Below are 72,089 nucleotides of genomic sequence, written 5' to 3'. Positions count from 1 at the left end.
GTGAGTTTATAACAGTCACAAGGTCCCCCCTCAGCCTTCTCTTGTGATGTCCCGTAGCCTCTCATTGTAGGGTCTGCCCTGCTGTCCCCAGATCATGTAGGTGGCCCTCCTCTGGACCCTCTCAATGTTGTCCACATCCCTCTTGAAGTGGGGCGCCCAGAACTGGACACAGTATTCCAGCTGTGGCCTGACCAGTGTTGCGTAGAGGGGGAAGATCACCTCCTTGGCCCTACTTGAGATGCACCTGTGGATGCACAATAGGGTCCGGTTAGCCCTGCCGACCGTGACCTCACATTTTCGGCCCATGTTCATCTTGGGTCTGTAGGGTGGGGGTGCCTAAGGGGCAGAGCCCAGAAACAGGCAGCCAGCATCCCAGCCTCTGGCTGTTCCCCCATGGGTACATATACTGTGGTGAGCCCAGTGGGCAGGTGGGTCCCCCAGGGGTTCCAGCAACCAGTGATCTCCCAGTGTGGGTGCCTCCCCCTCTGGCACCTGGTGTTCAGGACCAGTGGGGCCAGCGTGCAGTCCTGCCCCCACTGCAGGCAGTTCCAGCTGTCCACCTGCATGGAGCCAAGGCAAGCGGTGGGCCCAGGTCCAGGCTGGGGGCTGGGTAACACAGCACCTGGGGCAGGGACAGAACCATGAGCTCCTGGATGCTGGAAGCAGTGCAGGACCTCCTCCCAGGCCCTGAGGGGGGCCTGCTGCTGCATGGCAAGTGGTTGCCACGGGGCAGATGGGGCTTGGGTCAGGGGCTGATTAACAGGTGGCATGAAGGTGACTGCCTGGGTCAGAATGGTGTCCAGCACCTGGCAGTCATTGTCCATGGCCTGCACTACCTTGATCAGGATCATGTTCTGCTCCCAAAGTGCCTCCACCCACTTGCACTCCAAGGCCAGGAGCTGTGCCCAGAACTTCTGGTCCACCCAGTCCCATGCCTCCTTATGCTGGTCCCATGTGTCCTCATGTCAATCCCACATGTCCTTGCAGGTGGTGTCCTCTGCCCATGAGGCCCACAAATCCACCAGACAGTCTTCTAATGCCATCACCACCTGGTCCAGGAGGACAGGTGTTGTCCTGGGTCCACCTTTGGAAAAGCTAGCTCATATGCAGGGCCCTGAGTATGAGTGATAGCAACCCTGAGGCTGCATACTAGCTGCCAAGTGTGGCCTCTCCCCATGTGCAGCTGCATGTCTTGCAGATCCATGAGAAAGAAGCTGTTTATGAGGGTTTGCAACATTTGTCAGATAAGATACTCTGTACCTCCTGTGCTCAGGAGACATGCACTGCCCAGTCTCAGATCAGGGGTCAGGTGTGCACAGGTTCCCAGGGATCATGGTAAATCATCCAGGCAGGATTGGGCCTAGGTGGCTACCAGCTGAGCCCCAGTCCCTACTCATTCCCTGGGGTAGGCAAGTTGCTGGGTGCTGGCTGCAGAAAGCCTGCCTCCCCTGCTACCTTCCCAGGCCAGGACAGACCAGGCTTCTAGCAGCATCTGCTGCTGTGGCTCCAGAACCCGCTCCCTGCACTCCTCCTGCAGGACAGCCACTATCTTCCCACCCCACAGCATCTGGGCTCAGGGGCCACAGGGCTCTCAGATGGCTGAGACCAGAAGCTTCCCTCACCCCCACCCTTCCCACAAGGATCCTCTCCATAGAGGTGCTCTGGGGCCAGCCCCCCTGCACACTGCCACTGTGCCCTGAGTGTGCCCCTGCTGCACATGTCATGGGCGGTGTGTGAGGAGCTGTTTGCATGGACCAAGATGTGCCTGATCCACTACACTCTGGTGTGTGGGTACCTGTCTGGGGGCCCCCCAGGGAGGAGCTGATGCTGCTGGTGGCTGGTGGTGACATGGTCAGCTGTGTCTCATGGCTGGGGCTGAGGCCATGGAGCTATCAGGTCAGGCACTGAGCCCAGCTCCCTGAGCTGCTGCTGGAGGCTGTGGTGAGGGAGGTCAATGGGATGGGCTGCTGTAGGACTGAGGGGCCCTCCCCGAGTGACATGTCACCGTGGGTGCCAGGCTGAGGTGGGGGCTCAGGCAGAATGCCCATGCTGCTTTATGCAGTATAGCTATGGCTTGGGTCCTGGGGCACAAGGATGGGTGTCAGTTGCTGCATATGGGGCATGGACTTGCTGGAACTCCCCAGCCAACAATTGTGGTGGGTCATGGTGACTTACTGTGCCTGTAAAGACTTGACCATTATGGAGCACTGCTGTGCCCCACAGCACCACAAGGTCACCAATCTCCTCCTTCAACCAGCTGGGGCTCTGGGTGGTTGGCATGAGCATGGGTATGGTCATGTGTGAGGACAACACCATTGGGGGTCCTGCACTGGCTCTCTTGGTCTCCATGCAGTTGTCCCTGTCCTGCCAGGCCTTGGCAGCTGCCTACAGTGCCCAGCACAGGAGCACAGCATGGGACTGACAGTTATGCAGCTCAGGTAATGCCCCACAGCACCTGCAAGCTCCAGGCAGCCTGCTGGGGATGGGCTGTGAGCAGCTGGAGGTGGCCCTGACAGCCAGAAGTTGCCTGCAGCTGGGCCTGGGTGCTAACAGGCCTGGCTGGAGCCTGCAGCACTCTGCAGGCCTGGATGGTGCAGGCCTGGCAGGTGCGCAGCACTGCAGTGCCAGACAGAGGCACTGGGGTGCAGGCAGGCTGGCACAGCTAGGCTCCAGTCTGCCCAAGGGGATACAGGGGTCTGGAGTGCCCTCAGGCTCCCTGCATGTTGTGTCCCAGGGTTCAAAATGACTGCAGGCTTTTAAAGGACCCAAAGCTGGGGCTGTCATAGAGTCAGCATGGCCCCGGAGCAGAAGAGGCTCCCAGCCTGGAGCCCTGGGGCTAGCCTCAGGTCAGCACCTTAGTGATAAGGCTGACCAGGAACAAATCTGCTCCTAGTTGGTAACTACAGATGTGCTACTGCATAGTAACTAATTGCAAGTAAGTTTGCTACCTGTATTTGCAGGCAGCATACTTACTCATGAGTAGCATCATTTACTGTGCAGTAAGCACACACACATGTAGACATGCATGTTTACTGCACAGTAAACTATGCTACTGTGCAGATAAGCATCTGTGTAAATTCACCCCCTCAACAGAAATGCTGCTGCCATTGCCAGGTAGTTGGTTTCAAAGTGTGTGTGAAGTCGGAATCAAAAGAATCCAGTGAACCCCTCTGGATCTGCCCCTGGTAACATCTGCCAAGGACCTAGTAGTCAGATTCTTAACTCTTGTATATCTCTGAATAAAGGCAAGGGAAATTATAAACATTGCTTCAGGGGACAGAAGTTAGTTTAATAATAAACACTCAATTATTTTACAGGAAAAGTCTGTTCCCTTTTTCTCATACACATACATACATGCACACAAATACAGATTTGTGCATAATATAGAACAAGAAAGAAAGAAGGCCTTCATCTGTAGGTTTCTTGAACATTGTAAATCTAAAAATCAACTAAAAATCATAATCTGAATTGTCAAAATAATCAATATTCTGTCGTATTTCTCTCTCTCCCCGGAAACACAGTATGAAAGAATAATTAGAATTTTCCATTCCCCAAAGGAGCATGCTTGAGCAATTAAACAAAGGAAAATCCTTGAAACAGGTGATGCAAGAACTAGACAAGCAAGAGAAAACTTTTGGCAATCTTCTTTCAAAGATCCCCTAAGAAAGCAGGGTGCCATAATTTCAGATTCCAAATACTGTCATGAAACATTCTCTTGCAATGAAGGGAGATCCTTTCATATTAAATAATGTTTGTATTTTGTAAATTTTCAGTCATTTTCCAGTTAATCTAGTAAGTATGTAAAATAAGCACACACAGGAAGGAAACTTTAGTTTGAAGTTGGAAATAAATGAGCTAATTATGAATTTCCATCACAACTTAAGTAGAAATCTAGTTTATGCAATGTAACATTTAGACTATTCCTTTATTTGAATCCCTCAATAAGAAACCTTGAACATGAAAATGTAAATGTCTTAGTTAGTTATTTTGATGAATAGATTTTGTATAGGTTCCTATAAAGCAAAACAAGTTATGAATACAATCTCCAAAACAAGTTATGAATACAATCTCAGGGAGGCAAGAAGTTAACTTTAAAAAAGAATTATTTCAATTAGTTGTATTTATGGAGAAAAAAAAATTGTCACCCATCATTATAACCTTCATTCAATTAATGGTGAAAAGTCCCCACTTACCACCACTTTTGTTCTAATTATAAAGGGAAATTATGATGTGTAATATTAAGATTGGCAAAACAGGAGAAGAGGCAAAATAAGGTGAGAAACATGATTTTGGCTTTGAAAAATGATGACTATATGTTAAAAAGTAGTCACTGCAGATGACATGAGAGAATTTATACATTTTCTACTGTGACACCAACACTAAGGATGAACAAATTGATTTTAAAAAAGACTTCAAACTATTTAGAGAAATTCATTCTAATGGCTCAATTCAAAGTGGCAACTTCTCTACATCACAACGTGGCAAAACATAATGTAAATGCTTATTTTAAGCATTTTAGCGGAGGGACTACTATTATGTGTGGTATTGCTCTGTATAGAGAGATATATACTTCTTCCAAGATGCAGTATAAAGTAGGAGGTAGGCATGTTGAAAATCTCTGGGTCAAGGTAAGAGGAGAAAACAGCAAGGATAATATCTTGGAGAGTGTCTGCTATAAAACAACAACTCAGAGGAGAGAAGGTAGATGTGGCTTTCACGCAAACAATTAACAGAAGTGTCCAAATCACAGAACCAGGTGCTGTCAGAGGACTAATTACCATGACATCTGCTGGGAGGGTAACACAGCGGTATACAGACAATCCATTAAGATTTTGGAATATGTAAGGGATAAACTTTTGGTACAGCTGGTAGAGAAGCCAAGTAAGAAGAAAACTAACCATTTACTGTATAACTGTTTTCAAATAATTGAAGGATGATGATCTCTGTGGCCACATGAGACAGGAAAAGAAGTAACAGATTTAAATTACAGCAAGGAGTTTTAGGTTGGCTATGAGGAAGAACTTTCTCAGTATGAGAGTGTTTAAGCACTGAAATAAGCTACCCAGGGAGGTTATAGACTTTTCTTCCTTGGAAATTTTTAGAAATGAGTTTAACAAACATATGTGTGGAATGATTTGAACATTGATTATCTCATCTTGAACACAGAATTGGGCTAGACAGCATCCTCAGGTCCCTTCCAGCCCTATTTTTCTCTGATTCTATGTCAGTGGTGGCAGAGATACTCACCCAGGGAGCCACATCTGATTCTCCACTGAAGCAGGAGAGTTGGAGGAGGGGTGTGCTGAGCGACCTGAAGTGGAGGTGACAGCCCCGCCCCCCCCACACCTCTTAACCGCTCCAGCTTTCCTTGCAAAGAGCATGCCCCGTAGTAAGCAGTGCAGCTGCAGCCCCCGTCCCTGGCAGTCTGGTGTTCCTGGAGCCACGTCAGGGAGAAATGGGTAAGGCTTCAGTGGAAAAGCCCCAGAAAGCCCTAAGTACTATGCCAGAGAGCCACATTTGGCTCATGAGCTGCGGTTTGGCCACCATGGTTCTGTGGTCACTGCCTATCACAAAAGGTTCTTAATTACCAGCTGGGAACTTTGAATATACAAACGCTTAGCACTTACACTTTCAAAAAATAAAAAATCTATGAACTGATGAAGTGAAGCAAACAAGAAGGTGAAACTTGCAAGCTGCTTGAGCTGGATAAATAATGAATGTGTTTGGTTTGGTGGGTGGTCCAAAAAAAGCAGAAGAAATATTGGCTCAAAACGTTTTCAGTTTTCAGGGGTTTTTTTCCCCAAAATGGAACTAACAAGCAAACCCAAATATTTTGTTTTGGATCAAACCAAAACATTGTTTGACTTAATATGCTTGACTTCAATGTCATATTTTATTTATTCTATACAATGTGGGCCAATTTTTAAATAGAAAACTCTTCCAAAACTGTTTACATTTTATGTAAGTTTACTGGCTTCTGCACCCCCAAAATTTCATTTTTTGTGAATTTACTTTTACTCAAAAACATTTAACCCAGAAGTGTGTTAAGTAGATTAGAAAGTTCAAAATGATGACAATTAAAGGAACTCTAAGGTAATTGAGTAGTGTGCAAGCAAACAGGGTAGAATAGCAACATGTAGACCACCTGAGGTATATTATGGAAAGAGTTAATATGACTAGAAGAAAATCTACATCACATAGGTGAAGTTTGTTTTTAAAAGAATATAGGTAAGGTTTTCCATTTACAGGAAATAACAGGTGTGGAGGTGGCATAACCAAGGTGTAGGATGAAGCAATGGGTATCTGTGGGAGAACGGTTATAATGTATTTAGACTAATGTATGGCTATAAATATATCCCGGGCAACACCTTATTATAAGTTGCTACTCATTATTAATACCTTTGAGATTCATTAGAATAATAGCATTCTTAAAATGCTTATTTTGTGTTCATCTGGTTGTAATAACTAACCTCACAGCACTTCAGTGCTGATTAATGTTTGCTGATAGCCATTATATATAATTCTGACAAAATTCTCTTTCCGACAGGAAAGGTGTAGGAGAGAATGATGGTGCCTTATCCTTAACTGGCTGACTCTTTCTTTTACCACATACAATATAGCAGAAAGTTAACTTGTGGCACTTCTTGAGGCTGGCTGAGACTTTTCCATACTACTGACCCTGTTACATATGCAATCACATTTAATGTCTGTTTATAAGGGGTATATCACAATTTCTCAATGCGAAAGCTAACTAGGTACTAGAAGCAATTAGTGCTACATACACAGTTTTTCAGCAGAAAAAATTAGCCTGAAAAGATTTGCATTGATGCAGATAAATTGCTTCCAGTATCCGAATTAGAAGTACAGTATAGCAGACTTATAGTGGCAGAGGGCTATATTTCAAAGACAGTAGGGAAAAAAAAAACTTTACTATGATGCATGCATGTCTGAGACATTTGTACTTCCACAATGCACAGTAGCTCACTGATAAAGATTTCCAGTGTAGGACACCTGCCCCATATTACCCCTTAGGTCATAAATTTGCTGTGCTCTACAGCAGAGATGGTACACCACTTACTAAACCAAAAACAGCTTAGTCAGTTCTGCACAGCACTTCGGCCTGGCTAATTAGCACTGCTGAGCGACAGCACCCAATTAACCTGCCCTACCTCTGTTTCCCCCTGACATACAGCAACTCTGTAGTGCAGTTGTGGATCCCATTCCACTCAGGGCATGGCAAGTGTACTATTTGAAAAGAATTAGTCTTAGCCCTAATGCCTTAATGCAGGGGTTTTCAACCTTTTATGGTTGGTGTACCCCCAGTGGCTGGTTGAGAAGCAGGGAGTCCCCTGGCCAGTTGACAAGCAGGGGGTGGGGGGGGGGGGTCCCCCAGTGGCTGAATGACAACCAGGGTGGGGAGGGGTCTTCTGCACATAATGGCAAACCCAGAAGCACTGGCAGTGCAACCAGAAGTGCCCCCCACTTCTCCGCGCCACTACCGTGTGTCCCCTGGGGGCTTCCCAAGTACCCCCAAGGGGTATATGTACCTCTGGTGTACAACCCCTGTCTTAATGCACCGAGCCTGCCATTTTAGTTGCTTGTGATTACACAAGGTGCAACTTCTGGAATCTACATAGAATGTCATCCCCAGAATTAGATGGTCCCTCTTGGGCAGATTTCCAAAAATAACTCAGCTTCCATTCAATTCGTTTCAAACTTTGAAATTCTACCACTTTATCAACCAGGAGCTCCTAGTAAGAACCAGGCTAATATTTTTGTACACAAATGAAAATTAGCCATGAACAACTTTGAATTAGCAGTTACAACCATGCCTATCATTGTATCAAACATCTTCCTTCAGAACTTGGTTAACTATAGCAAACGATATTACAGAATCAAAGAAAAGTAGGGCTGTATGGGACCTCAGAAGGACATCTATTCCAACCCCCAATTCAAGGCAGGATCATGAATTAAACACCCCTCCACCCCGCAAAAAATGCACCATTTAAATTTTCTAGTATCTTTTTTAGCAGAAAGTTAACTTGTGGCACTTCTTGGGGCTGGCTGTATTTTTCTAGTATCTTTTAGGTAAAAAATTTCTAGTATCTAGTATCTTTTAGGTAAAAAATTATTGCTATGCTACAGTTAAAAGGTAGGAGGCTGATGAAAGTACACTATTCTTGTTCAACCATTCTAAATACTGTAGAATAGGTGAAGACACTAAACATTTGTTGCTTAGTTCACTAGTTATCCAAAAATCTTCCAGCTTCATGTAAACTTTAAAAACCGTGGTTAGGGTTCAGTGAAGTAGAACAACTTAATAAGAGTGTACTTTGACCTCCTCCTGAAGAAGATTTCACCTTCAAGGTATAGCTTTCTGGTTGCAAGTTAAGATCTGATATCTACTCTCTCCCGCATACTTAATAGAGAGGCTTTTGTGTTAGATCCCTCAAGACTGCCCTCTTGCTCTGCAGGTCATCCTAGTCAGCAATTTTATGGTAAAAATGATTTCTTCCCCCACCACCCACACACTTTATAAAGAAAATTTTGTGAGTAGTGACCTTCTAGTAATCTAACCCCTAGCAAAATGTCTTTGCTAGAAGCTGCGACAAATTTCCTATCTGTAATTTGAAGCTAAGTGTGAAAGTCCTTTTTATCTATGGAGTCCATTAAACTAGACTTAAAGAACAAATGAAGGATACAATTTAAAACATTATAGGAATAGGGAAATACACTCTGATGCAAGGGTTTTAAGGCAGAAAAAAATCCCTCCACTAAAGTGCCTGGGAAAATCCAGTGGGGGGAGAACCTTTAGCTAATTCATGCCACAGATTAAACAGAGTGGTAGTGTAAAGATTAATACTTTCTATTCTTAATTTGATTAAAAATAAAGATTTGAGACATGCAAGCATTTTGATTTTGAAAGAGCCACAATTAACTGTAAGTCCAGATGAATTCTGGCTGTAAACTAAAGCCAGGCCAAGGTCATTTGAATAAATGTCCTAAATTGGAAGGTTAGTATTATGGGAAGGGAAGTTGTCTAAGGTACCAATATGAATAAATATCTGGGATAGTTAAAGCATTGTGTGTGGAGTTATGTAGGACTTGAAGGACCTGGCATTTTCCACATATGTTGAATGTGGCAACTGCACACTGTCCTATGGCTGCTACTCAATGCTTACACTGAGCTGGCACTGGAACTATGTTTTCTCAATTTAGATTGCTCATGAGTCTAACAAGGCCTTTGTAAACTGGCCTTTTGTGAATACCCTGCTCTTTGTAGCTCCACTCTGCATAAACAAAGATACCAAGAAGCAATATATCTCAGTCCAAATGTGACCCTCTATGGGATAGTGCATTGGTTTCTTATCTAAGGACTCTACTTGAGGGCTTGGGTCTGCATGATGTCTGTACCACTCACTGGTCCTAGCCTTCTTAATCCTCGTGGTCACTAGAAGCATCTATCAGGAATATTTTAGGAGGGTTGCTATGGTATCCTCTTCCACTACATGTGGTATGTGGGGTTCCAATGCACCCTGTTCCATTCCTACACAAGAAGACTGCTCAGGTGCAGTAGTAGGCACTTTCCACAGCCCCCATACTGGAGGAAATTCCTTTCTGAAAGATATTTACAAGTAATATTACTCATTCGCAACCTCTTTAACTTTTCTGTCTTTCTGGATCTCTCTCTCTCTTCATACGCAGACAAGGTTCTTTGGGTGAATCTGATATCTTTTATTAGACCAACCCAAATAGTTGGAAAATAATTAAATAAATAAATAAATAATATCTCTTCATACTGCATTTCAACTAAGTCAGCCAAGTGATAGCATTGTCAACGTCTGCCCTGTCAGGCCCTTCTAAGTGATGGTTCTCAGACACACAATATGCTCACTTCATAGAGAACCCCTGTCATCCTTTACAAAGTCACAGAGCAGTATCTTACTGCATTTATACCAAGGCCACCTTGCCCTTCCCAACAATTACAGTCCAGTTCAATGACAGACAGTGCAAAAGATTGTGCTACTTGACCTGTTGAACTTTTTATAGGCTAGAAAGCTACAGCACTTTCTCTGATTTGAACTTGCCTATGCATACATGTGTGTGCTCTCTCACACTCAATTGGAGAAGAAGCAACTGACCATTTAAGGTATTTTGCCATAGCAAGGTTTTTTCATCCAGGCACTGGTGAGGCAGCGAGCAGGGCTTGGCAAGGGATAGGCTCTTTCCCTCAGGAAATGTTGTTGCATAACTGCTTAATGCATGTTGTTATGAAATTGAGCAGCTTGTATTATTGTGTGGATCTAGTCAGACTTATACTGAAAATGCAGAATACTAAATGCACCTTGTCATAACAGCAGTGAGGATGCACTCTGTGAGAGGGAGGAGGTGTAAGCTTGTAACCGCTGTTTTGATCACAATTGACCATTTGTGTGTTGGAGTTACACAACTAGGTCCCATCAGAAGCTATATCTGGTAACTCTGGCTGGAGCTGTAAGAGGCAAGTATATGGTGGCTTAGTCCAAGCTGGGCATGTCTACACAAGAAGCTACATCACCATAGCCATGCGCTACAGCGACATAGCATCAGCGGGCACAAACCGTGATGCTGCAGCTATGTTGCCATAGCAATGCACTTCCTCACTATAGCACATTGCTACAGTGACATAGCAGGTAAAAATAACTGTGTGCAGCTGGCTGCTACTGCGGTGCCAGGCTGCTACTGCACTGTACCATAAGGAAGTACTAAATAACAGCATGGTAATAATGGTACCATAGGGGCACATATAGAGGTGCCCGCTGAAACAGTTAGCTATGTTATTTTGAAATCAAGTAGAAGGCAGGGTAGATTTGTACCTTGTAGACTAACCGAGTATAGACTAACCAAAGCAAATACCTAGCTACCTACCATCTATAAGGTTCAAATATACCGTGGCTTCTACTTAGTCCCCATTAAGTTTAGTTTTTGCCAGACAGGCAGCCAGGACCCATTTTGACCGTGAGGTCTCCCATTCAGGCCAAAAAATGATGGTTTATACTTCAGGTTGAGGATCTGTGTGGCACTACTGTTTTGTTATGATATTTTTGTTTTAAATGTGTTCATGTTGTTGTCATTGGCAGTCCCTCAATCTGATGATGACAGAGTTCATGCTGTAATAATGTTTCATGCCTGAGTTTCCTTGATTAGCTTGTGGAGGAAGGGAACAAAGGGGTTAAATGGGACTGAAGCCAAAGCTTCCTTTTCTACCTGGTGGTTAAAAAAAGATGGACCTCTAGCAAAAAGGAACTGAATAGTCTCCTTCATATGTCAGGTGGCCTTGACAAACAAATCTAGTACCCCATTTCTCTGTAGACATATAAAGAAGGAGAGAGATAAGTATCAAACAATGGATGGAGCAACCCAAAAAAGGGTATCAGCCTGAGAGCTGAGAGGGAACAGTTGAGCTAATCTTGGGATGCTCAGGGCTGTACAGGCTAGTTTTGGATGATTGCCCGCAACCCAGCGCTCTAGACAAAATGGGTTCCTTTCTTTCATTTATTTGCACGTTACTTACTTGTTTATCATGTAATGTTGTGGCCTTTGTAGCATGAAATAAGCACCATCCTTGCTTAGGAGGTGCCTCTGTAGGGCAGTGTAATACACACAAATCGGATTAGACAAAATTGAGGATTTTTCATTTAAGAACTCATTAGACAATAGGTTAGTAACATTTTAAAATCTAATTTTAAAATACTCCATTTTGAATTTGGCCTATACAAAACACAATTAGGCTTACCACAGATACTTTATTTGAACTTTAAGTCTCCGGTACAAAACTAAATTTCAAGTGAACATCTGAAACCAAGTAGGTTTCAATAGCTTCCATTGCCTCGTTTAAATTGTCAAACTGACTTTCTCCTAAGGGCAAAATGATTACACTCTACTTGAGATGTGGGTCATTAGTAAATTCCAAAGTGCCAGAATTACTTCTTAGTTTTATACTTCATCCAGAATATACATAACACTGAAAGTGTATGATTAGTTTGGCCATGAATGGCTTTAGTGCATTACCCACAATCGCTCTCACATCTTTCTTAATCTGTATTTCATTCTCTGTTTCTTTATGTAATATGCCACTTCAAATGAGTATTTCACTATAGGACTTTCTATTTCTTTACCCAGAAAACATTTTAAAAATCACCCTTGTGATTCCAATAGTTGGTCTGGTTGCTGTGATACTCATAGATTTTTTCTTTGACAGAACTAGATGATATTACATTGATATATTTAGTCCTCAAATATTAGGTGTTCTTTCTGAGGATCTGACTCTCACCATGTCTGAGCCATAGCATGTTTGTCCTGCCCTTGGTAAGCCCTGGATTTTTTTGTTGCAGTATTATTGCATTTTATTATTTTTCATAATAAGGTGTGGCCTGTAATCAATATAGGGGATGCTTTTATTTGACCATCGATCCCTTATTCACATTATGGCAGCTTTTCAATCACCTACTAACACTGTTTATAACTAGTTGATGCATGGCTAAAAAGCAGAATGAAATAATTCCCACATACCTTTGAATGCTACAATACTAGTAGATGTACTAATACACAAAATGAAAGAAGGTAATTTTTAATGTATGGAATTTGTGGAATGAATTAATTTTTCTTTTGTAGTCTCACTGCTACCACAAAAAACATCCTTAAGGGTTCTCAGCGTATTACAGAATTGTTTCACCACAAGCTGCCCTTTGGGCTAAGTACAGAAAGTCAAAAAATCTGAGGCTGTATTGATTCCATCTTCACAGGTTAGTCTCAGCTGCATAGATTGAACTGATAAGCAAGTGAACAGACATTCACTTTTGATTCCAAAAATGCAGCCACATGCCTTCAGTGGCCCAAGATAGAAGCCAGGGAGCACTACAGCATGCCTCCCTGCTCAGCTGAAGCAGACAGATTGTGCCAAGGCTACCCTGCCCACCCTGTAATGCTGGAGAATTTGGGGAGAGGTGCAAAGCATCTTGGGATGCTGGGGGACTGTGAGTTAACTTGAATCTGGAGAGTATCTGAGACAGAAGTTCAATAATTGATTTAACCTAAATCAGTTAAGCCTGATAGTACATCCATCCAGGTTTATCTCACACTGATTTCAGCCATTTTGAAAGTAGATTACGTGGACTGAACTTCTGTTGTGTTACAGATCTGAACCAATTTCCTATCACTTATACTGGTTTATGTGTAATTTCTGTCCCTAGCCCTGGTGAAAGTAAATTATTGTTAATTACTATATTGCTCTAACCCAGTATTTTGGTGCTTTGCTATTGTTGTTAATTTGTTATGAGCATAACCACTGGCAAGACATTTTTAAATGTTCTGCTTATTCAAACTACAGATAACACCTCCAAGCAATACAAAAATGAAGCCCCGGGTACAATAACCATTCCCCTACAGCTTTTGCATGTGAAAGTCAGGGCTACTGTATAATAATGATGGCCAGTGGTTAAAAATTAGATTGGAGAATGAGAGACAATGTAAAAATTGGGTGTGCAAGGAGAGAAAAAGCAAGAAAGGAGGCAGTATATTGTGATGGGAAGCAAGAAAAATGCACAAGGAGGGACAAGCTGTGAACAAGATACAGGAGGTAGGTGGGAAGGACAGGAGACTGGTATTGATAAAATAATAAGATATTTACAGAGGTTAGAACAACATTTTCCTTTATTCCAGATGACTAATGGACCCCATTTATCTTCTCCTAAGAACTTGCAACAGAGTTGTATTTTGTATAACTATAGATAAAATTATGAGTCTTAAAACAAACAGAACAAATTCAGGGGCTATTTCCAAAGGAAAAAAGCTAAAAGGCAAATTTAAAATGCTATATTGCTATATTTAAAATACTATATAAATGCTATTTTAAAAAAGTTTGATTTTAGTCAGTCTTTATAAGCAATTATTCTGACTCATGATTTTTATCCAAGAAAGCTAAGGCAGACTACAATGGACAAACCTCCTCCACAATGATGATTTGAAATAACTCTGATAAAATAATAACAGAAGGGAATGTAACCTTTAGGAAGAAATGTATTTTTCCTTTCCATTTGCACATAAATAACATAGTTGGAAAATTCTATAGGGGTTACATAGTCTCTTTCACAATTAAATTAGAGGGATAGGTTAATATGCTTGGTGGAACTTTAATATATGCAAGTACTATTACATTTGTCATTCAGCTTGCTAATATAAAATGCAAAGAGTCTGCGTGGAGACAGTAACAGCCAGTGAACAGTGAAATATCATGGAAAAAAGGGTAAGAAAGCTTCTGTTTGATTTCTCCTTCTTTACTGAATTGTTTCAGTGAAGAACTGACTAATGGTTGACTAAAACATTTGCCTAGAACACTGACAGAGCATGAGAAAAGGTGTTTGGAAAAAAATCTAAGATCAAAAAAGAAAGTGAGCAAGTGCTACAGAAGTTTAGAAGAAGCAAGCAATGTGAGCAGAAAGTTTGCACTGGATACAAAAAATGATGGACTAAAAGTAGACATTGGATTTATGGCACATTATAACCTGCTGGCCATCCGATAATCCCAGGTAACCTCTCTACATTTTACCAGCTACACTCTATGACCAGATCAACATCCCCAACACCTTTCTCACACTTATTGTCTCCCATGGTCTCTGATCCTCACTGCCATGCATATGCATTTTCATAGACCTGCATTTTGCATATTGGCTTTCATTGCATCCAGGAGAACACAAAACAACAGCAGACTCTCCCTATATTTGCATCAGAAAACTTGGAGTCTATAGGTCAGGAGTTGGCAATTATTTGGACTTGAGAGCCACATAGGGAGTTCTGGGTAGCTGTTGTGGGCCAAGTCAGCACTTCCCGCAACAGTTCACTAAACCTCCCTATGTGGGATTGGGCTGTTGGCGGTGGGGAGGGGGAGTTGGTATGGGTACGGATGGCAACTTCAGCTTCTGGTGACCTTTCTACCCCAAAGAGGAGCTCAGGCAGAACCCCTGATCCCCAGGGGAAAGCTGCTGCCTTTGTACACAGGTGATGCTGGCACCCACCTGGCGCTGCTTCTGGTGCACAGGCTAGGAGCTCATGTCAGCTGTGGGGCCCTGCTATATGTGTGGGGTGGTTGGGGGGAAGGGGGATGGGGAAGGGGATGGGGAGTGAGAAGAAAGCGGGGAAGGGGGAGACAAAGAGAGGCGGCTTTGCCCACAATGAGTAGCAGTGGCCCATGCTGGGTACCAGGCGCTGGGCAAAAGCTGGACCTGGTAGTGGGCATAGTCACCACTTCCAGGACCCTTCTGGCTACAGCTGCCCGGAGCCCATGCCAGGGCTGCCCTTCAGCTCCTGCCTGCTGACACCACCACCACTACAGGGGCCCAGGGTGGCCTGGAAGTGGTGGGGGGTAGCAGCATTGGGGAGGAGCCACAGAGCAGCCCTGGCACAGGCTGTAGGGAGCTGCATCCACAAGGGCCCCAGAAATGGTGACCATGCCTGCTGCTGGGTCCAGCTTTTGCCCAGCACCCTGCACTAGCCACAGCCACTCATTGTAGGCACAGCCACCTCTCTCTGTCTCTCTGTTTCCCCCTCTCCCCCTTCCTCCCTCACCCCCACAACCACCCCACACCTATAGCATGGCCCACAGCTTACACCAGCTCCCAGCCCATGCTCTGGAAGCAGCACCAGGCAGAGGCGCATCAGCTGCGGATGCAAGTGGCTGGTTCCCACTTGGGGTCAGGGCATCTTCACAGGTCTGCAAGTCATGCTGCTGTATCAGCATATCAGCTGTAGTCCTATACAGTTGCCCTGATCCCCAGTGGGAACCTGCAGGCAGCATCCACAGCTGGTGTCAGCATGCACCCGGTGCTGCTGCTTTTGATGTGGAGGGCAGGAACTGGTGTAAGCTGTAGACAGGGCCAGTACTGACCTGTGAGCTGGATAGAATCAGTTGGTGGGCCAGATTCAGTCCATGGGCCATATTTTGTCCACCCCTGCTAAAGACTTGGGTAGACTTTTGAGATCACTCAAACTTGTGTGCCTAATTTTTGCCTAATATGCTACATTAGCACCCAGTTCTTTTTTGGATTTTGACTTTTTCTATACTTCCTCCATTAGCTTCTTTGAATGTCTATCTATAAATCCCTCCCAGATACAGTATAAAAATGGAGATACAAGCTTCTTAACATTCTAAAGCCTGAATAAAGGAGCTTCATGTTCTTTATTAGTTATTAACTTAATATACCTTTTTCTAATTCATTTTCCAAAGAACGATTCTGCTTGAATTTGCTCATGAAGGTTTACAGCCTTCCAGCTTCTAGCTTTAATAAATCATGTAGTGTGGCTGCATTGCTGTTCATTTTTTGTTAGTAAGTACAAGGGGAAAAAGCTAAGTGACACATCTTAAACCACACAAGGCACATCTACATGTGCTATTAATGAGTCTTAGGCTTACTTAACCTTCCCCAGGAGCACATCTACATGTACACCCTGTTGAGAGTAGCCCAGTACAGGGGTACTCCTGCCCTGCTCTGACCCCTGCAGCCACCACAGGGAGCTCCAGGCTCTCGTAGGTGCTAGCCTAGGGCTGGCAAGGGGTGGGTTGGTCCTGATGTGCATGGGGCCAGGAGAACTCTACCACCTGCAGTGGCAGTTGTCTCCTTGCCCTGTGCACATTGGGATGGGACCTGATGTGTTCATGCTGGGAGAGAGCTGTTGCTGCTGCTGCTGGCAGAGCTCTCCTGACTCCATGCACATGGGGACACAGCTGTCAGGTGTGGCTTGGCAGGATGTTCACTGGGAATTCTCCTGGGTGTGGGGCAGCTGCTGGTGAGCTTTTGCTGGGGGGAGGGGAGGTCACTTCGCAGGTTTCTGTCTGGGAACTGTCCCACAAGAGAGACCTCAAGGGAGGGAGCCGGACGGGACCTGCTGCTCCCTGCTCAGTAGGGTGCTCTCTGGCAGCTGCCTTGTTAACGAAACAATTCTTGGCCAGTCCCTAGCCAAGTGAGGGGGGTGGTGGGCAGCTGGCAGCTGCTCTGCTTGGGTTCCAAGCCCCTGCCCACCCTGCCAGAGCAGCTCTGCATGGCATGGAGATGGGAACTTTGTAGGATGAGTGGGGGCTGGGAACACAAGCAGAGCAGCTGCCGGTTGCTGTGCCATGCAGAGCTGCACTTTGCTGCACAGAGCCCCTCCATAGATTGAGCTCCTCAGGAGTTCCTTGCTGAGTACTGGAACCTGGGACCCCAGATGGGGGCCAGAGAGCTTCCAAGTCCTAGCACTGATTGACTCCTGGCTCCTGGGAGAGCGGGGACCTGAGCATCACAAGGACCAGAGACAGAGAGCTCCCTGTTCCTTGTAGCGGGATCATTTAATAGTTAGGAAATCTTGGCTCCCAAGCTATATTCAGGCCACCAAACATGACATGTTGATTTTCTCTTAAGAATTTTTAATGCTTTAAATCTTTATTGTTCTGCTTGTCTTCCAATTATGCTTATTGCAACAGGAGAAGAAACACATGTTAACAAGAAATACAGAGGGAATCAACCTTTCCTAGAGATTTAATATCCAAGATAGAGCAGATTCATCTTGTGTATGAAATAATTTGATTCCAGCAAATTAATTTAATCAAGATGCATGAATTTAAAAACAAAATAACTCTACAAAGAAGAAACAAATTAGTTGTAATATATCAGTCCTCTGAGAATTAGAGCATTGCAGCCACACTACAAGATTTTATTCAAACTATGTTCAAGATGACAGTAGACAAGTTTAGTAGGGCTTTGAGGCAGACATTTCTACATCTGCTATACACTATATTCAGTAGTATACCTGAGATGGGAAGCGAAGGCAGTGGCCTTGGGTGCTGCTGACTTGGGGAACATGGGTAGTAATGAAAAAATAGCAGCTGCTTTTGCACCCAGGATTCATGGGGGTGCTTGAATCCCAACCCTCATTTGAATAGGGGTGGATAGGGTTAGAGGTTAGCCTAAGCTGACCAATAGTGCTAGGTAGCACTACCAGTTTGGGACCCATCTTGGTTTTAGGAGTATTAGTTTAGCAATCAATGAAATTAAGTGCAAAAGAAATAGAACATTTATTTATAACAACAACAACAATAATAGTAACAATACAAAGCTATTAGCCTATATACATTTACTTTACAAGAGAGACACCACAGCTTCTTCCCATACTCACTCATATGCTCATGGACACTATGGAGCCCCCTCCAGGTTCAGGAACTCCACAGGCAACACATCAGGCTGAAGTTTTTCTTTTCCCTCACCATAGAGGTACTTTGTGAAGTTTCTCAGGCCTCTCTCTCTTCACCATAGAGAGATTCAGAAAGTAAGTCTTGATGTCACAACAGACAGGCTCTTCTGAGGGGCACTGGAGCCCTTCTCCTTTCCTTACTATAATCCTAGGGTAGCTGAAATGCTCCCATAGGATTATCCAAGAGGCTCTTTCCTGCTACCACAGAGACACAGCCCTTACCATTACAATAGATTCCCCCAGATATGCAGGGGTGGATGAAGACAGTAGAAGGTTGCACCAATGAAAATCACTACTCTTTCAAAACACCAAATACCTTTGCCTATGTACACCCACAAACCACTCGCCATGTGCTATGGCTTCAAATATTCTTCTTAATATTTTTTGTCTCTCATATCACACCATTCCCTCTCAACCAATCAATCCTCAGATAAAAGCTTGTCAATCAACATCAATCATGAATGTACCAATCAATTTCACTCACATTTGATACATTCACCTGTCACTCAAATTCAGTCACTCACCATTACCTCAGAACCCATCACATTTTTCCTGCCACTTATTCTGACCCTACCATGCATGCCTACACTATCTAAGTTGGGCAACAGGTCAAAAGTTTGCTAGCTTCTGGAGGCTTCTATAACTGACAGTATTTATGCATACTCAACTATAAGCATTACAGCATCTTTAACTATGTACATACTGGTTCAAAACTTCATGGGTAACACCGCTGCTGCAGCTGCACGTTTGCACTGCTGGCATATCATAGCTGGAAGCCATCACTGCTTCCATGCATTGCAGCTGCCCTGGGCACCTGGATGATTTGTTATACCTCTGGTTATAGCTCATAGATTCATAGATTATAGAGTCATAAGGGACCCAATGAATCATCATGTCTAATGACCTGACCCTGGCAGGAAAGAGGACCAAGGTCAAACGACCCCAGCCAGGTGATTGTCAAGCCTCCTCTTGAAGACCTTCAAGTTAGGTGATAGTACCACCTCTATTGGAAGCCCATTCCAGACTCTGGCCACCCTTACTATAAAAAATTTCTTATAGTTTCATAGTTGGTAGGATCAGAAGGGACCTGAGCAGATCATTAAGTCCGACCCCCTGCCATGACAGGAAAGAGTACTGGGTCAAATGACCTCAGCAAGATGTTCATCTAACCTCTTCTAAAAGACCCCCAGGGTAGGAGCCAACACCACTTCTCTTGGTTCCAGATCCTAGCCGCCCTGACAGCGAAGTAGTGCCTCCTGATGTCTAGTCTGAATCTACCCTCTGCCAGCTTATGATCGTTATTTCTAGTCACCCTGGTAGTGCTCGGGGGAACAGGGACTCCCCCAGTGCCTGCTGGTCCCCTCTGACTAGTTTGTAAATGGCCACTAGATCCCCCCTTAGTCTTCTCTTGTGGAAGCTGAACAAGTTCAGGTCCCTTAGCCTCTCCTTGTAGGGCCTGCTCTGCTGCCCCCTGATCATGCGAGTGGCCCTCCTCTGGACCCTCTCCATGTTGTCCACATCCCTCATGAAGTGCGGCGCCCAGAACTGGATGCAGTACTCCAACTGTGGCCTGACCAGTGTTGCATAGAGGGGGAGGATCACCTCCTTGGACCTGCCTGAGATGCATCTGTGGATGTATGACAAGGTGCAGTTAGCCTTCCTGACCACTTCCCCACACCGTCGGCCCATGTTCATTTTGGCATAAAATAATGACTCCAAGATCCTTTTCTGCCTCTGCAATGGCAAGAAGGGAGTTCCCCAGCCTGTAGGTATGCTGCTGGTTCTTCCCCCCCAGATGCAGTACCTTGCACTTGTCAGTGTTGAAACCCATCCTGTTATCATCCACCCACCCCTGTAACCTGTCTAGGTTTGATTGTAGCTTATTCTTCCCTTCTAGCATGCCTACTACCCCCACATCTTAGCGTCATTTGTAAATTAGAACAGGGTGCTTTTTACCCCCTCATCCAAGTCGCTGATGAAGATGTTGAACAGTGTGGGCCCGAGGACCAAGCCCTGCAGAACCCCACTGCCCACATCCCTCCAGGTCAAATAAGACCCATCCACCACCACTCTCTGGGTGCAGCCCTCCAGCAAGTTAGTGACCCATTTGACTGTGTAGGTGTCGACGCCACAGTCCCCTAGTTTTTTAATGAGAATGGGGTGAGAGACAGTGTCAAAGGCCTTCCTAAAGTCTAGAAAGACTATGTCCACAGCTACACCTGCATCTAAGGATTTTGTGACCTGGTCATAGAAGGCCACCAGGTTGGTCTGACAGGACCTGCCTCTAATGAACCCATATTGGTTACCCCTAAGCATAATCTCCCCTGCTGGCCCCTTGTGGACATGCGCCAGGATAATTCTCTCAAAAAGCTTACTCAGGATCAAGGTAAGACTTGATCAAGGTAAGACTAACCTAAATCTACTCTCCACTAGTTTGCATCCATTATTCCTAGTTACTCCCTAGGCAGTCTGGTAAACAGTGCATCCCCAATTCCCTGCTGTCCTCCCCTGATAAACTTATAGGCGGCTACAAGGTCACCCCTCAGCCGTCTTTTGTAGAGGCTGAAGAGATCCAGATCCCTCAATCTCTCCTTGTAGGGTCTTTCACAGAGACCACTAATCATGCGAGTGGCCCTCCTCTGAACCCTCTCCAGATTCTCCATGTCCCTCTTGAAGTGCAGTGCCCAAAACTGGACACAATACTCCAACTGTGGCCTGACAAATGCCACAAATAGGGGAAACATCACCTCCCTCAATCTGTTGGTCATGCATCTGCTAATACACGACAAGGTGCAATTAGCTTTGTTGATGGACTCATTACACTGCCGGCTCATGTTCATCTTGGAGTCAACTATGACTCCAAGATCTCTCTCAGCCTCTGAGCTGCTGAGGAGGACATCCCTCAACCTGTAGATGTGCTGGGGATTGCTCCTTCCTAGGTGGAGTACCTTACATTTATCTTTGTTGAATTGCATCCTATTTCATTCCGCCCACTGATCCAACCTGTCCAGGTTGGCCTGCATCTGCTTCCTGCCCTCTGGTGTATTAATTTTGCCACATAACTTGGTATCATCCATGAACTCAGAGAGAGTGCTCACCACACCCTTGTCCAAATCGCTAATGAAGATATTAAATAACACCAGTCCAAGGACCGAACCCTTCGGGACTCCACTGCCCATCTCCTTCCGGACGAAGAATGACCACTCTCTGGCTGCGGGCCCTAAGCCAGTTAGCCATCCACCTGACTGTGTAGGCATCCACTCCACAACCTGTTAGCTTCCCTATGAGAATAGGATGTGAAACGGTGTCAAAGGCCTTCCTAAAATCCAGGTAGATGACATAAGCCTCAACTCCTGTGTCAAGGCAGTGTGTGAGCTGTTCATAAAAGGCTGTAAGGTTTGTCAGGCAGGATCTACCTGTGACGAACCTGTGCTGGTTTCCTTTCAGCATCGTTTCCCCTGCTGGGCCTTCACAAATATGCTCTTTGATGATTTTTTCTAGTATTTTCCAAGGGATAGAGGTAAAACTGGCTGGCCTAAAGTTACCCGGCTCATCCCTTCTCCCCTTCTTAAAAATGGACACAACATTGGCCTTTTTCCAGTTTTCAGGGACCTGGCTAGAGCACCATGAGAGCTCAAACAGCTGTGCCAGTGGCTCAGCAATGACAGTGGCCAATTCCTTCTTAAAATCCCGTATTTTAAGAACCTACTTCCAAGCTTAGCTATACTAATGAATGATGCACAGAAAACTGGATTCACTGTTTGTTCCTGATATTTTTTTCCTCTCCCCTGTTTCCTTTTTTGTGGCCCAAATCTTTCTCCTGGAACAAACTCAATAGTTGCTAAAATAAAATTTGCTAAACAAACACAAAGGCTTGCAATTATCTTCTAGATTTTTCTACAGTTATGCTGCATTACAGTTTAAAAAAATACTACAATCACAAACTATGGCCATCTGAAACAGAATGCACCTAGTCTTGTCTGATCTCAGAAGCCAAGTAATCCTAGGTCTGGCTAGTATTTGAATAGGAGACTGCCATAAGCAAAAGCCAAAAAATTGTACTCAAACCATTTCATTAATATTTGGAAAGAAAAACCAAATAAGTGGAAAGTTTGGTGCTCATTGGTGCTCCTGAACTGAGAGGTGGAAATTCTTTTTAAAAAAAGCAAACAATAAAGACCTCTTAAGTGCATATTGGGTTCATCTACACATGCTATTAATGTGATATAGTCTTACTACACGGTACAATACTGTGCAGTAAACCTTCCCCAGGACCACATCTACATGTGCACCCTGTTTGGAGCAAATCTGCTGCCCTGCTCTGTCCTCCTGAAGTAGACTCCCTCTGACCCTCTGGGGTGCTAGCCCAGGGGCTGGCAGGGAGCACAGGGGCTGGTCCCAATGTGCAGGGGGCCAAGAGAGCTCTGCCACCTGCAGCAGCAGCTGTCTCCTGGCCTCATGCACATTGGGAGGGGTCCTGATCTGCACAGACACAGCTGCTGCTGTAGCCAGTAGAGCTCTCCGAGCCCCGTGCACATTGGGACACACAGCTGCCAGCAAGCCCCAAAGCCAGTGGGGCTCCCCTGCCTGGTAGGAGACTCACTGGGAGTTGTCCCACTTCTGGGGCAGATGCTGGCAAGCCTTCTGCTGGGTAGGAAAAGAAGGAGCTGGCTAGGACCTGTCCAACTCTGGGGGGCAGTCACCAGGAAGCCCCTGACTGGACAGGCAGCTGCAAGTGAGCCCCTGGCTGCTTTAGAGGGAACCTCTGCCCAGTGGGGGGCTCACCTGCAGCTGCTTCAAGAGCAGGACAGGTCCTAGCCAGCTCCCTGCTTGACAGAGAATCCCCACCTGGTAGGGGGCTCATCAGCAGCTTCTCTACAAGTGGGACAGCAGCCAGCAAGCCCACAAATGAGCAGGGAAGTAAAGAGTTCCCCAGTCCTAGTGTTGCTTGGCTCCTGAGGGGAACTGGGAGCTAGGCAACACCAGAGCCAGGGACAGTGAACTCCCCATCCCCTGTGGCACCCTGTTATTGTGGCTAACCAGGAGCAAATTTGCTCCCAGTCAGCATCTACTCAAGCGCTACTATGCGGTAACTACTGTACAGTTAATCTAGTACCTGTATTTACAGGTCCTAGCTAACTGCACAGTAAACTAATTTACTGTGGAGTAAATGCCATGTATGTGTAGATGGTGGTGCTCTACTGCACAGTAGATTAGTCTACTCCACAATAAAGCACCTTGTGTAGATGTGCCTGTTAATATCCACACAGATCTGTTTCAAACCATTGATTGATAATATTCTTTTGAGAGGAAGAAACCTAATACCAGTCCTAAAGACCCAAGTGAGAACCTCACCTAAACCACAAGGTGACGGGGGAGAGGGACAGAGGGGAAGGAATTGAGAGAAGGTAGAGGAACGTTTTGATTGCACCACCAACACCACCCTTCCTACTCGATTTCTTACCTAAGCAATGACAAGTACCAGCAACTGACAGAGAATCAAGATCAAAAGGAAATGCATGGGACAACAGCAGCAATGCCCGCTGTGACACACCCTGATCCCACATTTGGTCAGATGTGTTTTTGAGAGGGCACACCTTCAGTAGTGCCCTTCAGCCATAAACCTTTCTTTGCCATCTGCTGCTTGACCATTGAGGTCAGACTGAAATGCTGGAAAGGTCATTTCCCTGACCAGCTTCAGCTACCTCACCTAGGTCTTGCCAGCTCTTAGCAAGACGGGATTTTGCAAGCTAGAAATATCACATGGTCATCCAGTCATGCACTCAAAAATGATAGATCGCTTTTTCTGTAGAAGAGGCCTGCCTGTACAGTCAAATGCTCCAAAATCATATTTATAATTAACAATAAATATGTTACAAAAGATAACCAAATAATTTATTATAAAATAAGAACAATCCTTAGAAATAAGTAACCATATGTCGTGATACAGGCAGAGATATAAGAACAAATAAATAAAATAAAATATCAAAACAATGATTTTATCTTATGTCTGTATCTTATCCTCAAGCTCTAAGAATGCAGCTTCCGTGTCTCAGCTCAATATGTTAAAAAGCAGGTGCAGCCTCTAACCTTCCTGTCATGGCTTTCTGCAAATTTTCTTGCCATCCTATCATACTCAGTTCACTGGACAAAGGACTGGAACACCTAATGCCCAGGAAGCCATAAATAAACACTTGCTTCCATGGCAAGGCTTAAACATTGTTTCTTATGTGGTCATTTACATGCATTATTCATTGGATTTTTAGGGATCCCCTACCATACACTTCCTGTCTCCCAAGAATGTATCTGTTTAACAGGCCAGAATTCTTTTCTGATCTAATTATGACCGAGAGAATGCATCCTTACAGACATAAAGGGTACATCTACCTGAGATGCTTTACTGTACAGTAAACTAATCTACTGCACAGTAAACCATCACAGTCTACAGATGTGCAGCATTTACTGCAGAGTAAATTACTCTACTGCATGGTTGGCTACTACCTATAGATAAAGGTAGTAGATTAACCTGACAGTAGCTACTGTGCAGTAGCTCATGAGTAGACAGCTGACTGGGAGCAAATTGTTCCTGGTCAGCCCAGGCAGCAGGAGATGAGGGAACTGTCTCCTTCCCCAGACAGATGCCTCCCAGCCTGATGTCCCAATCTGCCAATTGGGGCAGCTCCCCCTGCCCCCCAGAGCCCAGGCCTGATCCCAGTGCCCCTTGCCTTCCCGGGGCTGGCACTTGGAGAAGCCTGGATCTCACCCTGACTACTGTAGGCAGGGAAAGCAATTCAGGAGTAGCCCTGTACTGAATTGCTCCTGTTGGGAGCAAATTTGTTCCCAATGGGCACATGTGTAGATGTGCTTCTGGGGAAAGCTTACTGCATAGTATTTTAAGGAGCAGTAAGATTACAGCATGTTAATAGCATGTATAGATGCACCCAAAGGGTACTAATCCAGTATCCTGAAGATACAGTCTCTCACTTAATTTCCCCGCTATGAGGAATACCCTTCTTTGAATAGCTTGCTTCAAGGTGTTATTTTTGCTTCAGCTCTCTCTTTTTAAAATGTAAATTTATCATGATTTAGGAAGGTCTGGTTCATCTACCTCAGACCACATCCACAAGGGTCTGATCAATTAAACATACTAATTTGGGATGCTGATTTTCAGTGATTACTTATCTCAAGGATGAATATGGGAGGAACACTTAAGCTAATCATTGCCCTACTAAACAGTCCTGGAGAAAATATAAAGCATAACAATTAAATTTATATCAAATTCTATAACCCATACAGGCATAATGGTAATATGGCTAAACAAAGTTTAACACTACCTATACACAGAGACACTACACACACACCATATCAGCAAAATAAATTAAAGAACACATGCATAACATTCCATGAACACTTCAAAATATTGTGGGTTCATGACACCCACCATATCAAATGTTGGCCAACTGCTGAAATCCTCTAAGGCCTAGAGGTCTATTTAATCAAAGCAGATTAATGCTTCCAAATTTTCAGGATATTGGGTGCATCTATACGTGCAAATAAGCACAACTAATTTACTGAACATTACGCTAATGCACATAATGCGATTTTTGGCATATGTATACACATGCTGAGACTTGGCACTAAAGTTAGTGATACGTCCCTCCAGCCCTACCATTTGTCCCTGTGGAAACTGGGAGGAGCTCCAGTTTCCAGCCATGTGCTGTCAGCCCCTTCCCAGCCCAGGAGCCACATGCCCAATGGAGGGCCTGTATGTGCCAGCTCCTTCCATGCCCACCCTGCCTCCCCATGCTAGGGCTGCCCCTGCCTCTGCCAGTGATACCTAACAGCCTTCAGCTCCAGCCTAGCCCCTGCCATCAATGACTGGTGCCCCACACTCCTGCTGGCCATGATGTTGGCCTTGCTGGTTCCACGCCGCTGGGTGCTGGCCTCAGTCAGCCTGACTCCCCTTTCCCCGGGTGGGACAGGCCAGGCTGCTGGCACCACCTGCTGCCACAACTCCAGACTCCACTCCCCTCCCCTCCCCAACCCCTGCAGGATAACTGCTCTGCTGTACTGCTGCCCAGCCCATGGTGCCTGGGTTCAGGGCATACAGGGCTCCTGGACAGCTGGGGTAAAGGGATGGCCATGCCCCCACATTCCCTATTGGGGGCCTGTCTGGGGAGATGACCTGGTGCCAGCTCCCCCCCACACTGCTAGTGCATGCTGAGCATTCCCCTGCTGTGTGTGCCCCAGGCAGTGTGCAATGACTTTTTTGTTCAGGCTGAGGGGTGCCCAAGCCACTACAACCTGCAGCTGCTCATCCTCCTGGTGCCCTAGGAACACTTGCACTCCTGGTTTGGGACCCTGAGCTATGACAACATGGGGACCAAGCCTGGGTTGCCCCATAACATCCATCACAGCCTGGAGGGCTACCTGTGGCAGCACTACATGTCCCTATCCCCCACTGCCAAGGAGAACAGAGCTGCCAGCATTGACACTTTCCTGGGGTGTGAGAGGCCCATGCCCACCAGCTGTGGGGACAGGGGCTGTTGAATAAAGTTCTGAACTGTGTCCCACCTCTCTGTGTGCTGTAGAGGGGGAGGAATACAGGGCCAGGGGACTGCAGGCAGGCCAGGCAGGGAGCAGGAGCAGGGGCTGGGGCCAGGGGCAGGGGCAGGGGCAGGGGCAGGGGCAGGGGCAGGGACTGGGCGGGCCCTCCCCACACTGCAGGACTTACCATGTGTCCGCAGCTGGTGAAGCAGGGGTCTCAGTGCAGGCCTCCCCATTGGCAAGGGCAACCAGCTGTGCCTGGTGTTCACAGCCCATGGTGTACAGGGTGCCAGTGCCTGGCCAAGGGACCCCTCCACAGGGAGACTGAAGGCCTTAGGTCCCCTCCCCTGGTGACATGACACCAGAGGCGTCAGAAGTGAGGTGTCAGGCAGGCTACCCCTGCTGATGACACTCATGGCCTGGGTCCCGGGGTGCCAAAATTTGGGTCAGCTCCTGCATAAATGCCATGGTCTTGCAGGCGTGACCAGACTGACCATTGTAGTCGGTCATGGCCATCCACTGTGCCCACAAAGCACTGACCTTAATGCGGCACTGCTGTGCCACCCGGGAGTGTCCTCACTCCACATGCTGCTTGACAAGTCCTCATAAATGTGGGTATTCAAGCACCTGCCCTGCTCAAACTGCCTCAGTACCTTGGCACCATTCCAAAGTGCCCTGAGGTCACCAACCTCCTTCCATGTCCAGTTGGGGGCATGGGCAATCAGCACAGGCATGTGCACATAGGCGGGGCCAGGGTTTGATGTGGGGATGGTGAGGACATTATGTCCTATGCTGAATGTCTGGGCCTCCGCATGGCTGTCCCTGTGATGCCAGCCCTGGACAGCTGCTAGGAGAGTTCAGCACAGGGGCACAACCAGGGACTGGAAGCCACGCAGCAGAGGCACTTCACCACAGGACCTGCAAGGACAGGAGACACTGGTGGGTGTGAGCAGCAGCAGGGAGCAGGTGCTGGCTCTGCTGCTGAAGACAGCCAGGCAGCAGACCTGGGAGGATCTCAGGGCTGGGCAAGGGGTACAGAAAGCTGAAGCCCTTTGTAACACTCACCTGTGGCCAAACAGAAGCTCTGGAGAGGGGACAGGCCAGGCAAAGGCAGCCTGTGTTCTGCCCAGGGGGCACACGAGGCCTGCAGTGGTCCTGGGAATTGCACAAGACCCACCACACTTCTGTGCGGTACTCCCCAAGACACAAAATGCCTCCAGGCTTTTATAGCATGCTGCTAGGGGCTGCCAGAGGGCAACTCAGCCCTGGCTCAGGAGAGGCTCCCAGCCAAGAGCCCTGGGGCTGGGTTTAGTCTGGCCCCGATTAGCAGGGCAGACCCAGCACTAAACTTAGTGCTGGATTGCATCTACATGTGTGTTACTGCACATTAACTAATCAAATCTACATTTGATATGTGCATTAGCCATTTTTACTGCTCAGTAATGGTGCTCATATGTAGATACATGCCCTTACTGTGCAGTCAAATAAGCTAAGGTGCATTAACGCGTCTCATGTAGATTTGCCCATTGTGCCACAAAAAGGATTAAAGGAATAGTCACGTAATATCCTGAAAATGTGAAGGGCCTGGGAACTCTAAGCTAGTACAAGTTCTGTGCTGAGAGTCCAGAAGTTGCTTTAAGTTACCTCTTCTTAGAATCTCCTTGGATTTAACCGTCTAAAAGAAACAGTTTCTCTTTTGAGGCTTTGTATGAGCCTCTCCTGTGACTTCACTGACTTCTCCAAGTACTGTCCCAGAAAAGCAAGTTATCCTTGAGTGCCTTAGCCTGAAGCTGATCTTTGAAATTGAGCTCACTTACCAGGAGCAGTGCCAGAGGGGGTGTATATATGCACTTCTGTGCAGGGGGTGCACTGAATGATATAGACAAACAGACAATGCTAGAAGCGGCATCATACACAGAATTAAAACCACTCAAAAAGAGCCTACTAGCTAAATAACTTTCCTAGACCCACACGAGAAGCTGCCAATATGGCCATTTTCCATAAACCAAGACAGGAAAGCCTGAAAGGAATAAGCTACAAAGATGATTCTGGAGTTCTTGGGATCTCTTCAGGAACAGTATTTTGGAAATCTCTGCTTTAGGAGTGTAACAGCTCTGTTCTGATACACAGCTGGTCAAGTTGTTGTAGAGAGAATTATCCAACACTTAAGGGAAATGGTCAAGTGTTTCCTATAGTACGGTGAAGGAGCTGGTGTTTCAAGTAGGTTGCACCCTGTGGCAGGTACTTGATTTGAGAGCTCCTGAGCACACAACCTGCCGGAGAAAATAGCTTTGCTCTGTCACATTGTGAGTTGTGTATTCTAATAATAGATGACATCCTGAGAACGATGGTTTTTATGCCTCCCTGGGCCAGGAAGACAAGTTAGCAGCCTACAAGGGGCACCTACTTTCTAGAAAGCTTCAAAGCTTGTAAGTTTGTCTGTAGAGAATGTATACAGTTTCATTAACTCCTGGGCTGCAGAAAGCTCAATTCCTTAAACTAGGGTAGAAGTCATGACTTGACAAGCAGGTAAAGTGATATGAGGGTTTTATCATCACACCCCAAGTATAAGAAAGAAAACATGAAACAGAAGCCAGACTTCTCACCTACCCATAACTTCCTACCATTAAGGAAAAAGTCTGAAGTGGGGAAAAGCAAAAATCAAAGTTAGAGGTTATTAGCTTAAAAGAGCTAACATATCTATAAGTCCTATTGGAGCTAGAAATATATCAATCTTTTTAACTCCTGGACATAGTAGAGGTTGGAACTAGTAGTCATTAAGCACTTTTCTCATTTTGGACGGTCTCACCCAGAATTTTTTCTCTTTTCCGCTTGACTCCAGGAATGAAAAAAGAATATGTGAAAAAAACAACTCAAGAAACAGACAGTACAGAGTTGCTAGTAGCATCTGTCCCTAAAAAAACAAGTATTCTGCCCTCTGTAAAATGCATAATTAGTTGCATGTCATAAAAATGTAAATTAAATAAAGTTAATATAAAAACAGAATAAATATCAGTTCTGCAAATGAGCAAACAAACAATATATTTTAGTTCTTTTTCTTGCCTATAGAGTAAACAGGATGGAGTTTCAATTCATAAAAGCACTAATTATCTTGACTCAAGGAATTCAATGATACCTCAGGAAACAGGAATTATGATAAAGGCAATTTGCCCAGATGAGTTCTGGCAGTCTAATGGGCTTGGCTGACTTGACAGGAGCAACTGACATAATTAGAATGCCTGAATAAAATTAGGTAGTGCCAAGATAATGTTTCTTTCTTCAAATAAATATACAATGAAGAACCAAACTGCACAGTGGAGATTAAGCAGCAAACATGCAAGGATATATATAAATATCGTTGTGGGATAACCTGTAATTATTTAATGGCATTCAGCTGACTCTAGGGAGTAACACTGGAGAATCCTGTGTCTTCCTCACCCTCAATTAAAAAAAGATTTACAAATAAGATAGAAAAGCTGTGCCTTGCAGTGTCATGGGGGTTTAACTTCCAAGAACTATCACCTGAGCTGAGAAAGGACATAACAATTCTTGTCAACTTGTTTCAAGCATGTTTAACTATTATTCATATGAAGTTTTAATATTTCCCTCCTTAGTGCACCACAGGAGTCCAATATAGATTCATAGATTCATAGATGTTAGGGTCGGAAGGGACCTCAACAGATCATCGAGTCCGACCCCCTGCATAGGCAGGAAAGAGTGCTGGGTTCAGATGACCCCAGCTAGATGCTTATCTAACCTCCTCTTGAAGACCCCCAGGGTAGGGGAGAGCACCACCTCCCTTGGGAGCCCAGTCCAGACCTTGGCCACTCGAACTGTGAAGAAGTTCTTCCTAATGTCCAATCTAAATCTGCTCTCTGCTAGCTTGTGGCCATTATTTCTTGTAACCCCCGGGGGCGCCTTGGTGAATAAAAACTCACCAGTTCCCTTCTGTGCCCCCGTGATGAACTTATAGGCAACCACAAGCTCGCCTCTCAACCTTCTCTTGCGGAGGCTGAAAAGGTCCAGTTTCTCTAGTCTCTCCTCGTAGAGCTTGGTCTGCAGGCCCTTAACCATACGAGTGCCCCTTCTCTGGACCCTCTCCAGGTTATCCGCATCCTTCTTGAAGTGCGGCGCCCAGAATTGCACGCAGTACTCCAACTGTGGTCTGACCAGCGCCTGATAGAGGGGAAGTATCACCTCCTTGGATCTATTCGTCATGCATCTGCTGATGCATGATAAAGTGCCATTGGCTTTTCTGATGGCTTCGTCACACTGCCGACTCATGTTCATCTTGGAGTCCACTAGGACTCCAAGATCCCTTTCCCCTTCCGTGCCACCCAGCAGGTCTTTCCCTGGCTGTAGGTGTGCTGGACATTTTTCCTCCCTAGGTGCAGCACTTTGCATTTCTCCTTGTTGAACTGCATTCTGTTGTTTTCTGCCCACTTGTCCAACCTGTCCAGGTCTGCTTGCAGCTGTTCCCTGCCCTCTGGCATGTCCACTTCTCCCCATAGCTTTGTGTCATCTGCAGACTTGGACAGAGTACACTTCACTCCCTCGTCCAAGTCGCTGATGAAGACATTAAAGAGTATCGGTCCCAGGACCGAGCCCTGCGGGACCCCACTGCCCACACCCTTCCAGGTCGAAACCGACCCATCCACCACGACTCTCTGGGTGCGACCCTCCAGCCAATTCGCCACCCACCGGACTGTGTAGTCATCCAAGTCACAGCCTCTTAACTTGTTCACTTGTATGGGGTGGGATACCGTACCGAAGGCCTTCCTGAAGTCTAAGTATACGACATCCACCCCTCCTCCTGTGTCCAGGCGTTTAGTAACCTGGTCATAAAAAGAGACTAGATTAGTCAGGCATGATCTGCCTGCTACGAACCCGTGCTGGTTTCCCCTCAGCATAATTTGTCCTGCTGGGCTCTCGCAAATGTGAGCCTTGATAATTTTTTCAAAAATTTTGCCAAGGATGGAAAAATTATAAATATATAATATAAATATAAAGAATGTCTTTATTTAATAGTACCTCAGAACTATTGCAAACCTCAGAAACACTGGAAATTACGATTGCTATAACCAGCTGAGCACAATTTATCCCATTGGAGCAAGGAAGGGAGTGGACAATAAAGGACAATAAAGGAGGACTGCAACCTAAACAGTATGCAAAAATGAATACACTTAAAAAGTTGTAAGGTTGAAGAGATAAAAGGTTTCCCTTAGAGGAAAAGCTGATCTAACTATCCATTGGCACTGCAATTCAGAATGTATTACACTGATATAATGTAATTGAAAAACTCAAAAGCAAAATCATAATGAATCAGGTAGAGTTTTAAATCATGTTGGTAGGTAAATGGGTCTATCTAGCAGGTAAATTTCACACCAACACCATCTGCCGTACCAAATGTAACATTCTAGAAATAACATTGCATGCTTGGCCTAATGCTACCTAGATAACTCACACCATACTAAATGATTACAATGTGGAATAGAATCCAATTAACTGGAACAATCAAAAAGACTCCAAGTCTTGGGTCCAGTTCAGTATGCCATAGTAGAGAGCCTATACCATTCTCTGAAACACCTATTGTCCTGAATCTGACAATTATGAAATATGCCACTCATACGGGGAGGGTTTTTTTTCATAAACCCATAGTGAGTGTTTGGACTATGCCTTAAAACTCTTCCTGTGGCTCTTCTCAAACTCCTTGAACCTTCTTGCTCTTGCAATTCTGTACCACTGTCTATCAATGAGTAGCTACATAAATATTCTACTTCAGGGCCCCACTTCAGCTCCATGCCATGGGCTAGGGAGGGAGCAGAAAGTGAACGTTGGGGCAGGGAGGAGGATCCTAAATACCCTACAGCAACAGCCAGTGATAGGGCAAGCAGCAGCTGGGTAGGAGCCCAAGGCTGCACATTAACAGCTTAAAGGATGCCAGTTGGACAGCCCTGTTCTAGTTATTTAGTTTGCTTTCTTCTTCTCCCTCATCTAACTTAAATGCCATTTCTTTTCCATGCCTCCTATATATAGGATGCAAAGGGACTGGCTAGGTTTTGGGAAAAGGAAGCTGTGTGTGAAATACCATTTAGAGTTACAGGATTGTTGATTGTAGCCGTGATGAGCTAAGGATATAGGCAGGCAAGGTTCTTTGGGTAGATGTGGTATCTTTTATTAGACCAACATTTAGAGTTACTGCTTCTTTCTGCAGCTTTTGGATAACTCCCCTTCCTCTCAGACTTACCTCCCTGTATGACCTTGGCAAACCACACCCTATTCTCACTCCATATAGCAACATTTCCTTATGAGTCTCCAAAGATTTCTCCCCATTCTACCTTAATGATGAATGAGAGAGAGATTCAGACAGCAACAGAGACCAGGAAAAATCTTATGCCACTCCTTACCTGTAAATGAAGACCTAAGACATTTTGGCAACCCTCAGGCATTGGTGATGAGGCAGGGGGGGCATGGCAGAGGCATGTGATCCCCTCTCCCTCCCTCCACACCCCCTGCTTTCCCCCCCAGATTTCTACACTGACAGTAGGGCACAGGGCATGGGGTTGCAGCCTGGCCACAGCTAGGGCCCAGCAGCAGTGAGAGTGGTGTGATGACAGCAGTGCAATTTCTGTGCCAATGGCAGTGCATAGAGCTGCAGCCTGGTGAGATCCAACACCTAGCAGCAGCGGAGGCAGTAGCGGCAGTGGCGTCATGGAGTTGTGCCCCACTACTGCAGTGGTTGCACAGAGTTGTGGCCCCCTACTGTTAGCATTTATGCCTCACCTATGATCCCAATCAACAGCTGCCTGGGGCAATCACACCTCAAGCCCCCCAGACTCATATCAACACCCCTAGATTTAGAGAAGGGGAAAGAGAAGAGCAAGTTTTGGTGGAGAAAAAGCTAAAAGCTTAATTTTAGAGCTGATGACTATAATCCCAATACAGCAAATTTGCAGTGATCCTCAGATTTGTTTAAAACAGTGCTCCTTTGACCAGAACATACTTCTTCCCATATTTTGCTAGAATAGTCTATACTCACAAACCCCCATCTTGAAGTTTTAAAAATATTTGCACTAATAGCCAAGCTCCGCCTAAAGTTTAATTTCCTGACTGTGATGTAGAGACATGTTTTAAAGGAAACCTGTAAGTTTTCTTCTAGATTGTTTTGCACCATAACATTTCTAAAGGATACTAGGGTCTCTCTACTTTTTACTGTATCTGCTTTTAGACAAGTCATTCATGACCAGACCTCCACACAATGCAGGCCATCATTTTCTTCAGGGTCCATGCAAGTTAACCTTTCACTTGGAATCTCTTTTCTGAGTGATTAAATAATTCTTATTATTAAGCTGAAGGCACTTGCTATGCTTGCCCTTACTGTTGGCATTTTCTGAGTAGCTTCAATGTCACGGCATAGTCTTAATCTTTGTAATAGTTCACAGAACATTATACTTCATGATATTCAAAAGTCAAGCAGCTGACATAAAGTCCCTTTAGAGCTGCCATAGTAATTCTACACAACTTATTGCCATGGGAAGTGGAATTTCTCCCCAGCAAGGCATTGCCTTATAATTGTTAGCTAAATGATTCAAAATATAATAAGAGCCAAACAAACTTAAAAAATATCTAAAAAAAATATGCAGCATCTAGGTGCCACAAAGATCACAGTGATAAATTCTATCACAACTAAATGAGATGATTGAGTTCAGAAGCAGGAAGGATAGATAGATAGATAGATAGATAGATAGATAGATAGATAGATAGATAGATAGATAGATAGATAGATAGATAGATAGCAGCAGAGTAAGGACCCTGGACTTCAATAAAATGGACATCAACTCACTTAAGGAATTAATGGCCAGTGTCCCAGGGACATAAGCACTGGGGGCATGCACCCCAAGAGGGGAAACCAAGAAAATGAAGATTATTTACCCGCTTTAGGGCTCCGAACTCCAGAAGAGAGACACTGACGAGAAAAACCCGCACAGTTTATCAGCCACACCTATATTTAGCTGAGGCCATCGGGTGATGTCACGGTTGATCACCGGCTGGCCAGGATAAAAGCCAGCACCAGCTGGAAGCTGGGGAGAGCAGGAGAGGCAGCAGGAGCTGCAGATGCTCTTGACACTGGCAGCGATCAGTGCCAGCACAACAAAAGAGACACTGATTAGGCAGGAACGCCCAGGCAGCAATGGTTGCTGAAGAACCCCATGCTGGTCACAGGCAGAACTGGTGTGTGCGGGGAGACCCTGCTCCAGAAAGAGCCGGGAGAAGATCAAGAAGTGGACAGCACTCCCTATGCTGGGCATGTAGGGACCGGGTCAGGGGAGGATAATTAGCCATGAGACAGAAGCCCAGGAAGCTCTCAATCAGGGCAGAGAGCCGACCAGCCTCAAGGGACACCACCAGGCACAGGCTTTAGGCAGAGGTCATCTAATAAGGCTGTCCAGACTGATCCTAAGGTTTCCTATTTTTCATACCTGCCTTTATTTTCTTTCCAGTATAGTTTTCCCTTTTTGTTTCCTACTAACCTGTGCCTGCTCTTCTGTTGCCTTTTGTCTTTCTTTGTACTTCTTATTTGGTGGCTACTCATCAGTGAGGGGCCTGGGCAGCTGCCAAACACCAAGGACCGTTCATGAGAAATGGCAGTCACCCAACAGAGAGTAAGAGTGACCCACAAGAGAGGAAAATATCCAACAGATTCATAGTTCATCAGGAGAAGAAAAAGAAAACCCAATACCTGGAATGGGTGATGGGTAAGAGTCATCAAGACCAGAGGGCTGGCCACTTCAAGATCAGGTGGCCCACTGGAGGCTGGCATATGGTAGAAGTATAGGGGAGGTGGAGCCCCATGATTATCCATCGGGAGGAATACCCAACCTCTGAATGAATACTCACCACTGAAGGAATACTCAAACGGGGAGTCCCACCACTGAAGGAATACTCTAAGTTGTGGCAGAAGAGTTCTGGGATTCTCCCTGGGGTGATCAGGGTCCCTGTCAGAGGTTGCATGAAGGCTCCTTGTGCCCATCACCAGGCGCCTGCACCAAGGCAGTGCATGAGTGGGTACTCAAAGCAAGGCAGGCACAGGCAAGATCCCCTGGGAGGCCAGTCTAAGGGAGAAAGAAGTCCAGGACAGCTGGTTGTACTTGAAAGAAACCTGATTTAGGGAGCAGGAACAAACCATCCTGATCCACAGGAATACTAGGAAGTATATAATACAACCAGAACAGCTTCACATTGAAAACTCCAGTGAGCTAAATCACAAAAAGAAAGCTTACAAGAAGTAGAAAGTTGGAGAAATGACTAGGGAGGGGTATAAGAGTTAGGGCTGTGTGAAATTTTTCTGGCTGTTTCATTTTGATGTTGTTTCAACTCGTTTTGAGCTCAAAACAATGAAATCAAAATGAAATGAAGGGCTTCAAAACATCCGTTTAAATGTTTTGAAAGTTTTGAAACATTTTGAGTTTCAAAGCTAAACCTGGACTTGCCTGCAGGGAAACAGAAAGTAAGGAGAGGGAGGGGGAAGCAGGGGAGGACTGCTCTGATACTGGCTGTGTAGCTGGCCAGTAACTGTGATCCTTCCTTGAGTTTCCTTCCAATCCCAGTGTTCTGGGGGAGGGATGGAAAAACATCATAAAAAGCAGCATTGCTTGAACTGGCCTGCTTTCTGCCTTTGGGTCAGTTACTGAGCTATCTTCCAGAAGCTCAGGAGTGTTAGACAACAAAGGTTACTACAGCAAAAGCTGTGTTAACTGGCACCTTACAAGCTGGCATGCTTTGTTAATGGTCATGCTGGCTTGTAAGGGTTTGTAAGGGAAAAGTGAAAAAAGAAGTGCCTGTGGCAGGCCAGTAGGGGGTGCTCCTGCGTTGAGCCACCCACCTCACTGCACCTGACCACCTTCCAGGCTCCGAGCACCTCCCTAGGGTGCCTCACGTCCTGCTGACCCCTTCCCTGGAGCACACCCACTAGCCTGGGGTTCCCACTGCCACCATCCAAGGCTCTGGACTCAATTCTGGCTCTGCGCACCTTGGAAAACACAGGCCTTATCGTCCACTGGGTACTAGACCCAATACAGGCACTTGGGGCACTTTCCCAAGTCAGGGGCTTAATAGGAAAGTCTCCCTTAGTCCACAGACCTAAGGGGCCTCCTAGGCATAATTTAGACCCGCCCCCCAATAAGTCTCCCACACCGGTCACAAGGAGCACTTTATTGATTACAGGGGGTATGGTGAAAACAGGGTAAAAGGTAGAGCAGTAGCATAGGAATATCAGAGGGATCCCATAGAGCAAACCAGTATGGCTGAGGTAGCCTTTTGATCACGCTTCTGAGTTACTGTAAGCTAAATATCTAGTCGAATCTTGAGTAGCTTACTCACACGCATCATCCAGAGGTGGTTGGAATTTTCCTCTGGAGGCAGGTCACTCTGAGCGTGCGGTTATGAGGAGAGAGCTTGTTTCAGATGGTGAAGCTCCTCTCCCAGTTTCAGATTCACCTCGATGGCCGCATGGCTAAAGGCTGCCTTCTTCTTGGACCAGGCCTTTAAATAACCTTTCTGACCTCAGCAGCCCAGTCCAATCGAAGCTGCCAGTGCTGGCCACTAGCCAACCAATTTAAAAAGCATCATTGGTCACCTGGGCCAGTGAGCGGGGCTTTTTCCTCCCCCTCCCCAGGTGACCAGAGAATCCACACCCGAGGCACCAAGCTTTTGTCATGTAGGCAGGGAGAAAGATCCCCCTCCCTGAGGAATTCAACACCAGCCTCTCACGCTGGCAGAGACAGATTTCTGGAGAGGGACACAGACGGTGGCATTTCTGCCACAGTGCCCACTGTGGCACTTCCGGTTTCATGGAGCCCTCATGGCCTGGGGCAAAGCAGCCTTCGCTGCCAAGCCCCCACAGATCCAGGGGCTTGGAGCCCTGGAAGGAGTCCCTCATAAGCCAGCAGCTCTCCCAGAGGTGCAAGCCACCAGATCTGCACCTTAGATGAGAGGAGGCTGCCTTTCCCACCTGGGACCTGCTCTGGATGCAGGCTGCATCCAATACCAGAGAAGACTGCTGTGCAGCCTGAGCCTGTCTATGGAAGTCAAAACGAAACAGTGCTGTTTCATACAGCTCTAATAAGAGAATTGTTCAGGCATGTAGAGATGAAATAAGGAAGGCCAAAGTGCAGTTGGAGCAGCTAGCAAGGGAAAGGAAGGGTAACAAAAAAGTCAGCAACAAGAGGAAGATAAGGGAAAGTGCGTGTCCCTTACTGAATGAAGGAGGCAACCTAGTGAAAGATAATGCAGAAAAGGCTGAAGTACTCAATTCCTTTTTTACCTCATTCTTCACAAGCAAGGTCATCTCCCAGACTACTGCACCTGACAGCAGTTTAGGGTGTAGGTGAGCAGCTAACAGTGGTGAAAGAACAGGTTTGGCAGAAGCAACAAGCTGGCCTGGGTGGCAACGGGAGGTACTGCAGCCACTGGGCACTCTGGGGCTGTGGTGCCCAGCAAGAGAAGTGAACCAGTCCTGCCCCCCTGTCACCAAGCCTCTAGTGGCAAGTCACAGCTGTTTAGGTGAAAGACAGAGCTGGTTTTTCACCTTAAGGTGTGACTGCTCCACTAAGCTGAACAACAACCTAGTGGACTCCAAGATGAACATGAGCCGGCAGTGTGACGAAGCCATCAGAAAAGCCAATGGCACTTTATCGTGCATCAGCAGATGCATGACAAATAGGTCCAGGGAGGTGATACTTCCCCTCTATAGGGCATTGGTCAGACTGCAGTTGGAGTACTGTGTGCAATTCTGGGCGCCACACTTCAAGAAGGATGCGGATAACCTGGAGAGGGTACAGCGAAGGGCAACTCGTATGGTCAAGGGCCTGCAGACCAAGCCCTACGAGGAGAGACTAGAGAAACTGGACCTTTTCAGCCTCCGCAAGAGAAGGTTGAGAGGTGAGCTTGTGGTTGCCTATAAGTTCATCACGGGGGCACAGAAGGGAATTGGTGAGGATTTATTCACCAAGGCGCCCCCGGGGGTTACAAGAAACAATGGCCACAAGCTAGTAGAGAGCAGATTTAGACTGGACATAAGGAAGAACTTCTTCACAGTTCGAGTGGCCAAGGTCTGGAACGGGCTCCCAAGGGAGGTGGTGCTCTCCCCTACCCTGGGGGTCTTCAAGAGGAGGTTAGACGAGTATCTAGCTGGGGTCATCTAGACCCAGCACTCTTTCCTGCTTATGCAGGGGGTCGGACTTGATGATCTATTGAGGTCCCTTCTGACCCTAACATCTATGAATCTATGAATCTATGAACATTCAGCCAGTTAACATTTGTTTGGCTTACAGCATAAGGTGTAACAAGGCCTAAAGTTTATGTATGTACTTTGTGTACATGGCAGTATTTTACCCAGTTTCACCACCTCCATTTGTAGTCAGCTAGGGTGAAATTACACTTTACACTTAGACCATAATAATAGCATGGAAAATATGAGTGTCTGCATGTTAAAACCTGTTAACTCATGCTCTCCAAGTATCTCAAAGTTATGCCACTTTAGGTGAGGGTTAACTTTGGGCTGTGCTACCTAGCTTGTGCTAGGGTAACTAGTATCCTCCAGCATCCCAGGATGCATTGTTTACTCTTCCTTTCTCGCAACTCCTGCTCCCCTCCCAGAGCATGGACACAACCCAGGTCATCAGATCTCTAGTGGCAAGTCAGAACTGGGCATGCAAGAAACAGTATTAACCCTTAACATGGAACTGCTCATGGCATGTTCTAACTTTACCACTGCTTAACATTTCATAGATTTAGTATGATATAATTATAATGTTTAACTTCACTGCTAGAAAGGAATCAAACTAATTAGTTGATTTAATTCTAACTGAAGTCAGTAAAAAGACTTTCATTGACTTGTAATTGCATTTGGCTCAGGCCTTTAATAGGAGACAATATCTACATCTAACAATTTACAATTTATAAAGAAAGTAAAGACTGCAAGAAGGAATTACTGACCCTATTTTTTTCAGAACAGGAAAAGAATTAGAGAGAGATTAAGTGATTTCTACACAAGGTCACTCAGGAAATCTGTGGCACAGATTTCTACACAAGGTCACTCAGGAAATCTGTGACACAATACAGATGCATGTCACAGGCCACATCTACACGAGACACTGACTGTACAGTCATTACTGCTCAGTCATTCGGTACTTATTTATGCATTCAGTACTTATGACTGCAGTTCTTAATTTCCAGCTGACCAAAGTTTAGTTTAGATCAGCTGCACATGTACTTGTAAAGGAGCCTGAGCCATTTTCAAATATTCCCAAAGTTACATGCCGAAATCCAAAGTGAACCCAAATTGATATCAAGGGATGAGCAGGCTCTCAGCACCTTTAGAATGTAAAACAAATGGCTTGACATTTGTTTAAGGTGTCTTGCTTTGGGTCTATTGTGTATTCAAACTTCCAATATTGAATTATTTTAAGACAAACTGGCCATTTCTTCTAGTGTCAACCCCTTGATGATCCTGAAATAACATCCTTAGTACTCTGAAAACTGCCCTCCTCTCCCCTCCTTCCCTGACTTCAGTGGAATGATTATAGCATAATGGGAACTGACCTTACAAACAACAACTATAACTTTTAATCTTGGAAAGATTTCACTTGCAATTAATCTGCTTTCTATTTGGCCACAGGGTTGAGAGAGATTCTATTCTCTAGGGAAGGAATCAAAATGTGCAGGTTCTCATATTTTTCTGCAGCAAACGTTAAACCAGCATTTTTCTCCCACCAATATATAACTACTTAAGTATGTGTAAAAGAAAAGCTGCTGCTTGCTTTTACCGAAAGCCCCACAAGTTATATTAAAAACCATATGCTCTAAAGACTTGAGCAAACTACAGCTGCAATTTATAGAACAGATAATTTTGTTTCATCCTTTTTTTCTGCTGCCTCAGGTTTTCCCTTTGTGACAGTGAAGTGAATGGTGCTTTCCAGGGACTAAATCATTACTTAGCATTTCTGCAGCTGTCTTTATTACAACACAGCTTTACACAAATAAATATGCTATGGAAACATGACCATCATACTGACCTAAAAAGGGAGAACCAATGTTCCAAGTGGGATGAAGATATGGGACCATGTTTCAGACTATTACCAAGCAAAAATGTACACATAATTAACACGACTGAGAAAAAATACATTTCAGTGTTAACCAAAGTTACATGACAGTTTTTGTGGTGAAATTTAGCAAATACTTTTTGCCCAATGGGGAAAAATGAAAAAGGTTGAAAATATTTAGTTTCAACTATTCAAAAAATGAAACAACATGTCCTCTTTTCAAAGGGTCCCTTTAGATATTCATAGATTTCATAGATATTAGGGCTGGAAGGGACCTCACAAGATCATGAGGTCCAGCCCCCTTCCCAAGGGGCAAGTAGTCAGCTGGGGTCACATCATCCCAGCAAGATAAGCATCCAAGCATTTCTTAAATGTATCCAGAGTAGTTGCTTGCACCACTTCTGGGGGTAGTCTATTCCAGACTCTGGAGACTTGGATAGTAAAAAAGTTTTTCCTTATGTCCAGTCTAAAATGGTCTTCCAGCAGTTTGTGATCATTAGACCTTGCCTTCCCTTGAAGTGCCCTGGTGAACGGATGTTCTCCCAGTTCTGATAAAGGTGTGATAGGATCTGATGCATAAGCCACACAATCATGCTTCCTGCCATGCCACCCGTCCATGGTAGGAGGTGTACTTGTGGAATCCAGCATCAGATGCAATTATGCTTTATTGCTGGTGAAGGAGAAGCCCAGGATCCTGGGTCCTCACACTGCTTCCATGGTTGTAAGCCCCACAGCTGATGAGGCTCACAGCATTCCCCATGCTGTCCCTACTATGAGCCCTGCATCTGACAAGGCTCACAGCAGGGGCAGCACCACCACCACCACTGTGAGTCTTGTCAGCTGTGGGGATGGCAGCAGGTGGTGAACCTCTGTGGCTTTGAGCCCCTCAGTTGATGGGGCTCCCAGCTACAGGGTAGTTCCTGGCCACATGCTAAATTAATGGTATGATAAGAACAAGATACAAAATTAATCCACATTATTTGTGGAATTATTTTGTAGCTTGTTGCTTTTTTTTTTATCATGTCATTAATTGGCTAAACGTGCAGCTGGGTCACAACTTAAGGCATGATGAACTGGTTAATCACACCTGAAGTGTAATGTGTAAATAGGGCTAAAATGTCATCCATCTAAAATGAAAGAGGTTAAAATTCTAAAACAAAACTGAAACTTTTAGTTTGACCAAAAAATAAATCAATTTTATTTTTAAATTTTAGCAAAATGGGTGAGAGGGGTATGTGGGGAAATCAGGTTTTTTTATACTGCTCTAGCTCAGAAGGTCTTATTTAAGGAATGAAGTAAAATAGTGAATAAGCATTAGAACAAGTAAATTTAAGGTATTTTTGTTGCTTTTTTGCTTTTAAGATTCCTTAGGTTTTCAGCACTCCCTTATCATAAACAGAAGATTTACAACAAACATGGACTGACAGTGAAGGACATTCCATTGAATCCAGTGTCCTGGCGTGACAGGCAACATGCCATGAATAAGTTTATCAAGCTTCATTTAAAATGTGTGCATGATCTCGTATTTTTTATATTCAGTGTCATTCTATTTCAATTACTTTCGTCCACACAGCCATCTGATCCTTCCTGTATGATAGCCCAGTCCTCTACATTCTTCCCAAATTTTTGCCATTCACTAATTTCATCAGTGCATTCTTACTTTTACTGTCAAGGTTACTAATAAAAATACTAAATAAGACTGATGTCAGGGAACAACCCATGAAAAACACTAGTAATAATATCTCTCCATCTTGATACTTCCATTCGCACAGTCATCTCTCACATAACCTTTTAAATTACCTACCTTATAACTGTTAAACCAAGCTTCATCTTCTACAAGTCAAATCAAGTTAGCCTCAAGGCTGCTGTGACTGTTGGGGAACCTTAAGGTGTGTGTAGATTAAACAATATTTCCTGTTTATGCCGATGCAACTGCGGTTGTGTTCGCATGACCTGGGATTTCCCGCTGCTCTAAAAGTCCATTTAGCTCCTTAAACTAGCACTACTCGGAGATGTGTTAATTTGTGGAACTCTTCAGTTACGTTGCCCCAACTGTGGATTTGTTTGGGCAAACACCCAGGGACTCCAAAGAATTCTAATTAATCCCCTTTGCCATGAGGGGGCACTGTGTTCCAGCCTTTAGCCAGTAGGTGCTGCTGCGTGTTCTGTTTTACCCTCCTTCACTCCTCACCCCTCCCTCCTCCCTCACAGCACACAGTAGAGTGGCTACAGGTTCAGGTCAGGTCTGCTCAGAATAAAAAAATATTTTAATTTTAATAAATAAAAATATGGGACCTGTTAGTCTTACCTCAGTCCTGGGAAAGCTCTTTGAGAAAATTATCCAGGAGCACATCTGCAAGGGACCATCTCTGCAGGGGAGATTATGTTTGGGGCAATCAACATGGGTTCATTAGAGGCAGGTCCTGTCAGACCAACCTGGTTGCCTTCTATGACCAGTTTACAAAATCCTTGGATGCAGGTGTCGAGGTGGACGTAGTCTTTCTGGACTTTAGGAAGGCTTTCGACACTGTCTCTCACCCCATCCTCATTAAAAAATTAGGTGACTGTCGTGTTGATGCCTACACAGTTGGATGGGTCACAAATTGGCCGGAGGGCCATACCCAGAGAGTGGTGGTGGATGGGTCATTTTCAACCATTACTACCATTACTACCATTAATAAATCATCATTAATATTATTACAAACTCTTACTAATATATTACTATTAGAATTAATAGTATTGTTGACTCCTATTATTAGTATTACCTGTTATTATAGTATAAGTCTATAGGATGAAAGTCAACTATAATTATAATGCATAATAGTTCAGTTGTTGAGAGAATCCTGAAGGAAGTGTTGTCATCCTCTTCATCTTCTCATTCTTCCTTTCTCTTTCTGCCTCTTGTCACACCAACAGGCATTGATCAGCCTGCGGCTAGCAGTGGAAAGGGATCTAAAAACCAGAGGGAGGGAGGATAGAAAGAGCATTGGAACTTGTATTGGTGCCTCTTGTTCACCTTGTGTACCTTCCTTCACACCCATAAAATTCCACCAGCCCCATTTACAACAAATTTTATCTAAACAATACCCCTCCCACCCCCCAACCCAACAATAACCCTATCAGGGTGCAGGGCAGTGGTGTATTAACGATAGTGGGCTGGGTGCCTGCACTGAGTGTGGACGCAAAGGGGGCACCACTGGCAGATGTGAAGGGGGTGCTACCACTCCGTGTTGCTCACCCCCACCTCTCCCCCCCCCCCCGACGCTGCTGCACAAGGTGGCTTGTCCAGACCACGTGGAAGCAAGGGCGGCAGCACCCTGGGCTTGTCCCCTGGGCACCAGAGACCCACAGTATACCACTGGTGCAGGGCCTTGGGCAAATTAGCCCCCCCTTCCGCCACACAGAGCTGATCCTGCGTGCTATGGTGATGGTGGGGAGGGGAGTTGTCAAGTGTCCAGATGCGAGACCAACAGCAGTGATGAGAGCAGGAAAATAAGGTGGAAAAGTTTGCAAAGTCAATGGGTTTGTGTGCAAGCAAAGCAGGACTTATACCCCACACCGTCCTCCCACCCCTGGCCTTGCTTTGGTGTTCCAAAACAAAGGAGACAGTGCCTGGAACCTGGCTGGGAAAGAGCACAAAAAGAATCTTGAAAAAGTGCATTTTCAGGGTTTCCATCTAGGTTTATGAAGGGTGAGCCAAAGAGCCTGGGAAGACATAAGTCCCTGTGGGTGATTTTGCAAAGTGGCTGGTGGCTTTCCAAAAAGCGAGCCAGGCTGCTGCGGTGTCAGACACCACTTCCCTTCTCCCAACTAAGGGAGGTGAAATCAGGACAGCAATGATGGCCTTAAAAGTCTATATATGAAATATGGCCTCAAAAGTGACTTTGCAGAGTGGGTGCTGCCTTTGCAAAATGCCGGTGTGCAGGCCAGCACTTGTGTGTTGTGACCCACCCTAGCAGCCCCCCTGCTTACCTTTGGAGTCCCGCTGTGTACCTGTGCAAGACAGAATGCCAACCCCTCCCCCCGGCACCATGCAGCAAGTGGCAGGAAAAACGAGCAGACAAATGAAACCAAACAATGAACAAAATCCACCTTCTCAACCAAGCAATGTAAGGGTGGATATGGAGGCAGATACAGGAAGCCAGGAAACCATGAGGTATTATTGTTTGCAACATACTATTATAAGCAGTTACTTGTGCTTCTTTGCCTTCACCCCACCATGACCCTGAACTGCCCCATTGCTCTAAAACACAGTGGCATCCTCTTGCCCCTGCTGGCAGTCATACAGCCCTCCTGTGACCCCACTGAGTTAGGGGTAATTCTCCATCCAGGTTTTTCCTGCAGAAAGGCAAGTCAAGCGGATCAAATTTTCATTTTGGGCTTGGTACCCATTTATTTAAGAGATAGTTCTGCACACTCTGAAAGGCATCACTGAAAGTGTCCTGTGACCTCTGTAATTCAACACGGGATTCATCAACCACGTCAACCACGTCTTTCAAATTACGCACGGTGTCTCGCACTTCCCCAAGGATAGCATTATCCTTATGCAGTGGCTCACAGAGTTTGTCCTGCCAGGCATTTGCATGTTGCTTTCTGGCTACTGAGGACTCCGCCGAAACCTCAAGCGTGGTTTCGCAGAACCATCTCTGCTTTCTGCAAAAATCTCTGCAGCGCTCTGCTATAGTGCGAGCAGGGTGCCATTCTGGGTGGCTATGGGTCACAGTGCCTGATAAACAAAGACAAAAGCAATGGTTGTCTTCCTTCCAAGAGGAGGAAAGTACACATCCCCACCCCCACCATACAGTGCACAAAATGCCAGCAAGCATGGAAACAGACCCCTCAATAGTGGAGCACCACTCATACTGCCCAAAACTTCAAGGTCCATGGCTACCACTGCCCGTGCTAGCTGCAAAAAATTAGTTAAAGCAAATAATTAGTTTGGCGTCTGTTACATTATGAACTATCAAACTAGTCATGCACCACCACTGAACAGACACAGCGACCCACTTACAGCAACACATTAATTTCTCTCCCTGGACCCCCAAACCCAACCAGCATGAACCTAGGAGTTGCCTGGCAGTGGCAAGAGGCACATTACAAGAGACTTACCAGGTCCAGCATGTTCTTAGGTCTTGGTAGCAGTAGATGATGTATTGGCTGCATGGGTTTCTTCCTGACCCTCCATCTCCTCTGCTTCATTATCTGTGCTAGTCCACGGAACGGGGCTATTGTCATCAGGGAGCAGGGAGTGGTCTGTGTACATCTGAGACATGCTCATATTTTCACCTTCAGGAGGGGCTGCTGCTACTGCCTCCTCCTCCTCCTCCTCCTCCTCCTGCCCAACCCTGGTGCTGAAAGTCTCCATACTCAGGGTGTCACCTGCATCCTTGGAGAGGATGATAAACAGCTTGTTGTAGAAGGGAGCAATTGTGCAACCTGCCCCAAAATGAGAGTTCTCATCTTTGGCTCTGTAAAACATTAATCTTAGGGACTTGATCTTGCACTGGACCTGGGTTCAGTCATGATTGTGCCCTCGTGCCTGCATGCCTTTTGTGATTGTCACAGGGCACTTAGGTACCTGCTCCTAAAAGAGCAGAAACTGCCTGGGAAGAGCCCAAAGAATCAGACAGGAGCCCAGGTGCAGGTTGCCATGGCAATCAGCTAATGAGGAAATTAGCCTGCACCTGCACCTGATCAGCTGGCCAGAAGGGGCAGGGCCCTGGGCCCATATAAACCCCAGGACGGGGACTAGGAGGTAGTTCTCTGCTGGCAGCCAAGGGAGAAGGAGTCTTCCTAGAGCAAGTGAAGGGAAGAGATTTGGCTAAGTTCTACTCCAGGTAATGTAAAGGGGCTGAGCACACCTTATGTATCTTGTGTTATGTTAGACCCCAGGGGCTTATGTTTTGTCACTTTCACCAGTAAAGACAGCATGAACCATTGAAACCACACTGGCTTCAACAGGAGCCAAATCTAGGTCTGGAACAAGCAAGCACAATTTTTAATAACTTTTATGAGAAGTTGCATGGTTACATCAAGGTTGAAATTGCTCTTGTGTTTTTTATTATTTTCATAATATGCATCTCCTTGAAAAATATTTGCTAATAATGTGCATTATCTAAATATCCTTTATCAGCCCTGTGGCTTGATCTGTAATATTTCCATTTTGCTACTTCATCTTCAGTTAAGTTGCAAACTTTTAACTAGTTTTGATACATAATTAACCACCAATCCACACCTTTGTAACTTCTGGATTAGACTAAAACAGTATACTATAGCTGAGAGTCTTAGAAGCCACAAACACACCAAGAAAGCTGTAATATACAATCAAGCTGTAATATGCAGCCAAGCCCTTTGGTACCACCAAGTTTGCAAGGAGGAGAACACCCATGATCATCACCTCACAAATCTCAAAAGGGCTTTCACTCAACAAGGACACTCCTCCAGAAAGATAGATTGCATTTTTGAAAGTGTCACCCAGATATCACATAAAGAATTGCTGCAGTACAAAAAGAAAATCCCCACAATTTGCACATCATTAGTTATGAAGTACCATCCCCCTGGAACGTATACAGAAAACCCTCAAACAATTGCATCCCATACTAGAAGACACACTTCTTAAAAAGATTTCCCCAAAACCATCTATTCTAGCCTTAAATCAGGCACCAAACCTTGCCAATCTCATCAATAGAAGCAAGCTTCCTATGGCCCAGAACACTCCAAATGGATCCAGACCATATCAGGACAAGAAGTGTAAAACCTGCCAACATATCACCGCCACTTCCACACCCCACAACAGAACCATCACCAGTTCTGGATCTTACACCTGCACCTCCAGAAATGTTATGCATCTCATCCAGTGCACTAAATGCTCTGAAGGAAAATATGTAGGAGAAACCAAACAACACTACATACCAGAATGAATGCACACCGCAAATGTTGCGAAGACAAAAATACCCAATTAGCTGTGGGTGTACACTTCTCAAAAAACAACCACTCTCTCTCCAATCTCTCAGTTTTAATCCTCAAAGGGAATTTTCAAAACCCCTTTTGTAGATGAGCCTATGAACTTCACTTCATAACTCTGCTGGATACAAAAAATCATGGACTAAAAATAGACATTGGATTTATGGCATATTATAACTTGCCTGCCATCCAAAAACCCCAGGTAAACTCTCTCTGCTTTATCAGCTCCATTCTATCAACAGGTCAGCATTCTCCCTTTCCCCTGCCACCTACCTGTCTCACACCTATTGTCTTCCATGGCCTCTGATCCTCACTGCCACAAACCTGCATTTTCACAGACCTGCATTTTACATATTGGCTTCTGTTCCACCCAGGAGAACACAAAACACCAGCAGACTCTCCCTACATCTGAAGAAGGATGTTTGTGCCCGAAAACTTGCAAAGAACAATTTTTCCAACTATTTAGTTGGTCCAATAAAAAATATCACATTTACCCAAATATGCTTGTCTGTCTTAGAAGCCACAAGGCAGACAAGGTTCTTTGGGTAAAACTGATATGTTTTATTAGACCAACTTAAATAGTTGGAAAACAATTTTTCAAAAAAGTTTTCGGGTTCAAAAACCCTTTGTCAGGCTGAGGAATTTTCAGCTGTTGGTGTGTGCACTTCATGGATGGAATGAAAAGTAAAGAAGCCAGAGGCTGGGCTGCTATGCATGCAAGATAGGCAGTCAGTGAAGATGTAGGTTGAGGAGTCAATGGGTGAGAGACAGGCTGGGTGGGGGGAGAGAAGGGGGATGATTCATAGATGTTAGGGTCGGAAGGGACCTCAATAGATCGAGTCTGATCCCCTGCATAGGCAGGAAAGAGTGCTGGGTTTAGATGACCCCAGCTAGATACATATCCAACCTCCTCTTGAAGACCCCCAGGGTAGGGGAGAGCACCACCTCCCTTGGGAGCCCGTTTCAGACCTTGGCCACTCTAACCGTGAAGTTCTTCCTAATGTCCAATCTAAATCTGCTCTCTGCTAGCTTGAGGCCATTATTTCTTGTAACCCCCAGGGGTGCCTTGGTGAATAAAACTTCACCAATTGCCTTCTGTGCCCCCGTGATGAACTTATAGGCAGCCACAAGGTCACCTCTCAACCTTCTCTTGTGGACGCTGAAAAGGTCCAGGTTCTCTAGTCTCTCCTCATAGGGCTTGGCCTGCAAGCCCTTAACCATATGAGTGCCCCTTCTCTGGACCCTCTCCAGGTTTTCCGCACCCCTTTTGAAGCACAGTGCCCAGAATTGCAGGCAGTACTCCAACTGCGGTCTGACCAGCGCCCAATAGAGGGGAAGAATCACCTCTTTGGATCTATTCGTCATGCATTAGCTGATGCACGATAAAGTGCCATTAGCTTTTCTGACGGCTTTTGTCACACTGCCGACTCATGTTCATCTTGGAGTCCAATGGGACTCCAAGATCCCTTTCCACTTCCGTGCCACCCAGCAGGTCATTCCCTAGGCAGTAGGTATGCTGGACATTATTCCTCCCTAGGTGCAGAACTTTGCATTTCTCCTTGTTGAACTGCATTCTGTTGTTTTCTGCCCACATGTCCAACCTACCCAGGTCTGCCTGCAGCTGTTCCCTGCCCTCCGGCATGTCCACTTCTCCCCATAGTTTTGTGTCATCTGCAAACTTGGACAGAGTACATTTCACTCCCTTGTCCAAGTCGCTGATGAAGACATTAAAGAGTATCGGTCCAAGGACCGAGCCCTGCAGGACCCCACTGCCCACACCCTTCCAGGTCGAAACCGACCCATTCACCACAACTCTCTGGGTGCGATCCTCTAGCCAATTCAGCACCCACCAGACCGTGTAGTCATCCAAGTCACAGTCATCCAACTCTTAAGTTGTTCACCAGTATGGGGTGGGATACCGTATCAAATGCCTTCCTGAAGTCTAAGTATACGACATCCACCCCTCCTCCTGTGTCCAGGCATTTCGTAACCTGGTCATAAAAAGAGACTAGATTAGTCAGGCATGATCTGCCTGCTATGAACCCGTGCTGGTTTCCCTTCAGCATAATTTGTCCTGCCGGGCTCTCGCAAATGTGAGCCTTGATAATTTTTTCAAAGATTTTCCAAGGATGGAGGTGAGACTGACTGGCCTATAGTTGCCTGGGTCCTCCTTCCTCCCCTTCTTGAAAATGGGGACCACATTGGCACTTTTCCAGTCCTCCGGGACTTGGCCCGTGTGCCATGAGCGTTCAAATATTCCCACCAGTGGCTGTGCAATGACGTCGGCCAGTGCCTTCAGTACCCTCGGATGGAGCTCATCCGGGCCTGCCGACTTAAAGGCATCCAGTTCTTCCAAGTGACTCTGCACCATCTCAGGGTCTACGCATGGTAGTCTGGCATCCTGCTGCTGCCCCTCTACAATCCCAGTGAGAGGCTTGTCTTGCCCCTCACTTAGGAACACAGAGGCAAAGAACTTGTTGAGGAGTTCAGTCATGTCCCCCCTTGTCCATCACCAATTGCTTCTGCCCATTTAGCAGGGGTCCTATTCCTCCCTGGGCCTTCCTTTTACTCCCTATATATCTAAAAAACAATTTCTTGTTGTCCTTTACTTGGGATGCCATCCTCAGCTCCATGGTAGCTTTGGCCCGTCTAACTGCCTCCCTACAAGCATGAGCAGAGGAGGTATACTCCTCTTTGGTGATCTCTCCCTTTTGGCCCGTAGGCTGCCCTGGATTTCTCTGGTCAGCCAAGGAAACCTCCTGGCCCCTTTCCCTCTTTTTCCTCACATCGGGATCATCTCCCTTTGTGCCTGAAGGATCATTTCCTTAAGGCACAGCCACCCTTCTTGGGCTCCCATCACTTCAAAACTCCTACTTTGCAGTGCGTCCTTGACTAATCGTCTGAGTTCATTGAAATCAGCTTTCCTAAAGTCTAGCACTTTCAGCCTACTAGTTACCTTACCCACTCAACGTCTTACAAAGAATTCTATTATTAGGTGATCACTGTCCCCCAGATGGCCACCGATCTGTAGGTCCCCTACCATGTCATCCCCCGTTGCCAATACCAGATCCAGTAAGGCATCCCCCCTAGTGGGACCGCCTGTAGCAGACCCCTACCACTAAATCCCTTTCTCCTTAACCCCCATGTAACCTAACCCACAATCCTTCTACTTCCTCATCTTTCGATTCTGTCTTGATGAGGGTCGATGTATATTGCTCATTGACATAGAGCGCAACCCCTCCCCTTTTCTTCCCTACCCTGTCCTTTCTGTACAGCCTATAACCCTCAATATGTACCGCCCAGTCGTGGGATGAATCCCACCAGGTTTCTGTTAGCCCTACTAAGTCGTAGGTGTTTTCTGCAAGCAGGAGTGCTAGTTCATCCTGCTTGTTCCCCATGCTCCTAGCATTAGTATATAGGCACTTGAGCCCTGTGACTGGTGCCTTTGCTGCCCCCCCGCTCCGAATCCCAAAGGGCCCCTTATTTCTTACCTGTGCTGTACTGCTGGCTGCCCCATGGTTTGCAGGTTCCCAATGTTCTCCTTCTTCAGGCTGGGCTGTCCTTGTGGGTGCCACATGGTTTGGTGGTCCACAGCTTCCCCCGCCTTCATCTTCCCCTCCCACCGACGAGCCTAGTTTAAAGCCCGCCGGAGGAGATCTGCCAGTCTAGAGGAGAACACATCCTTACCTTTGGGGGACAGGTGAAGCCCATCCCAACTGAGCATGTCCCTCATCGTGATGTGCGGATTGTTGTCCAGGGAGCTGAAGCCTACCTCAAGACACCATTGCCGAAGACACCAGTTGGTCTCTCTAATGCAATTCTCATGCTGTCTTCCACGTCCGTTCACTGGTAGGATGGAAGAGAATACCACCTGTGCACTGGACTCCCTCAGCACACCACCCAGAGCATTGTAGTCTGTCATCAGGTGATCGGGGGTTCTCCTGGACGCATCATTAGTACCCCCATGGACTAGGACCATGGGGTAGTAATCGGTGGGCTGAATCATGGCCTGGATTACTTCCGTCATGTCCCGAATCTTTGCTCTGGGCAGGCAGTATACCTCTCATGTTGAGGGGTCCTGGCAACAGATGGGCCTTTCCATACCTCTCAGGATGGAGTCGCCTATGATGAGCACTCATCGCCTCCTCCTCTGGGTCCGCTTGGATCTCTTGACCTGTTCGGAGTATGGAGAATGTGATGTTGCTTCCTGCCAAAGGGTTTCCTCCTCTCCTTCCATCTCCTGCAGGGTCACCAGGGCCGCGTACCTGTTCTCCAGTTGGACTGGAGGAACTGGTACCAGTTCGCTGCGAGCAGCTCCGGTGCTGGATGTGACCGTCTGCCACTCTGCTGTGGAGGGCACTCCCCAGGATGCTTCTTTCTTAGGTGCCTGGGCCTGCAGGGAAAGGAAATAACTGTCAATTTCATCCTCTGCCTCCCTGATACCCCTCAGCCTGCTAACCTCCTCCCGGAGCTCCCTTACCTGCGCCTCCAGAGCCCTAAGACAGGCTCCTGCTGGACAGGTGTGGGGGCCCCTAATCTCTGCCCCCCCTGACCCTGCTAGGGATCCCCCACAGGCCAGGAGGCAGGGGGACATCAGCTCCCCCATGGGCTTGGTCTGGGTGGAGGCCTCAGACCAGCCCTGGGTAGGCACGGCCCCCTGGGCAGAGGCCCTAGCAGCACCCTCGTCAACACCATTCTATAAACTGCTGTTTGTAGCTCTGTGTGGTGTCTATGCCCTACCCTTACAGGAGACTCTCTCCTGGCCCTTCCTACCCACCCGCCAGCGCGAATGCCTTCGCAAATGCCGGCGCGTTCTGTTCGCGCTGCACGGCTCGGGAGCATGGCTCCCTACCGCCTCAGCTATATGGGACCTGGGGGGCTTCCCCTCCGGATCTGGCTCAGTTGTGCCAGGTCCTTCCACCTCACTTACTTTTGGGGGATCAGCTGTTGCTGCCCCCGCTGGTGATTCCTCTGCTGCTGCTGCTGCTGCTGCTGCTGCTTCCGCTTCCGGTCAGTGAGTTAGTAAGGGGGCACACGTGTATACAGGACACACGTGTGCCTGGATCCTCTCCTTCCCGCTGCTGGTTCCCGAGTGCTGGGAACTATGTCACCCCACGGCTTTTAAAGCCCGCAGTTTGAATTTCCTGCCCCTACCCCAACAGCCAATCAGGCGCCCCGGTCTAACCGGAACTGTCTGCCAGCAGTTCCGCCCCGTACGCTCCTCCACTGGGGGGATCCAGTGCCGCCGGAGCCTGCTCCCCAAGGGTTAGCCCTGGGGGTGCTCCCTGGCCTGCGTGGACAGTCCCCTCCTTAGCCCACCCTGTTTGCGTGCTCTGTTCGTGCTGCGCAGCTCAGGATTGCGGCTTCCTACTGGCTCAGGTATATGGGACCTGGGGGGCTTCCCCTCCGGATCCGGCTCAGCTGTGCCGGGTCCCTCCGCCCCATTTACCTTCGGGGGATCAGCTGTTGTTGCCCCCGCTGCCGATTCCTCTGCTGCTGCTTCCGCCTCCAGTCAGTGAGTTAGTAAGGGGGCACACATGCGTGCAGGACACGTGTGCCTGGATCCTCTCCTTCCCGCTGCTGGTTCCCGAGTGAATAGTACAGAAGTACCTGGGGAGTCAGATGTCAGGCAGGTTATAATGTGTCATAAATCCAATGTCTATATTTAGTCCATGACTTTTAGTATCCAGGAGGTTGATGAAGTGGAGTTCATAGGCTCGTCTCTAGGAAGTGTTTTGTAAGTTTCCTTTGAGGATCAGGACTGAGAGATTGGAGAGAGAGAGTCGTTTTCTTGTGAGAAATGTGCCCCCACCGGTAATTGGGTATTCCTGCCTTTGATAGATTTCTGTTGTGCATTCATTCTGGTGCACAGTTGTTGTTTGGTCTCTCCTACGTATTTTCCATTGGGGCATTTGGTGCATTGGATGAGAGAGATTACATTTCTGGAGGTGCGGCTATAAGATCCGGGAATGCTGATGGCTCTGTTGTGGGGTGTAGTAATTGTGGGGATGGTGGAGATGTGTTGGCAGGTTTTGCATTTCTTGTCATGGTATGGTCTGGATCCATTTGGTGTGTTCTGGGCCTGAGGAAGTTTGCTTCTGGTGATGAGGTTAGAGAGGTTTGGTGCTTGTTTGAAGGCTAGGATGGGTGGCTCTGCGAAGATCTCTTTAAGAATAGGGTCTCTTTCTAGTATGGGTTGCAATTGTTTGAGGATTTTCTGTATGGGTTCAAGGGTGGGGTGATATGTCATAACCAGAGGTGTGTGATGTGTGGGGGGTTTTCTTCTGTACTGTAGTAGTTCTTCACGTGGTATCCAGGTGGCTCTTTCAAACATGCGATCTGTCTCTCTGGAGGAGTGTCCTTGCTGGGTGAAAGCCTTTTTAAGACTGGTGAGGTGGCAATCCCGGGTGTTCTCTTCAGGATGTATATTATAGCTTTTTTCGTGTGTTTAGGGTGATTGCTGGTTCTGTGTAGATATGTATGTTGGTCTATGGGTTTCTTGTATAACGTGATATGTATTTTATCATTCTAGATACTGATCATCGTGTCTAAACAGGAGATGTTGGTGCTGGAGTATTCTAGAGAAAGTTGGATGGAGAGATGGTGACTGTTGAATTTCTGATGGAACTCAATCAGAGATTGCAGATTTTCAGTCCAAATGATGAAGATGTCATTGATATATCTTAATTATAGCAAGGTTTGGTGGTGCAGTTCTTGAGGAAGTCTTCTTCCAGGTGGTTCATAAAAAGGTTGGCATACTGTGGGGCCATTTCGGTGCTCATAGCTGTTCCCATCATCTGGAGGAAGTGTTGATTATTAAAAGTGAAATTGTTGTGTGTGAGGATGAAGTGTATATGGTCAGTAATATCTTTGGGTCTGTATTCTGAGTTATAATCTTGTTCCTGTAGATATGCAAGACCATCCTGGTGTGGGAAGTTGGTATATAGGCTGGTAACATCCATGGTGGCTAGGAGGGTGTTGCTGGGAAGGTGGTCTATGACTTAAGTTTGTTTAGGAAGTCTGTAGTGTCTTGGACAAAATTTGCTCTGTGGGTGATAGGCAGTTTTAGGATTGATTCAATGAAACCTGGTATTTCCTCAGTTAGGGTCCCATGGTTGGATATGATAGGTCTGCCAGGGTTCCCTTGCTTGTGAATTTTAGGGAGCATGTAAAAAGTTAGGTAGTGGCAGGGGATCAAGGTCTGTAGTTTTTCTTGTAGTCTTGATGAAAATGATTTGATGGTATTGTTGAGTTTCTAGGCGAAAAGGGGAGTAGGATCTTCTTGTAGTTTTTTGTAGTAGGTGGTATCAAAGAGTTGTCTGTTGGCTTTTTTTATGTAGTCTTCACAGTTTAGGATGACTATGGCTCCTCCTTTATCTGCTGGTTTTATTACTATTTGGTGGTTAGATCTTAGAGATTCTGTGGCCTTTTTCTCTGGTGGAGAGAGGTGGTTATGGTGGCGCGTGTTGCTGATTATTTCAGCATTCATTCTTTCCCTGAAGCAGTCAATGTAGCAGTCAAGGTTAGAGTTTTGTCTGCTGTGAGGTGTCCGATCTGATGTTTTTTGGGTTTTGGGGGGGTTGATCTTTTCCTGAATGTTGTCAGAGGATGAGTTGTTGTTGGGAGTGGATTCAGTTTCGTCATGGAAATATTCCTTGAGGCAGAGGTGTCGGAAGAATTCTTCTAGTTCTCCACATTGAAGTATTTTATTAGAGTATTTTTCTGGACAGAAATTTAGGCCTTTAGAAAGGACAGATTTTTCAGTTTTGGTAAGCGTGTGTGCAGAGAGACTGATATTTGAGGGTTGGTTGCTGCTTTCAGTTACATCAAGTCTGAGGTTGGGATGTTGTAAGGTTTTGGTGTTATTCCTCTGATGGTTTTTTTGTGGCTGGGGAACTTGTTCTTAGAGTAATTTGTTCCATTTCTTATTTTTATGTAGGATGAATGTTGTAGAAAGTTTTTCGTAGTCTCTTTGTATCCAATGTATATTATTAGGGAAGATGACTGGATTTCTGTCTTTTAAGTTGTTGGAGTATGTGGTGATTTCCTTCCTGAGTTGGTCTCTCTTGGAGTAGATTAGGTGAAGTAGATGATTTCTAATTTTCTCTGAACTTCTTCTGCACAGCTGTGAAGCATATTTGGAGTTGTGTGTAGTAGTCAGAGGATTGTAGATGTTTAGTCCTTGGGGAATTAAGTTGTGTTTCTTGCATAGGCTTAGAAAATATATGTTGCTGTTGAGTTTGGCTTCTTTCTTTTTCATGTCGTACCATTTCCATTTCAAACAGCTGGATTCGATATCTTCCATGTTACCCCTTAGAAGCCACAACACATTCTAGATTCAGCATTTCACTTATTTATACATGTGGAGTTTCTCAATGCATAATTGTGTGCATCTACATTTGTTTCTAATGCTCTAGTCTGTGAAATCTTATGCCAAAAGGGGTCAGGCTACCTGTCATTTACCATGATAGCAGAAATCATCTGAAATTCTTTTGCAGATTGTCTGCAGATAGTCACTTAGGCTCACATCCACAAAGATATTTAGGCCCATAACTTCCACTGAAATCAATACTTATGTGAATCTGCTCATTAACTGACAAGCTGTTTCAGAAGTTACTCATCTGTGTTATGGTCTCCCACAGTGGTTTATAAGATCAGAGTTTTCTGACTGCTGGTGTAGCACAAATCACAATACCAATACTTGTTTGATTAACATAATCACTATTTATACTTCAGGGATCCAGTAGGGAACAGGAGCCTAAGTATCAGAGCTAGGAGTGTTGTACCTCCTCATAGAAAAAGTGAGACTTAGATAGAGTTGTTTTTGTTCTCCACTGCAAAAATTTTAAAATTATCTATGCAATGGCAATATTAAAAATAAATAAAAGCTTGTTCTTAAGTGTCTCCTATAACCAAACTGGTTCCACCAGCAACTTTATCCAAAGACCTGCATTTAATATATACGACTAAATAACAGCACCCAAAGACCACACTGAGGTTTCCTCATATACCTAATCCTTCTGTCCACATTCTAGCCAAGTTGTAGGAATGATTTTAGAAAGTGTTGCCACACATCCACTTTCAGGTTCTGCAAATAAAGTCAGAGGCCTTTATCATGAAGCCACAGTGTGTTAAACCATGCTAGAGAGAGTTAGAAATGTGCAAGACAAACCCAATAGGCCACAACTGTGGTTCTGTTATTCCATTTAAGCACTGTTTAAAGTTTGAACAGTTTGGAACAATGGGAACATGAGAGAAGAGTAAAATGCCCTTTGCAAGGTCTCACAAGCCCAAACAACTGCTCAAATGTTAACAATTGCTATGCATTTTAAATTAAGTAGTGTTACCAGCCACATGTTGGCGCTGTGAATTACTTATCTTTTTAGTCTTGTGTGCAGTTTGGGTATGTCAGCTTCAGAAATTTTCTTAATGAATTAAAGCAACTTGTTCAAGTCAGTCATAATCAGATCATGTATAAACGGATACTATTTCAATATATTCACAGGAGTTATGACCAGAAACTAAATTAACTTGCTATTTCAGGTGATCAAATACCAGAAGGCTGAGACTATTGAAAGCACAACTTTCTAGGTAATTGTAAACACATGTATAATTTTATTATCAGGTGATGGAAATCAGAAAGTCCTTTAAAGGTAGGAACAGTCAACACCTACTAAGTGTTCATTGCAGTGAGCAGGGGCACTGATTTCTATAGGCCTAATTACAATAACTGCAACTACAGCAGCAATACACTTGATATCAAGTAAGGATCAGGTACTAAGTTTGATCCAGCTTCTGCTCTTCATGTCAATAACTTAAGTAATTCTTTTAGAGTGTGTTTCATTGGGGGGGTTGCGCTTTTTTAAAAAAATCATCTGGTTTTAAGATAGCACAGCAGTGCTTCATTTCAAAGACTATAAAATTTTAGTGGTCCCTGAAGTGACTGTCAACTGAAACCCATAACAGAAAGCTTAATGCTTCTTCCAGAAATAAAACATAACAACAAGGATCTTAGCATTTCATACCTTTGTCACTGTCAGCTTAAGTTTATATCTTTTACAATCATTGTCAACTGGCAGATTGCTGAGAGAGAAAGATGGAAATCAATGACAAGAGTTTAAGTCATTTAAAATATCAAGTTTTGGTTCAGGTATTAAGCACCTGAAGAGCAGGATTTTTTTAATGTGACCATCTGAGTTCCAAAATCAAGAGGTGTTAAATTATATTATAGGCAATAACTTATTCCCTTTAAGCTAATTGAAGGCTGAAGAGCTAATTTGTCCAAACGTTAATGTACAATGAATTGGAATTCTGCTCTTGGGAGATGCCTGGAAAGGTTAGCTAAGACAATAAGGCCCACTGGTCTCATGAAGCCCTTATTGCACCATGGTGAATTTCACTGATTTTGAGTTGAGATATTTAGGACCTGGATACTCTCACTGATACTACTAAAATTAATGCAGAGAGAGGAATTAATTATGTACAGGATATTTATAAGCAAACAAGCCAAATCCCTGTCAGGAATGACAGAGTGTTTCGGGGGGGGGGGAGGGGGGGTTACATGCCCCCCCTCCCACCTCCTGCTCACCCTTTGGGGCTGGCCATGTAAACATTCCCTCCAGCACCACCGCCTCTTCCTCCATCCTCTGGCATGGTGGCTTCCTCCCCACCCCTGCCAACCTCTACCTCCTCCTGCAGAGCAGTGGGGCTTCCCCTGCCTCCCTGCCTGAGGAGGCAGAGCCTGCACAGCCAATCACTGCTTGCCTTCTCCGCGGCACATGCACAGTTGCCCAAAAGTGTTATGGACAGACAGACACACCGGCAGACAGACACACCAACAGACAGACTAAGCCCTTTATTATATTAGAATGGGACAAATGAGATATGATCTTACTCAATACCTGGAGGATACAAATGTGTATATGCAAACATTATAGACAGCACAGTCTCTAAGATCTACTGTTAACGTTGTCTGACCTTTATCTACATTCCCCATTTCTGGGAGAAGATCTGGGTTGGGGGAGGTGGAAGGAGGGGTTGATGTGATGCTTCTTACTTCCCTCCCATTCCCTCTCCCAGGATGGAAGCAGAGCAGAAGCAGGGTTCTGCTGCAAGAGGAGAAGTAGCCCCCAAGAGCCAGGTTACTCCTTCCCTTGCTCTACCGCTGCCAAATTAAGGGCTTTTGATCTCTGCTCACCATGTAAAACTGTGGGGACTGCAGAGCCAGGGAAAGATTAACCCATCTCTTGGTAGTGACACCTCTTTCAGCAGTGTCTTTCCCCTGCTCTGCTTTGTCCCACTCCACACTCCCCTTCTCAAACTCCTAGACCCACTGGTATCCATTTAAAATTGCCTACTTGCTTATAACATTTCCATACATTAATTATTTAAGCTAAAGTTTGCTGTGCCAGGTGTGTCTGCATCTTTTTCAGTGAAAATTTACTGTATTTCATGGTGTGCATGTTGACAGTAAGTAAGTCAACCCCATTTTTCTGATCCAAAAACTTAGGAATTTCATAGATCCAGTGTATAAGTTGACTTAGCTTTTTGGATCAGAAATATGGGGTCAACTTATACCAACCCCTGCACACCCTCGTGCCGGCCTGGCACCTGGGGGTGGTGGGGTGGACATGTGCCACAGAACTGCTCTCAGGGGATGAGGCCGGGCTTGGTGCTCAGCTGGCACTGCCCAGGCAGCACCGCTTGCAAGAGATGGGACCATGCCAGCCAAGCACTGAGCCTGGCCCCATCCCCTGTGAGTGGCACTGCCTGGGCCACACCAGCCAAGCACCGAGTCCAGCACCACTCACAGCGGATGGGACCTGGCTTGGCACTCACCTGGTGAAGCCCAGGCAGTGCCACTTGCAGGGGATGGGGCTGGGCTCAACGCCTAGCTGAGCAGCATTTCCATAGCAATGGCAAGGCTCACAGACCACCCTGGGGCTTGGCCCAGGCTCCATGGCCCACAGTGACAGAGAAGCTGTCAATTGGTGAAAAAGGTCTGGTTGGGGCTGAGCTGGGGTTTGGCCAGAGGAGTGCTGGGGTGGGGGTCAAAAGTATTGATATGGTGTATAAGTCGATGTTCAATTTTAAGAGTTAAAAATTGGGCTTCAAAATTCAACTTACACACCGTGAAATACAGGACCATCAGAATGAGATTAGGGGGGAAAAAATCTCTTTATATTGAGAAATTGGAAGGTATTTAATATATTTTTCCTAGTTTTAAAATATGCAATTTAACACGTATCATTCAAATACTATAAAATCACTACATTTCCTCACAGGCATTTTTATTGTATTCTCACTATATTATCCTAGTACTTCACAGACATTAATTCACCTTTACATTATCCTCATAGGATCAAATGGTATTATTTCTACTTTACGGCATGGAGATTGAGGCAAAGAGAAGTTAAGACTAAAGCTGTCAACAAAATCAAATAATTTTGCACAACCAATTTGAGACACCTAGACCTTCATCTTCCAAAATATTTAGATGGCACATTACATTTTCAAAGCATCACTCTAAAAGATTTTAGTTGCAGTTTTGATTCTCAACATTTCAATAAGTTTGTTCCTACATATTTCATATTGGGCACTTAGAGAGTGACATGTACAAAAGTTGGAAACGAATTGTGAATTGTTTTTTTTAATGTGACATGCATTGGATTATTATATTTACTTGAATCCAAGATGTATTTACTCAGCTCTACTCAACATGGGGAGTAAAAGCCTCATTTTAGATGCAAATACTGACCTGTGAAAAGTGGGGCCAGAACTACTGCCTCTGGGGTGGCTTGAGATGACTTACGCATCAGGGGAATTATGCGGGAGAGCATTCAGGAGGAGAAGGCATATAGGGGAGTCACTGTAGTACAGGGAAAGGGATAGAGAAGAGATCATGCTGTTCGTGTGGGGAAGAGGAGTGGGGCAGGGGAGCTACTCCAGCTCTGGCCCTGACATTGACCTGCCTCCAATGCTGCTGCCTGGCTGGGCCAGCCAGAATCAGAGCTGCTTCACTGGGTAAGCAGTGCCAGGGTAGGGGTAGGCAAAAGAGGATGAAAACTAAATAGTGAGGAGGGAGGAGGCAGAGGAGCAGGTGCAAGACCTGGAAGAGGGAGGGCAAGTGGCAGGGGTATAGCAACCTGCTCCTCCAACACAGTTTTCACTGTCACAGTAGTGGTGGGGGGATTAATTTAAGATGAGCCCCCAAAATTAGATTCTATACATGGAAAATTATAACCAATTTGTAATATTCTGTGTATAGACTCCAATTGTTGGGGGAAGAATCTTAAATTTGAAGTTATCTTGGATTTCAGTAAATGTGGTATGTAGGAACTCTGCAGCAGAGGCAGGGAAGGAATCCAACTCTGCAAAATTGTCTTCATTCAGCTTCCTTATCCACAAGGCCACTCTGCCTTCATGTGGGTCCCTGTCTCCCTCATTTCATACCTTCCAACTCCTATAACAAAAATTGACAGGGGCCCAGAGACAATAGCCTCACTCACTACACAAATCCAATTCATTTTGACAGCATACTCAATTCTGTGCACTAAGGATGACAGGAGTCACAAACAATATGCAATCATGTAATGTAATACTGTCTTATAATGCACACGCAGAAGGGGACCACAAATGAAGGTTGGGCAAGAAATATTAACAATGGAATTCCTTAGCCCAAGTACTTAACTTTACAAACCTAAGTGTTCTGGCATAGCAGTATTTATTCTGTGAATGGAGGGGAAAGGTAGGTTGGGAAACAGATGCAATGTCCCAGGTTAACACATGCACTCAAACATAGAAAGGAAAATACAGTTTAAATACACAAAGACAGTAAAAATACACATGCATTTTGTATGCATATGTATACCAGCAGTGTCAACGAGTAAAAGAAAAAAGTATTATGTGGGGTTGAATTAACAAGATACAAAAAAAAGAAAGCCTTGAATATTCTCTTATGACAGATCCTAGAAAAAAATCCATCCAAGACACAATTTGATCCTGAAGCACCTGTCTGCCCATTCCTGAGCAATGTATCCAGTTTTGATGCCCTTCACACAGTGCTAGGTCCTGCACACTCAAGACTTCTGGTGGAGTTTATGGCAGGTTGGATAATGTGGAAACTCGAGAATCAGGAGGTGGTAAGATTTTTTTTTTTCTGCCTCACTTGCACTTTTCAGCAGAGATAATGTAGATATGTCATAAATACTCGCTAATCCTGAAGGAGGATAGTACTTGCCTTCAGGGATATATGTGGGAGAGTATTCTGTAACCAGCACTTTTGCTTGCATATATGGATTCTGTCATGTTTTCATAGTGCTGCTTTCCTCAAGCAGTGCTTTCCAGAAAGAAAGCAGCAGATAACTAATGAAATATACTGCATGATTCTTATTTCATGATTTCCTATTCATGTCCCTGCTGAAATTGCATGCCTATTTCTGTTATATTCTTCTATATTGGTTTATCTTCTCTGTTCTATGTTGTTCATTTTAGAAGAGCCTAATAGTGTTGTGGCTATTGTGTATTGTCATAACACATTTGGTTTGAGTAGAAGTTATAGGGTTTTCGCTTGTAAAGCTGCCTCCAAACATCAATGGAAGCTGTGTGAAAAGATCAAAGTTAAGATGACCTTAATGAATAAAGCTAAAACAACATTAAGATGTGGTTTAGCTGGGAGAAAAATCAAAACCAGATAGGCTGAAACTACTCAGCCAGCTGTTTGTTTGTATAGCATACCTACTTTAAGAACCCAGTGATGCTAAACCTTTTTCCCCTGTGGGCTGGATGGGCAGTGCCTAGTCCTACTGTGGATCAGATCTGGTCAGTGGTTCCAATCTGGTGCCCAGGGCAGGTGCAGCAGATACCATCTGGTGACATGGAGGGTGACCAGGGGCAGGTTGGCCCCAACCAGACCTCACAAGGAGAAAGGAGCCTCACATGGCCCTATGGGGAAAAAGGCTATGACCAAGCCCCAACTTGGTCCCCTGGGGGGGAGGGGGCATGACCTGACCTCAGCCCAACCCCATGAGGAGAAGGGGGTATGGCCAACCCAGTCCTGTAGGCTTAAGGGGGTGGGGAATCTGGCTTAATGGGGGAAGGGGATGTGACTTGGCTATGATCCAGAAGTGGGGGGATGGGGCATGGTCTAGCCCTGCAAGGGAACAGGGCACAACTGGGCTCTAACCCACTGCGTAGGGCTTGAAAATTTAGAAGGTGGGAGAGTGGTCATATGAATAGCCACTGCCCCCTCTCCCCCCTGGCCACTAAATGGGGCCCATGGGGAACCCCTCAGGCCAGGTGAGAGGGCTCCATTTGGCCTGTGGGCTGGAGGTTAAACATCCCTGCTATAAACCATTACATATATTTGCCTATTAATACCCTAAATAAGGCCCAATATTTACAGTCTCCTCATTAAGGAAGTCAGCAGCAGGCACAATAAACAGAATTGTTGTACCATATGCAAAGGAGGAAATCACTTTCGCTTTGTTTGCAACATAAATTTGGGACAAACACTAACTTTCTATGTTTTAAATAGTCAGCCAGGATGTGTATATTGTAAGTGAACAGGACATTTTACCAGTTTGGCCACTAGAGAATAAAGTGTTAGCTTGTGTTGATGTTTAAGTGCACACATTTAAGATTTCACAATCAGCCAATGTTTGAGCTTTAAAACTATCCATTCATTGCCTTTGAAGAAATGTTAAATATTTCAAAAGGGGGTGTTATTTTCCCAATAGAATTGTAGAATTATTTTTTTCTTTAAAAACAAACAAACAAATGAAAAAACTTCCCCCCCCCCCCCCCACACACATTCTAATAGTATTCAATTATGGAAAAGTAATTTTCAGTGTTATCATAGTAGCAATTGATTTATCACTTCTACCATTTCTACATCTAATGAACATGATAATAGGTTTAACAATTTTTAAGCTTTTAACTTTCTGAAGTGAAAATCAGTTCAAACAAGATCGTCCATATAGTTTCTCTCCACTCATACTCAAGCTAACTCATACCCATAGCTACACATACTAAAGCTTAATGGAAGTTGCATCTGGAAACAACATGCCAGGTGCTGTAAAAGCAGACAGTGTTGAATCATTTGTTTTTTATAAACACATGGAAGGAGTATATATGGGACTCTGGCAATAGAGAATAACAGATATAACAGGTCTTATGCTGACACAACAAGGTACATGTTTCCAGGAAACACAGGAACTTTTCTCCGGTGAATAACACCCCCATATTGGGCAGGTACAGACATTACATTTAGATTGGTCTAAGTGAACATAAATTGATCTAAACCTGTAAATGTGCAAACTTCTGTACATAGACCAGTATGAAAATGGCTCAAGCAATCTAAGATAGACCTGGTACAAGGTCTAACCTAAATTCAGATCAATTTAGGTTAAACCGGTGCATTGCTTCTGCATTGCTTTCCTCTTAATTCAAGTTAGATTGCTGTCCTCCAGCATCTCAGCCTACTTTGCAGCTCCCCTAACCCCTCCTTCACATGGAGGAGCATTAGCACTTGGCCCATACTTGGCTGCTCTGGCTCAGGGCCCAGCATGCCCTACCCCCAGGCTCTCCCAGTGCTGAGTAAGCGTGGCCCCTCCAAGCAGCCCCACTTCCTTCCTCTAGCCATCCAGCAGGAAGGTATCTATGACTGCAGCATGAACCCCAGGACCTCAGCAACTGAGTGCTTGGGCCATGTTCCTGGATCCCCAACACCCCATCATGAAGCACGCCATGATGTATATGCACACCCTAACACTGAGCTCAGGAGAACCCCTGGGGAAATGTGGAGCATCCAGGGGCAAGTAAAGCTGTTAAACACCTCCTGCAGGAGAAGCAGGGCATTTTGGTTGGCATTCCCCCAGGAATAGTGGTAAAGCTCATCCCTCTGGGCTTGGCCAACATTCACCAGGGAAATGTAGGAGTAAAGTACTGCTCCTGCACAGAGACAGTGCTGAAACGTCTGTCCTGTAAGGAAGGGAGAGGGGACAGTGTAAAAGCTCTACTGGTATTCCCCAGGTGCTCAATCCCCAGACCCTCTGACAGAGCAGAGCCAGTGCCCACCACAGTTCCTGGACATGCACACAGCACCTCCTTCCCCAGCAACCTGTCCCAGCATCATTACAGGGCTCATTGACCATTTGCAGCAAATCTGGGATCCCAGTCTCTGCTGCGCCAAGTGGACAACAGTCCCTGCTGTGTCAGGTGGCTCCTGCCCCTGGGGGTAGCAGGGGAAAAAAGGCCCAGACAGAGGACTTACCATAGCTACCTTGCCATCCCCTCACAGTGAGTGCTAGGAGAGTCCAAGATGTCTTCCCTTATACTCCAAAAGTTGCAACTTCACACAATGGCTCTATCTCTCCCCTGCTAAACTGCAGAAATATCACCTGTGCAAGGGAGGACAGTGTGCAGAGGACACAATACTGGCTCAAGGACAGGGCACCACATAGCTTCAGACTGCATGAAAGATGACCTCAGGAGACATCAAAGAAGCAAGGAAAAGATGCTGCAGGCTGGTTGCTGCCTCTGAGCACCAGATATGCACAGCTAGGGCTCCCGGTGCCAGGAGCTGTGGGACTGGCATGAGGAGAGGGTTCAGATATGGAAGGGGGGTGTCCTCAGGCTGGGGGATGCCTATACCCAGGTTGCCAAGGTACAAGAATGGGAGCTCAAGATGGCAACCTGCTGTTTTGAGGTTGGTCCCTCTTCCCCTTGCTGGTTCGACTCACTGGAAAGAGGGACCAAGTTGTGACACAGGAAATGTTCAACAGGTTTTCTTTATTAAAAACAAGAAAAGTTTGGCAAATGCAATATTGTAAACTGAGGCACATGTCTTCCTCATACCACACTCTCCCACAACCCGCTGCATGCCCCCAAAGGAATTGGGGGTGGGGTGGGAGGGAATGGTATCAAGTCACCCAGAGTCATGGGTGGTGCTGCCTGGGACACAAGGCCAGAGGAGCTTGGGGCAGAAGATCCATCACCCAGTTCCAGGACACAGGTACTTGGGGACTCAAAGTCCTCTGGTCCTATTCATCCAGGGAACATCCCTAATCCCCAAGGGTGAGGAGGTAGTTGGTCAGGGCTTCATGGACCCAGACTCCCTGCCTCTGTGTGGGCCCAGTGCCCCCACCATCAGTGGGAGCCTACTGTCTCCAGCCCCCCTGCACTGTACATGCACATCACACCATGTCTGATCTGTGTACCATGCCTCCTCTACCCAGGCTTTGTAGAAGACCTTCCCCCCGGTCTCACAGATATTGTGGAGGACGCATGCGGCAATGATGAGGCATGGCAAGTTCTTCTCCTCCACCTTGAGGCATGTGCTGAGAGCTCACCAGTGCACCTCAAGGCAGCTGAAGGAGCACTCCATCGTCATGTGGCACTTGCTAAGGCACTAGTTGAAGTGCTTGTTTCAGCAGTCCAGCTGCCCCATGTAGGGCTTCAAAAGCTACAGCATGAAGGGTAACCCAGGTCGTCACTTATGAGGGATGGAATGATAATGGTGCCAATGATGAGGTGTGCAGGGACTCTAGGAGTGCTCTCCATCATTTGAGGGAGTGGGGATTTCTGGAAGATGTGGGCATTGTGGTCACTGCCTGACTAGCTGGCAGTGACCCCAGTGGTGAAGTGACCCCAGTGGTCTATGATGCCCTTCAGGATGACTAAAAATTAGCCCTTACAGTTGATGAATAATCTGGGACCCTGGGGCAAGCAGATGGTGCGGATGTGGGTGCTGTCCAGGGCCCCCATGTTGTTGGGGAATCCCTTCTGGCAGAAACCAGTGACCACCTCCTGTGGGTTGATGAGGCAGATAAAGCAGTTGGCTAGGATGTTCTGGATGACCAGGCATACCTCCTCTCTGGCCATGGACTTGCCCATGCCAAACTGGTTGGTGATATATTGGAGACTGTTGGGGGTGGCCAGGTTCATGATGGTGATGATCACCTGCTTCTCCAGAGTGAGAGGTGGTTGCATGCTGATGTCCTAGTGTGTGATGTGGGGGGCCATTTGGGTAATGATGTTCATGAAGGTGGCCTAGCACATGTGGGAGGTCTGAACCCACTGTTTATCATCCCAGTTGTCCAGTAAGATCTGCTCCCACCATGCTGGTGGCATGGGCCCAGACTCTGCTCTTGATAGTCTGGAGGTGGTGCCAGAGGTGTTCAGGGATTCCAAGAGTGTAATGCCTGCTCTCCATCATCTGAGCATTCCTGGCATCCTGAGTAGCCTCATCTTTGTCTGCCATGTGGAAGTTGGTGGCTGAGTCCAGGATGCTTGGTGGTTATTGGATGCAGTAAGTGGCTCTGCACAGGAGACAGGAACTCATAACCCATGATGACCAGCCGCGCATGATACCCTGCAGCCTCCTTTGAGCTGTGCAGGGTGACAAGCAGGACACACTGCAGATCCTATGTCTATGTGTTTTAGGGGAGGTGGTGGGGTGCCATGGCAGGGTGCAGTCAGGTCAGGACATGGAGGCACATGGAGTTCAGAAGGAAGGGTACTTGCTCTGGGGCTCTTCTGGAAGTCTCAGCGTAGGCTACAGGGGACAGTCTGCAGTGATGTGGTGCAGGCTTGGGGGCATGCTTGTCCATGGCTGGGAGCCAATCAGCTAAGAGATGTGCAGGAACACCCCCTGCCTGCAGGCCTTGGAAAGTACAGGCTTCCTCTCCTTTGCCCTCCACAAGGGTGAACATGGATATTGTTCACTCTTGATCTAAACTAGGCCATTTACAGAAAACCATGCAAATTAGATCAATTCCTCCCTGGCCAATGAGTGAACAATAGATGTAAAAAAGAGCCCCTCTTAAATTGTAAAGGTTGTCTGTATGCCTGTTATAAAAATGTCATACAATTGCATACTTTAAGAGTAAAATATTTCATACTTTCATATATACAGGTGTACCAACCAAAATACAAATTCTCACTGCATTGTCACAGGTATTCAATATATCTTTAAAGAAAGGACCAATACAAATAGAGAGCTCCAAATTTAACATAAGTTCCAGATGCTCAAATACCTCTAAGTACTTACCCCTTATCTTGTTATAATGTTTGTAACCTGTGTTATGATTGTGTCTCAAGTTGAAAACAGTGCATTATGCAGTACTAGAAACTGTACAGTACAATGGGTTGGTTCTTACTCTTATAACAGCTTTTAGCATCTTTTTAACTCCGAGTTGATAATACAATTAAGATTGCCCTATACTTCCAATTAATAAGATCCTGTATTCAGCTATCTAAAGCTTTGCCAAACTAATTGCTAATTCTTTGGATTGAAATATCCCATGCAAAATTTTTGAAGGGAAGGGAGAACATGTGGTGCACTTTAGCCAAAACAAGCATTCACTTCCAAGGACTATGGAAGGGACAAAAGCATCAATTTAGCCCTGATTAAATATGGGCAACCTTCTCTTAGTACATCTATAGTATGTCCTTGTATTGAAATGTGGCACTGGGATGATTCTATATCAGGGATGAGTCTCTATCCATCCCTATGAAAAGCAATTCAAAGTTGAGAAGTTCCAGTTTGCACCTGTTGGTAGAGACTCTTAAGTGTCAGCAGCTAATACCCTGAAGATTCAGTCTAAATTGGGTATGATCCAATCTCATCTGAAATAGCACTGATTTTGAAATTATAACTCTGGACTGCTATAGGCCTTGTTGGGATCATAAAAATCATAGAATTATAGAAATTAAGGGCTGGAAGGGACTTTGAAAGATTATTAAGTCCAACCCCCCTGCTCTGGGCAGGAATACTGCTGAGATCTAATGATCCCAGCAAGATGTCTGTTCAATCTCCTCTTGAAGACTTCCAGGTTGGGGACTGTAACACTTCTTTGGCAAGTCTATTCCAGATTCTGGTTACCCTTACCATAAATAAGTTCTCTCTTACATCCAACCTGAAACCATCCTCTAATGGTTTATGGCCCTTGCCCTCCCCTGGGGTGCCCTAGTGAACAGTTTTTCTCTCAGCTGTCAATATTCACCCCTTACATACTTATAGATGGCCACCAAATCCCCTCTCAGTCTTCTCTTCCCCAGGCTGAGTAGTCCCAGATCCCTTAGGCTTTCCTGAAAAGGTTTGTCCTCCAGGCTCTTAATCATTCTTGTGGCCCTTCTCTGGAGCCTTTCAGGATTCTCCACATATTTTTTGAAGTGTGATGCCCAAAACAGGATGCAGTGCTCCAGCTGGGGTCTCACCAGTGTTGAGTAGAGAGGACGTATCACTTTGTTAGCCCTGCTCGTGATGCATCCCAGTATGCTATTAGCTCTGTTGATGACAGCATTCTACTGGCAACTTATGTTCATCTTGTGATCAACTATTACCCAAAGGACTGTTCCAGTCATCATGCTGCCCAGGACATCTCCTTCTAACCTATATTCATGTTGCTGGTTACTTCTCCCCAGATGAAGCACTCTGCATTTATTCTTATTGAACTACATCTGGTTCCGCTCCACCCACCTTTCCAGCTTGTCTAGGTCCACTTAGATCTGCATCCTATCCCCTAGCATTTCCCTATAACTTAGTACCATCTGCAAACTTGGCCAGCATGCTTTTCACATCCTCATCTCAATCGTTGATAAAGTTGTTGAATAGCACTGAGCCAAGAACCGAACCCTCCAGGACACTACTGGCTACTTCCCACCAAGATGATACAGACCCGTCCACTAACACTCTCTGGGTTTGACCCCTTAACCAGTTCCCAACCCACTTGACTGTGGATTCTGCAAGTCCACAATCCCCACGTTTTTTTATAAGAGTGTCACAGGAGACCATATCAAAGGCCTTATTAAAATCCAAGTATATGACATGAACTGTGTCCCCCTGTGTCTCTCTCATCTAAGTGGTTTCTTACTTGATCATAGAAGGAGATGATGTTGGTCAGATATGACCTACCCACAATGAAACCATGCTGGCTATCCTTCAGCATCATGCCTTCTGCCAGTCTCTCACAAATGGACTACTTGATAATTGTTTTCCAAAATTTTACCTGGTATTGAGGTCAAACTGACTGGCACATAGTTTCCTGGATATTTCCTCCTTCGCTTCTTAAAGATTGGCACCACATTGGTCCTTTTCCAGTCTTCCAGGACCTCTCCTGGACCACCAGGAATCTTCAAACACCTTTGCCAATGGTCCCACAATGACTCCAGCCAATTCTCTCAGCACTCTCAGAAATAGTCCATCCGGCCCGGCTGACCTGAACACATTCAGCTGCTCTAAGTGCTCCCTCAGCAGTCTGATACTGATCATTGGTTGGCAATTGCTCCCCCCCACCATCCACACACACACACTCTTTAATGAATACTTTACATCCATGTTCCTGCATGCAAATGGTCGTAGCCCACCTGGTCATATACTGGATGCAAAATATTCATTAAAGAGTTTGGCTTTCTCCTAACTATCTGTTATCAGCTATCTCGTCCCATTCTGCAAGGGCCTCACATTTCCCTTGGTCTTCGTCCTGCTCCCTATATACCTGAAGAAGGACTTCTTATTGTCTTTGATTTCAGTTGCCAACCTGATCTCAGTCACTGCCCTTGACTTCCTGGTCCTCTCCCTACAAATAAAGGCTATACTTGTGTATTCCTCCTTGGTTTCCACTGTCTTTATGCCTCCTTTTTCTTTTTTAAGTGCTCCTTGACTCTGGTAAGACAAGAGGGCTTCCTAGCCCCTTTACCACCTTTCCTTCATACAGGAATGGACCTTTTCTGCACTCTGCACCTTTGAGGAACAACCACTCTTCCTGAATTCCTTTCCCTCCAGTCTCTCTTCCAATATGGTCTCTCCCACTATTTTCCTAAGCTCATTGAAGTGAGGCTTCCTGAAGTCAAGCACCTCTGCCCTACTGGCTGACTTCCCTGCCCTATGATGGATACTGAATTCTATCATCTCACTAGTACTATCTTTCAGATTACCCTCAATCCTCAGATCTGCCACCAGGTTGTCCTCTTTGGCTAGAACCAAATCCAACAAAGCCTTCCCCATGGTTGGCCCGTTCACCTCCTCTACTAAATAAAGTTCTTCCATGCAGGTCAAAACCTACATGACTAGACAGATCTGGCTCAATGGTCCTCCCAGTAGATGTCAGGATAATCAAGGTCACCCATGACAACCACGTCCTTTGAATGTGCAGCCTCCATCAGTTGTCTGGAAAATTCCAGATCCAGATCCTTCTCCTGGTGTGGTGGTCTGTAGTAGATGCCTACCATCAAGTCCACTTCTCCTCATCCCCCACCCTCCACCCACATCTTCACCCACAGGGTCTTGAGTTGCTCTTCTTTCAAACCAATTCGGGTCTCCGAGTAGGCATAGAGAGCTACACTGCCTCCCTTCTTCCCTACCTGATCCCTTCTGTGCAGCCTGTAGCCCTCCATGCGTGCAGACAGTCATGTGTGGTGTCCCACCAGGTCTAAGTTATTTCGATGAAATCATATTCCCTATTTACTAGCAGGAGTGCCAGTTCCTCCTGCTTATTCCCCATATTTCTAGTGTTTGTTTATAAATACTTAAGTTCCCATTGGTAAGCCACAGTTTTCCACCAGCCCAATGTTGTTCCAGCCTTGCAACACCTCCCTGACCACCCTGTCTTCCCTATTTGGCTGGTGTCCTTCCTTCTTGGTAGGTCTGTTGACCTGAATGAAGAATAGGCATAGACAATCTGTCCCTATCTTATGCTTTTCAAAATTCCCTTGCCAGTACCAAGCAAGCATAGAGAAGAGAGGTCATCCATGAATGCAAAGGAGACAGAATCAAAACACCTAATCAGCAGACAGTATAAATTTGGATGAGGAGACCAAGGGAAGAAGAAGGGAGGAGTCATTTCCAGGTTTTGGAAGAAAATCTGAGAGATTGTTTACTTGTGTAGTTTGAGAGCCTAGAATGTGAATTGCTAATACTGGTATGCCACTTCCATTAGACAAGGGAAAAACCCTGCCTGGCCTCATAGAACATTGCAATAGTACTGTTAGTCCTCATCCGATCAGTATCATTCTTGATGCAGCTAGAAAGGCTTTGCAAGGAATACAAATTATTCTGCTCTAAATGTCAACATGGAGATAACCTTTACTCATGTAACTGAGTTTGAAAAAAAAGGAGACATACAAGGTGTACCTCTACCTCTGTCTTCCATGTAGATCAGTCTACTTTGTGACTGAATAGAGAAAGGAAGAAGCCTACACATAGATTTCATAGAC

At 45.7% G+C, this 72,089-nt stretch overlaps 1 long non-coding RNA gene across 1 annotated transcript; it reads left to right on the top strand.

Annotated features, from left to right (window-relative positions):
- The first annotated feature begins 46,683 nt into the window (after positions 1-46,683).
- Positions 46,684-65,673, top strand: LOC132249965 (uncharacterized). The gene is made up of 3 exons (XR_009461513.1): positions 46,684-46,747; positions 61,838-62,014; positions 65,264-65,673. It is a non-coding gene; the product is annotated as an uncharacterized LOC132249965 (long non-coding RNA).
- The last annotated feature ends 6,416 nt before the right edge of the window (positions 65,674-72,089 follow it).

This window comes from Alligator mississippiensis, chromosome 1 (genome assembly GCF_030867095.1).
Source record: "Alligator mississippiensis isolate rAllMis1 chromosome 1, rAllMis1, whole genome shotgun sequence".
Taxonomy (NCBI): domain Eukaryota; kingdom Metazoa; phylum Chordata; order Crocodylia; family Alligatoridae; genus Alligator; species Alligator mississippiensis.
The sequence above is the reverse complement of the archived record's forward strand: the minus strand, read 5'-3'. Positions and strand labels throughout refer to the sequence as shown.